This window comes from Pinus tabuliformis, chromosome 7, assembly GCF_031772625.1.
Source record: "Pinus tabuliformis cultivar Carrire ecotype Pingquan chromosome 7, CPIR1, whole genome shotgun sequence".
Classification (NCBI taxonomy): domain Eukaryota; kingdom Viridiplantae; phylum Streptophyta; class Pinopsida; order Pinales; family Pinaceae; genus Pinus; species Pinus tabuliformis.
The window spans coordinates 652,165,843-652,237,931 of NC_142293.1; the positions used below are offsets into that span (position 1 = coordinate 652,165,843).

The 72,089-nt window shown below is 38.9% G+C and overlaps 1 protein-coding gene across 1 annotated transcript; it reads right to left on the bottom strand.

Moving 5' to 3' along the window:
- Window positions 1-37,557: 37,557 nt before the first annotated feature.
- LOC149249123 (uncharacterized) lies at window positions 37,558-38,433 on the bottom strand. The gene is made up of 3 exons (XM_089452030.1): window positions 38,230-38,433; window positions 37,912-38,067; window positions 37,558-37,758 (listed from the first exon to the last, which is right to left on the bottom strand). Exons 1-3 carry the CDS (start codon window positions 38,431-38,433, stop codon window positions 37,558-37,560), a joined length of 561 nt encoding a protein of 186 aa, XP_089308156.1.
- Between the last annotated feature and the right edge of the window lie 33,656 nt (window positions 38,434-72,089).

Genomic DNA, 72,089 nt, shown 5'->3' on the forward strand with positions numbered 1-72,089 from the left:
CTCTAACCCATCAACCTCAGCTCCTGGTTCCGATCCACTACAGATCGAAAAACCTAACCCAGACTTAGTGATTAAGCCGCCCGCCAAGGGTGTACTTCGAAGGTCTGCTTTCAATCCACATGCGAGAGCAGCCCAGAATTACAACATTGTTGAAGACTTAGCTGTTTCACCTTCAGCAATGTCGGCACTCGAAGTGCTGCAATCATGTCCAGCGCAACGAAAATTGCTTTTGTCGGCTATCGGAGCTGTCGATGTTCAGGACCCGAACCTAATGATCTTTGATCTAGAAAATAGTACACCGCGTCTCCCCCATCAAATGGCTTTCCAAATTCCAGTGATAGTCAAAAACAGGCCTATTCATCGGACTGTGATTGATGAGGGAGCTTCTACGTGTATTATGTCGATTCAATGTTGGAGATCGCTTGGTTCTCCTTCGTTGAACCAATCCCCCACCATCCTTAAGGCCTTTGATGGCCGTGGGTTCCGTCCGTTTGGTATTCTACAAGAATTGCCTATAGGGGTCGAAGGTAAAACCGTTAGTCTGGATGTGGAAGTGGTTGATGCCCCTCTAGACTACAACCTTCTTTTGGGTCGAAGTTGGTCATATGCTATGACAGCGGTCGTTTCATCGGTCTTCAGAGTCATTAAGTTTCCACATAACGGTAAGATCGTGACTATTGATCAGCTGACATACTTTTCATCCGACCCAACCTCTTCAGAAACTATCCAGCATGTTGGTAAAACGACAATCCCTTATAGGGACATTGGTGTAGGTTTAGTTAAGGATTCCGGTTTACTGGGAACTTTTCCTCTCCCTCCACTCAATGCAGACCCTTCGTTTGCAACAATTCATATGATCACGTCAGAAAACATTATTTATGATGATCCTTGGTATGTTCCATCTGACTCTGAGCTAGACTCACTCGGTGATGTTATGCCGTTGAGTCCGTATGAGATTGCTTATGAAGCTCTTATGTCTTTTACCGACTTTCATTCAACCGAAACCGACCAAATGAATGTGGTCAGTGAAGAGTCACTTTTCACCTCACCCTTAGAACGGATAACGTTTCCCGAAGAAGTGTCATCTGACGAACAACTTCGCGAAATCCTAAGTGTAGATGATCTACCATGGGAAGATCTCCATCACAGATCTTCGTTTTTACCTAAGGATGATGCATTTGAAAATGATTTTTCATCTATCTTTACCGCTGAATATGTCAAAGACGCTCAGGATCCAACGAAACATTCTGATTCAGAGCTGAATTTAGGGAATATTTCTCGTACTATTCCCATTGATATTTCAGTGAAGCCCGGAATCGAGGAGAACATTCATATAGGTGCCGCATGTACTGAAGAAGAAATCCAAACTTACAAGGCCCTATTCCAAGAATTCCGCGACGTGTTTGCCTGGTCTTACGAGGAAATGCCGGGAATTGATCCTGCCATTGTTGTTCATGAAATCAAAACCTACCCGGATGCTAAACCCATTCGGCAACGGTTGCGTCAGATTCACCCTCGAAAAGCGGCTGCGATTAAAGCAGAAGTCGAAAAGCTGTTGAAAGCAGGTTTCATTTATCCGATCCCGTTAACGGATTGGGTATCGAATATTGTTCCCGTCAATAAAAAACAAGGAACAATAAGAATCTGTATCGATTATAGGGATATCAATCGAGCTTGTCCAAAAGACAACTATCCTACGCCTTATATCGATCAAATTATTGATGATTGTGCCGGAAGTGAGATGTTTTCCTTCATGGATGGTTTCTCAGGCTATAATCAAATCAATATTCTACCTGCCGACCAACCAAAAACGGCATTCATTTGTCCATGGGGGACATTTGCTTATTGCAAATTACCTTTTGGGCTTAAGAATGCCGGCGCTACTTTTCAACGGGCGATGTCTTATGCATTTCATGACATCAAGCACATTGTGCAACCCTATCTCGATGATTTGCCTGCTCATTCTTTACATCGAGCTGATCACCTTGTCCACCTACGAGCAATCTTTATGAGGTGTAGGCATTATCGAATTCGGTTGAATCCCCACAAGTGTGTTTTCTGTATAGAAACAGGTCGATTGCTGGGATTTGTTGTTTCAAAAGCCGGCATTCGCGTCGATCCCTCGAAAGTCGAGGCTATCATCAAATTGCCTCCTCCTTCGAGTTTGCGCCAACTCCAAAGTTTGCAAGGGAAAGCGAACTTTTTACGCCGATTCATCCCAAACTACGCCGAGGTCACTAAAGGTTTTACACGGTTGTTGAAACAGAACGCACAATTCTTTTGGGACGAGATTGCCCAACAATCTTTTGATGCATTAAAACACGCGTTGACCCATGCACCGTTATTGCATCCTCCCAACTACAACCAGGACTACTTCTTATACCTCGCAGCTTCGCATTCCACCATTGGAATGGTGTTAGTTCAAGAAGATGAATTCAAAGCAGAGCATGTGATATATTATCTTAGTAGAACCTTAAATCCCACTGAGTTAAAATATTCGCATGTGGAGAAATTGGCCCTGGCAGCCGTTCAAGCTGTCCAGCGTTTTCGTCACTACATTCTTCTTCGCAAAACTACGGTTATTTCGGATTGCAACCCTATGATTTATATTTTGACAAAACAACTGCTAGGGGGCAAGTACTCTAAATGGATTGTTATCCTGCAAGAGTTCGACTTGGAGTTCGAGAAGTCCAAGTCTAAGAAATCTTTAGTTTTTGCGGAATTGATGTGTGATTTCCCGAGTGCTGACACAGAGACTGTGGCAGAGGAGTCCATTGCGGACGAATCTTTGTTTCTTATTAGCACTTTAGATCCGTGGTATGGGGATATAATCATCTATCTCCAAACCCAAACCTTTCGGCCTGAAGCTTCCAAGGAAGACCGTCGAAAAATTCGGTTTCGATCCCAGCAATACAGAATTATTGGAGATACACTTTATCGCCGGGGGGCAGACTTAGTTTTTCGACGTTGTTTAACTCACGAAGAGGCTGAGAGAGTTTTGAATGATTGTCACTCTGGAGCATGTGGCGGTCATATGTCTGGGTATGCCACAGCTCAGAAGGTGTTGCGCGCTGGCTATTTCTGGCCGTCTATGTTTAAAGATTGTATCCTTGCCGTCAGAACATGCCACAACTGTCAAGTGTTTGATCGAAAGATGCGCGCTCCACCTGCTCCTCTCCACCCTATAATTGCCGCTGGTCCATTCGCCAAATGGGGCATTGACTTTATTACTTGTAACCCTCACTCGGCCGGGGGGCATGCGTATATCATCCTCGCGGTTGATTATTTTACAAAATGGGCCGAGGCGATGCCTACATTCGACGCAAGCGGCAAGACAGCTGCAGTTTTCGTATTCAATCATATCATAACTAGGTTTGGTGTCCCACAAGCAATCATTACTGACCATGGGAGCCATTTTCGAAACGTCATGATGACTGAGCTTACAAGCCAGCTTGGTTTGCGCCACGATAGCTCTACTCCTTATTATCCGCAAGCCAACGGTTTGGTTGAGTCAATCAACAAAGTTCTAGTCATCATGATTCGACGGATCATTGGTATCCATCGAACGAATTGGCATAACATGTTATTTTCGGCGCTATGGGCATATCGAACTTCAGTGAAAAATTCAACAGGTTTCACCCCTTTCCAGCTAGTTTATGGCTTAGAAGCTGTGTTACCTATTGAATGCGAAATCCCATCACTTCAAATGGCTGTCGAATTACTTCCAGCTACTTCCGAAGAGGAGAAACGGTTATTATACTTGGCTAAATTAGATGAGACTCGACGTGACGCTACTTTAGCTATCGAGACTCACGCGAAACGAATGAAAGCTCAGTACGATAAAAATGTAACCCCTCGAAGTTTTTCGGAAGGAGACCTAGTACTATTATATGATCAAGCTAACGATAAGCTAGGTGCCGGAAAATTCGTTCCCATGTGGCATGGGCCCTACATTGTAAAGCGAAAGCTAGCAAAAGGGGCTTATGAGTTAGTTGATTTTGATGGGGACTCTTTGGGTAAACCCAGAAATGGACTTTACCTAAAGAGGTATTATGCTTAAAATGATGGGTATGGAGAAATTTTTAGATAGGTTAGATTTCCTTTCTAGCTAGCAAGTGTGTTAGTTTAGTCAGTGTGCTTAGCTTAGCGAGTGTGGTTTTTCGTCATTATTCTGGCTTATCTTGGTTTTACTCTTGATATTGTAGATGTCGACGCCTCTCCAAACATACATTGGATTTGCTGATGGTGCTTGTCGTAATACACGGAATATCTCTTCCGCAGCTTGGGTTATCTATTCGCCCTCTGACGAGTTAGTTTCTATGCATGGGGTAAGCCTCGGTCAAACAACGAATAACATTGCAGAATACAGTGCAGTGGTTGAATTATTATCCGAATCTATTTCATTTGGAATTCGACGTTTGATAGTGAGGTTAGATTCTGAACTTGTTGTATTACAGCTTAATAGAGTTTATGCCATTAGAAATCCTGTGTTATTAAGGTTGTTTTTGAGAGTGCGTCTCTTGGAACGTGAATTTGATTACATTGAATATCAACATATTCCAAGGTCTTTGAATACATTAGCAGATGCAATTGCTTCTCGAGTGTTGGACAGACATTTATAATAATCATGCAAGTAAATTTAAAAACATTTCATCATACATGTTAAACAAGATAAGCCGGTAATAGTGATATATATAGATAGAAGTGTGTCAAAAAATATATACATCGTCTTCGATCATAGGTTGAAAACACCTTATGATCGGCAAAATGATAGTACAAAAAGTCAAAAATGTCACATGTGACTACAAAAGTGACTAGTCAATCACTGGTGGTGCTCTCTGTACGACACCACTGCGCGGGCTACCTTACGCAAAAATCTCCTAAACGGTCCAGGGACCGCGACTACGAAGCGCTGAAGCCTGATAGGAATGTCGTCCATAGTAGTCTCAGGTATATCTGCCGTGAGACGCTCTAGATCATGCTCCAACTCAGCTAGTACGTCTGCAGCCGCGTCCTGTGGGGCCGGTACCGGTGCAGCTGGATGTAGTCTATCATAAGGCCGGAGGTTGGCTGGACGCTGTGGACCAACATCTGCATTTTGAAAAAATTTACTATTAGTTTTGAGACGATATATATAAAAAATACAAAAAATACATAATTAGGAAACTTGTGAAAATAAAAGTACCTCTGTCGTCCCATTGTTCTCCCTGTGGAAGAACCATGTCCGGATCACCTCTGAAATCCATTCCGGCATACGGAAAGTCCTGTATCACAAAAAGCTGGCCCTCTAACCAGTCAAAATAACTATCTGAGAATCGAACTACTGTCGCGCCCTCGTCAGGATGCCGGGCCATCACCGCAACCCATCGTATCAGCTTTGGCTGCCGAGGACCCAAGATATCAACAGTGAGTTGCTGAGGGATCAGCATTGGAATTCTCTCCAAGGCAAAGCTCACGACTATAGGCCCATATCCAAAAGTCTTTAGTCGTCCGTTCTTTGCCTTGGTCAGTTGGCTCTTCATATGAGCCGACACAGCTTCACACCAGTTGAAAATGGTGCCTTGGTAACAGTCAATTGCCATCCGCATTTGGGATCCGGAAGCAATGTGTAAAGCGGTCGCGCCGCAAATTCTGGTAACCGTGAACGCTATGACTTTGAGTTCCGGTAGAGCGATGTGTTTTATCTCTATGCCTTTTGAATGGTGAGCCCCACGTGTGCACCAATCCTCGCGGAGACTATCAAGGGATTGGCCACCCGGCCTAGTCCCCGCAAGACTGAGTTGCTCACCTCTGTTTGGCAAGCCAGTGAGAAAGTATACATCCGAGGGCTCTATCTCGAGCTGGTGCCCTCCTATGTAAAAGCATTGTTCTTGAACGTTCCATCGCTCAACCAGCCATTCCAAGAATCTTACCTGGCCCCTCATGCCCGGTATGGTCCAATATTTGTATAATCCGCATGCTCTTAGGGCATCCAGGGAAGGTTGATGATTTATTGCAGCTTCATCTTCCTCTACATGCTCTCTTTCTCTCCAGTCTAACATGATTAATGCCCTGCATATCAAAAATAGCAATTAGAAATTGATTTGGGAATTTTTGGTGGTTTTTTGAGAGAGTTGGGGTTTTGAAATGCGCGTTTCTCGGAGGACGCACCCCGGCTTTGTAGCACAGGGCGCCCGGACGCAGCTGGCCTGAAGGCGGGCTGCGTCTTCCGACCGTTTTCCCGTATGAGAAAAAGTCGGGGGACGCAGGTCACCCGAAGGGCACCTGCGTCCGCCGAGAGGCGCATTCCAAAACCAAAACCCCCCCAAAAAATAAAACTAAGACCTAAAAATTGATTCTAAACGGATAGAAATGCAGAGTAGGATGTGTAAAATACCTGGATGAGACGGCGTTCGATTCCGACGGTCAGATTTTCCGCAGCGACCACGGGAAGTTTCTTGTCAAAAGCTCCTTTTTCAACCTCAACAGTGAAACGGTAAAAATGACATGGTAAAAGGTCTTTTTATAGGTTTTTTGGATGAATTAGTTCATTTTTTACCATGAAAAGATGTTTTTGAATGTATTTTTGCCTATTTTAAACAGGTATGAGTAATGTGTTGCTTTTGTGCAGGACAAAGGGATTTCGAGGGAAATTGTAATTTTTCACAAACAAAAATATCAGAGTCATCTTTTAAGCCCTTTTCTGACTCCTAAAACATGAAAAGATCGCCGAGTGTTTCTTTTTCACTCGTTAAAACGGAATTAAAAGACGGTCCCCTTTTAGCTCTTTTCTGACCGCAAAATCAGGAAAAGATTGCCGGGTTTTTGTCGTTTCGAACTCGATAAGGAAATAAAACGACGTGTCCTTGATCGCTTTTTACTTTTCAGGTCAACGACACTATTATGAAAGTACTCCTTGGTCGCAAGATCAAGCGGTTCCCCCAGGTATTATTTTATACTTTTTCGGGCTTGAGGGACACAAATATACGAAAAAGTTCAACGTGGAGTCTCCTTTAGTTTTTTCAGACTCTCTAAAATTGAAAAACGCCGAGTTTCTCCTATACTGGGCTCGTTAAACTTTTACAGTAGAGGACCTGTTCAATTACAAACAGGAACGAACCACTCCTTCCTAGGGTTCGAATTTAAACTAGGTTGGACTCGTCCGAAGGATGAGCTTATAATCAAGCATATGTTATCCTCCTCAAGCTTGTTAAAAATAAAGAGGTACTTGCCAGAAATGGTGGGGGAAAAGAGAGAAGAATGAACCTGTTTGTCACCTTTTGTCTCAAAAGAAACTTTATTACCGCTCTTGAACACGACACTTTTTATTCACCTGGGTTGGGAAATCTTTTACCTCACAGTTGACCAAACCACTTTGAAAGTCTTTAACCGGGTTCCGGGGATTAACTTTGAGTTATTCGTCACCAAGCCATCTGTCGTGTCGTTATGTGTTCAAGAGGTCTGCAAGAAAAACTTTCATCTGCAAAATACTTGTCATCCATTTGACCATCCCTGAGTCAGTCCTTACAGCAACATTTCTTCAACTTGAACAATGATTTCGTGTTGTGGGCTTGCCTGCAACGGGTCGCTTTCTATCGACATCGACACATTATCTAGAAAGATGACTTAGGAATCGACAGTACCTTGAAGTCTGCATGCATCAATGGCAGGTTTCTCGCCTTTGACGTCAGTTTACATCATTGACTTTCGATCAAAGGATTCCGTGAAGTGTTCGACATCAAAACATCTATTCACATTTCACGGGTTGTGCTTGGTACTTTGAGAACCATTGACATTACTGGTGGTTTCTCTCACGCTTGTTAACAGTTTACATCATCGACTGGTAATCAAGTGGTTTCTAACATGTTCGACATCGAATCATTTAATCACATGGCTAGAATCGTACCAATTCGGGAAGTAGAAGTGAAGACCCTGGATCTAGTTTCTACCATCCAGGCTGCGAGGAGTTTTGTATTCATTATCTATGTAGACTAATCATAAACAGATGGCTGCGTCCATACTGTGTCTACAAAAGTCTATAAAAATGATGTACTGCAAGATCATTCCTGTATCAGAATAGTTAGTCCATTAGTTAAAGTTTTGAATCTGAGTATGGGAATGCCTACCTCAGTGATGATATAATCTTATCCATGTATTTTGTGTTGAAAATTGCAGGTTCCAACCAGGCCATCCACAAGACAATCCTTGAAATGATAAAGCGCTTCACCCTTCCTAGAATTACAAAACCCTACTCTATTCCAGGCTTCGCACTTTAGGGGGCAATCTGTTACACTAAAAAATGTCACCTTGACTACTTACAGTTAGTATGGCTCAAATCAACAGTCATGCTACCCTCTTAGGCAAGTCTTATGCCTCTGTTATCCATCTCAAACTCAAAGAAGAGAGAAAGTCTTGTAAAAACTATGTTTATCTCTGGGGTCGCAGGTTCTCTCTAGCCTTACCTGCGGGGACGCTGACCATGTTCACAAAATCTGCGTCCATGGACGCTCTGTATGTTAAGGGACAGGTGCGTCCCTCTGTAAAAGGCAAAATGCGCGAGTTTTATCTTGAAAAAGTTACTTGTGGTTACTTCTAGAACATTCTAGAGGTCGGTTTGATGAAATGGATGCGCCTCCAGTTGGTTCATGTATCTCTATTAAGAGGGAACTTATCCCATCAATAAGGGAGCTATCCCACCCAAAGAGGGGGATGATCCCATTGATAGTGGACCTGAATAACCTCTTTACAGCACTATAAATAAAGACATTGAGCCAGAGGGAGAAGAGGTTGGAGCTATACATTTTCTTTGGGTAAATGCTGCAGGATTTAGGTCTTCCATTAGAGCCTTTGTGAGGAGAGATTGTCTTCACTTGATTCTACTTGGGAGAGGGTGAGCTTTGTCAAAGTAGAGGAAAACCCTTGATGGACCCTGGGAGGAACTTGCACAACACCAAGGCCAGGTTGTAAGAGTTTCTTTGTTTCGTTATTAATACAAACTGGTTTATTTTTCTCAATAGCTTGTGTTAATGAGTTATTTCATGTGTTCCTTGGTCTGCATGTTGAATATATGTTTTATTATATGAAATGCAAGTGCTTGGTAATTGTTTGATTGTTTGTGGTTGCAGGAATTGACTTGAAGGAGGAGCTCATCCGGATCGTCAAGAACGGACTTCAACAACAGCGTTTTGGAATAAGGTAAGCCTAAACACTTGTAGTTTTCATGTTGTAAAAGGTGTATTTAGAGAAAGATCACTCCATTTTGTCTTGTTTGTCATTAGAATGTCTTAGACTTCTAGGAAGGTCAGTCGTGTCCGCACCCTTGACAAATTCCGTGTGACACCAGCACCTCCTCCAAGAATGCCTATGTTCTTCAAGGTATGAGCACTTTTATTATAAACTGAGTCTTCTACAGGAAGACACAGATTTTCTACAGGAAGGTGCGATTTTCTACTGGAAGGTGCAAGTTTCTACAGGAAGAGTTGTCTGTCTACAGGAAGCTCTGTACTTCTACAGGAGACTTCCTGTAGAAGCTCAGAACGAGCCAGAATGCGTTGCATGAGCAGATCTGATGACTACGGGTTGGTGTGGACGCATGCAAGCCTCTTTTGGGCCCATGCACGACGCTGATACCTTGCTCCACCATCCTCGTCACCATGCAACTAAGATCCCTGCACCAGCAAACCAGATCAATGAGTTCTCGTGGAAAAATCAGTTGTCATAGAAAAATGAACACCGAGAGCTCATACCATGTCCATGACGAGCATCAGAAGCTTCGGGAGCGCGACTAGCAGGTCATCTACAGGAACAGTAGTTATGACTGTCCTACAGGATCAGCAGTTAAACTTTAGTTGGACAGCCGAGCTCCTAAAATCAAGGACACCTGTTGGATGATCGTTTTTGCATAAATACTGAGGCCGTAGCATTGTAGAGAAGCTTTTTGAACCTTGGCATTACTCTTGTAATTTGGAAGTACGAGTATATGTAAAGAATTTTGCAAAGGAATAGAATTGCTAGCAGAAGCCTCGTGCATATCACTGTCCAAATATTTAAAGAAATCAAAGGTGCAAATCATGAAGAAATGGTTATACCTCGACTTGTGTGCAGGTAGATTCAATGGGTGAATTGCAGAGGCGTTGTTGAGGTAATCACTTTTGTTAGCATATCCAGATTTATAGTGGATTCCTTGCGCTGTTCTGATATGTTAGAAAGTGCAGTTCTAATAAATTTTCGCTATGGCATTATTTAGTCAGAGCTTTATATTGGAATCCGAATTTGTTCTGAGTTGAATGTAAAATGTGGGCGCACTTGTTTGATTGGTCCTTGAATCTGATATTGGAGGCGCATATACAAGGACTGATGTAATTGGGCTGACGTGGCCTGCCCCAACTTTGTCTCTTCTGCTTTTTGACCTTATTTCTCTTGCTGACAGGATGGGGGAGTCAGCTTTTTCTTCAGCCTCCTTTTCCTCAGCCACCGCTTCCTTGTCTTCAGTGCTGGAGGAGCCACTATCTTCGATCAACATTTTAATGTCCCCATCTCGTGTTAGATTCCTAAATGACTCTCAGGAGAGGGGAACTTTATACAAGTGCAGTGCATCCTCCACAAGCAATTTTATTAACCCATGATGGGCTATCTGATCAGGGATGCCCTGTCTTAGCTTTGTAGCAAACTCCATTAGGGACTGCAGGAGATAATAAGGGATGCTTAGTTTTTGCTCTACAGGAAGGTCAATTCCGTGCCTTAACTCAGTGAGGAGCCGGAAGTGATATGCATACACGATACTGAACCGGCCTTCACAAGTAATATATTTCATGATTTGCAAACTGACTTCGTTCCATGGTGGTGACAGGCTGGTCCTCCTCACCCCGTTTTTATCCTCAGAGAATTCTTCCTCAGGTGTGAGAAACTCCTTCTTTGCTTGCTGGCTCCACTTCTGCTCTTCTTTATCCCACGGCAGACCCATGGGCAGTTCTGTGATTCGACTTATATGCTCTGGGGTGAGTTGGAGGCTGAGACCTCTGAAGCTTACCGTGGCCAGTGTCAGGGATTTAGGCTTCAAGGCCTGCAAGAATTCCTCGGCTACTTCATCATCGTAGCCTTGTAGCTTATCGTCATTTCGTAGCAGCTAGTTAGTCAATTTGGTTTTTGCTCTTTGTAAGCCAGTTTTGGCATGACATTAGACTTTTGATTATGAATAAAAGCAAGCAGTTTTGGATCAGATTTTAAGTTTTTAAAGGAGCCTAAAGCTCTCGGGGTTGGGCCCAACCTGAGCGCTCAGGCCTCCTTCCTTTGTATCAATATTGTTCCTTTAGCATTTCGTTTCCATTTTCCTTTACATGCATTTGAGTATAGCTGCTCATTTAGATTTCCTGTAGAAGTCAAACAGATTGGTTTTATCAGTTAGTATAGGCCAAGTTGAAACTCTCGTATTGCTATTGTAATTTTGGAGCACAGCTCAGTTTTCATTCCTTTTTGTAAGCCAATTTGGCATGATATCATATTATGAATAAAGAAGGCAGATTTTGATCTAGTTCCGAGTTTTTCTTAAGGAGACTATAGCTCTCAGGTTAGGGCCCAACCTGAGAGCCATAGATTCCCTCTGCTGTAGTGTTGTTTCCATTTCATTTCAGCACTTTGAGTTTTTCATTTGCACATGCAATTCGAATTACAGGTTGTTGAGTTGGTATTTTTCATGAGTTAGATAGGAATTGCTTATGGTGAATTTGTTTCCACTTGTTTAGTGTAGCAGAGGATAGATATAATCGATTGGAGCTCCAACAAAAAGGTTGTTAAGGCTCACTGCCGTCTAATGAGTGTTTGGAGTGATGGAGGAGTAATGGAATGGTAGGGGGAGATGTGTAAGGTAGGAATAAGGCTGGTGATGGCTTTAGAAGTGGAAGAATAGGATGGGAAGTGAGTGTAGGGAGGAGGATGGAAGGTAAAGGGCTATGTCAACGAAAGGGCTAGAGCATGGAAGTACGTGAGGAGTGAAAGACTTTGGGAGATAACAGAGCGGAGAAGGGGTCAAAGAGATGTCTGCATGCGTGATCAAGATGGAGGATGAAGTGATGGAACAAGAGAGAGCAGTGTAAGTGAAACAAATGCTTATGACTGTCACTCAACCAAAAATGCATTAACCTAAACTACATGTGCTTGTAAATTCAATGAGCAACAATCTAAACGCGAAGGAGAATGTGCATGAAGCTGTGGTAAGGGAGTGTGGTGCAGGTGTGAATCATGTGGAAGCATCTAACATAACGTGACTGCTCTTGGGCTTCCTGTAGAAGCCTGCTCCTTACTGATCTTCGGGCTTCCTGTAGAAGCCTTTGTCTTTGTTTTCGGGCTTCCTGTAGAAGCCTGTTTTTGTGTTTTCGGGCTTCCTGTAGAAGCCTGTGCTTACGTTCCTCCAGATGCAACTTTTGCCACCTTTTCTTGCTTGGCTGCATGGATTTTGCTTTTGGCTTTGACTGCAGGAGCTGACGAGGTGCTTGGGCTGGCAGGGACCACCTCAGTTTTGACTGCCCTGCTTTTCAACCTCTGTTCCCTTGCTGACAGGATGGGGGTGTCCTCTTTTGCTCTGTCATCCTTTCCCTCCTCCTTCTCCTTTCGTTCTTTCTTCTGTGTTGGAGTCGGGACCTTTTTTCTTTTCCTTTTCTTACTCTTGGCTACGGGCTCTTCTTCTTCACCGCTAGAGGACCCCATTTCTTCAAGCAACATTTTTATGTGCCCTTCTCTTGTTAAGTTCCTAAATGATTCCCATGCGAGGGGGACTTTATATGAGTGGAGAGCATCCTCCACAAGCAATTTTATCAACCCATGATGGGCTATCTGATCGGGGATTCCGTCCTTGAGCTTTGTAGAGCATTCCATCAAGGACTGCAGTAAAAAGTAAGGAATGCTCAGCCTCTGTGCTGTAGGGAGGTCAATCTGGTCTCTTAGTTCATTGAGCAGCCTGAAGTGATACGCATATATGATGCTGTAACGACCCTCACAGGTGATATATTCATAATTTGCAAACTGACTTCGTTCCACGGTGGCAACAGGCTGGTCCTTTTCACCCCATTTTTGTCCTCTGTGAATGATTCTTCAGGTGGGAAGAACTCCTTCTTTGCTTGCTGGCTCTGCTTCCGCTCTTCTTTATCCCACGGCAGACCCATGGGCAGTTCTGTGATTCGACTTATATGCTCTGGGGTGAGTTGGAGGCTGAGACCTCTGAAGCTTACCGTGGCCAGTGTCAGGGATTTAGGCTTCAAGGCCTGCAAGAATTCCTCGGCTACTTCATCATCGTAGCCTTGTAGCTTATCACAAAAAGGCATCCATTGTGCCCTGGTAAAGAGATCTACCACTGCTGGATTTCTCCTTAATTTGGCGGAATCTGTGGGTTCTCGCCTGATAAATCCACCCGGTATGATGCACAATTTTCTTAACCGGAGGTGGTGATGGTGGAAGAGAGTTTAGTTTCAGTGACAGAGTGCAGAACAATGCGTATAACCCACAAAAATTTTCCAACACAGTATAACCACGCAACAATCCTGTAGAATTGTAGTATGGGCACACAGACAGCAATTGATCTACTTTCTCCTTTACCCTGACAGTAACTGACAATCCTACCACCTTAAATGAGCAATTGCATGAGAGGTCCAGTGTTACCTCGTTACTCGGCCACCTTTTTTTCGTGAACACCCGCGTTCCTGTAGAAGACTGCGTCCTGTAGGACTGCGTTCCTGTAGAAACTGTTCCTGTAGGAGCAGTGTGCAAACTTCGGGGAGGACTGCAATTGGACTGCGGTTGAGGTGCACTTCGCTGGTGTTCAGTCGGCCGAAAGCTTGGCATATCAACATGCAGAGGTATTCAAAAGAGTTACTCACGTTCTGAAGTGGAGGTGGATGGATATACAGGCACAATCTAGCCGATTAGATTTTGAATCGGCGCAGCTCGTGGCGAGGAGGGTGAGCTGTCCCCGCCGGACCGTTGGGTGACGTCGCCCATCATCCGCCTGCACATTCCCACAGATCTGCCGCCGCCCTTTTCGGTTAAACTCATTTTTTTGGTTGACGGGACTGATCTTCACGTGCGTGTTGTGTGTTTCCTCTGTCGCGGCTACCACCCCATCATCTGACTATCACTTCACTAGCCAACGTGGCCAGTCAACTGGCCTTATAGCCGCTCAACCATTCATTTCTACGCCATGCAAACAAATCAAAGTAATACTCATGCGATTTGATGGAAGGAAGGATTAGAACACTTACCTGCGTGCGTCTGCACATGATTTTCAGATTTTTGGACGACGGATCTACCAGCTGCATGTGGCTTACACAGTCCCGGAGGCTCGTGGTTACAGGATGTTGGCGCTGTAGTGGACGCTCTGGTTTTATGCGCCCGCGTGTTGCTTGCAGATGGCTGGTCAATGAATGGCATCCACTGCTGCAGGTTTGACTGCTATAGGATTCCCGCAGGGGTCTTGCAACAGTCTCACCTCCTCGGGTGCATGCTACTTGATAATGGAGATGACCTACTAATCGCGCTCCCGACGAGTCTGATGCTCGTCATGGACATGGTATGAGCTCTCAGTGTTCATTTTTCTCTGACAATTGATTTTTCCACGAGAACTCATTGATCTGGTTTGCTGGTGCAGGGATCTTAGTTGCATGGCGCCGTTGCCGGGGAAGCGTCAGAGTATTAGTAATTGTTGCTTTTCTTCTACTTCCATACTCTTACTTCTGCTCAGTAGTTTATTTCATTTCCATTTTGCAAAAGTAGCTTAGCATTTCCTGCTTTCCTAGATTAGCATTTCCTACTTTCCTAGATTAGCATTTCCTGCTTTCATAGATTAATATCTCTTGCTTTCCTAGAGTAATTTTTCTTTCTTGCCAAGGCTCTCTCAGCTTCTTCTTTCTTCTGCTGGATCCTGAATGTGTCCTAGCTGCATGGCAATGGTCTGTCTCACCTCACTCTTAAGATCTTCTAATTGGTTTGTAAACACATGTTTGGAGAAAGGGACACCAGTGGAGAGGAGATTTCCTCTACCTAGTTTTCTAGCTGCCCTGGAATGATTTCGAAACACAGTCTTGATGTCCTCATAAGGTAGTTGGTAAATGTCCCCCCCAGCTAACATGTGAAGGGTGTCTAAGAGATCTTCAGGGACCCCTCGGAGGAGAACCAACTTGAGGGATTCAGGGTCAAGTGTGCACCTGGCCCGTTTATAGCTAAGTTGGAACCTCTCCTCGTAATCCTCTAAAGACTCATCATTCCCCATGGTCATTCGAAAGATCTCTCCCTTGGTTTCCTTGGACCTACAATAATCCCTATACTTGGTATTGAAGGCTTGCTGCATCTGAGCCCAAGTAGCTATGCTATTCCCAGGTAATCCCATGAACCAGCGTAGGGCTGCATCCTTAAGAGTGGAAGGGAAAATCTTCAGCTTTTGCTCATCTTCAGTATAGTCATAGGTTCTACAAAGGACAACAAACTCAAACAAGAAGGTATCAGGATCCTCAGTGGTCAGTCCATGGAAGTGAGGCAAGGCGGAGGGGCTAATGTTTTTCATTTTCATATCTCCATTTGTCTCTCGGGGTTGGGCCCAACCTGAGAGCTCAGGCCTCCTTCCTTTGTATCAATATTGTTCCTTTAGAATTTCGTTTCCATTTTCCTTTACATGCATTTGAGTATAGCTGCTGATTTAGATTTCCTGTAGAAGTCAAACATATTGGTTTTATCAGTTAGAACTGTTGTAGTTGTTTGGAAGTAGGCTGAGGCATTACTTAGATCCATTCATGCACTTTCATATTTAGCATTGCTTCTTCATTCCACTGCCATGCATGAGTTTCCTTCACAATTTATATTGTTGTTCATTGATTTTATGTCACGGGTAGCTCAGGTTGAAGCATTCTTGTTTTGGTGACACTCACAAGCAATTTGTTTCATCTACACTGCTTTCTCTCGTCCATCACTTTGTCCTCCACCTTGATCACACCTACAAACACATCTTTGACCTCTGCTCCGCTCTGTCATCTCCCAAAGTCTTTCACTCCTCACGTACTTCCATTCTCTAGCCCTTTCGTTGACCTAGCCCTCTAGTTTCCAACCTATTCCCTACACTCACTTCCCATCCTATTCTTTCACTTATAAAGCCATCACCAGCCTTATTCCTACCTTACACATCTCCCCCTACCATTTCATCACTCCTCCATCATGCCAAACACTCACGGTAGGTCATCCTGTAGCCATTTGTAGACATCCTGTAGAAAACAAAGTATCCTGTAGGATCCTCTGCAGGCATCCTGTAGGAGGCCACTCTCTCGGTTGCTGAGAATTTGAATGCTAGGAACCTCTGTGGATGGATGCTAAGGATCCCTAGGGACCTCTCCTAGCCTCCCCAACCTGTCCCACACTTTCCTTCCTTCTCCATCCCATCTGCACAACCAAACCCTAGTTAGCACAAGATCACAATCATTCCACACACTTAAAGGAAAAATACAAAAACATAACTTTCATGATGCAAGTAGTTTAGATCCATGCATTTTCACTTATTAGAGGTAATGACAGCATTGGTAGAAGTTGCATTTACATTCTTTGCATTGTAGAGGTTAGACTAGTCAAATTAGGGTTTCCTAGGTTTACATGCTTTGATTTGCTTTCAGTTCATTTTTGTCAAGTAAAGTAGCTTTCCTTTGAGATTAGCTTTCGTCCATCAATTAGCAAGCTTCTTCTGAGAGCCTATAGAAGTTGGCTTGAGCCCTAGCGGACTTGTGCCAGCTAACCAAGTGACAGCTGCGACAAGAGCTAGTACTTGTGCATATAGCACCGTCGCTTCCAAGTTTGTACGAACTACAGGGTTGATAAAATTAAGAGACAGGAAGCCCCATGATGTTGGAGAAACGGGGTCCTCTAGTGGTGAAGAAGAAGAGCTCGTAGCCAAGAGTAAGAAAAGGAAAAGCAAAAAGGTCTCGACTCCAACACAGAAGAAAGAACGAAAGGAGAAGGAGGAGGGAAAGGATGACAGAGCAAAAGAGGACACCCCCATCCTGTCAGCAAGGGAACAAAGGTTGAAAACCAGGGCAGTCAAAGCCAAAAGCAAAATCCATGTAGCCAAGCAAGAAAAGGTGGCGAAAGTTGCATCTGCAGGAACGCAAGCACAGGCTTCTACAGGAAGCCCGAAAACACAAAAAAAGGCTTCTACAGGAAGCCCGAAAACAAAGACAAAGGCTTCTACAGGAAGCCCAAAGATCAGTAAGGAGCAGGCTTCTACAGGAAGCCCAAGAGCAACAACCAAGGCTTCTACAGGAAGCCCGAAAATCATTGGAAGACAGGCTTCTACAGGAGGCCCAAAAACGGAGAAAGAGGCTTCTACAGGAAGCCCGAAGACAGAGACAGGGGCTTCTACAAGAAGCCCGAGATTGGAAAGAGGGGCTTCTACAAGAGGCCCGAAGGTCATTGAGAAACATCCTCCTATAGAGAGTCTGAAGACAAAGAAAGAATCTTCTACAGGAAGCCCGGAAGCGGGCAAAGCAGGGTCTTCCATAGGAAGCCCGAAATCTAAAAAGGAGAGGCCCTCTACAAGGAGCTCCGAGAGAGCAAAACGCAAGAAAGAGAAGGCTGGCATTCTTGAGAAGGAGGCAGCAATGGTGCTGGCTGCCCTCAGCACACCTCCAAAACCGAAAGAGAAAAGGGAGAGGGAGACCCCTCTACCAGCTGAAGCCAGGAGAAGCAAGAGGATGACCACGGGCAAGCCACAACCTCCACCCAGCAGCCAAACCACTTCAGGGGATGTCCCTACTTCACCCAGTGCAAGGACCCCCTATAAAACATCAGCCACCCCCGAAAAGGGGAGCCCAAAAATAACTTCCTGTACATGAAAGATAGGCCAGTCGCCTTCCAAAGCCCGACTCAAGGAAATAGAAAAGGGGAAGGAAACATCACCCTCATCACCACCAGGGGCAGAGAAGGCAGGGCCATCAAAAGCAGAAAAGAAAGAGCCTTTTCCGGTCCCGAGTCCTCGGCCAAGGATAAGGAGCAAGAGCAAGGTTTCTCAAGGATGAGCAAATGGTTCAGCTGGGGGGTGATGATGAGCCCCAATTTTGGTACAATTTGGGCTCATTTTGGCCTATTCTACTTGCTCAAACCATTCATTTTTTATTGCTTATGCATGCATTTCTTAGTTTATTCATGTTGTTTGTAGGAAGAAGGGTAGGCACTCTCTCTACGTGACTAATGCATTATGATTCCAGGTTTTGACATTAAAAGGGAGCAAAAACAACGAAAAAGGAGATAAGGAGACAACGAGGTGGCACTGCGGGTTTTAGGAGAGGTTGTCCACGGTTCTAGGGACATCCCTCGTGATTCCCACCAAGAACTCCGAGATCTAATCCATCTCCCCTCCGAGCTTAAAAGCAGCCAGCTGTTCTACAGGAACAGCAGTTATAAACTGCTCTACAAGAACAACAATTATGACCGTCCTACAGGATCAACAGTTAAACTCTAGTTGGACAGCCGAGCTCCTAAAATCAAGGACACTTGTTGGATCATCATTTTTGTATAAGTATGGAGGTCTTAGCCTTAGATAGGTTTTTGAAACTCTCGTATTCTATTGTAATTTTGGAGCACAGCTCAGTTTTCGTTCCTTTTTGTAAGCCAATTTGGCATGATATCAAATTATGAATAAAGGAGGCAGATTCTGATCTAGTTTTGAGTTTTTCTTAAGGAGACTATAGCTCTCAGGTTAGGGCCCAACCTGAGAGCCATAGATCCCCTCTGCTGTAGTGTTGTTTCCATTTCATTTCAGCACTTTGATCTTTTCATTTGCAAATGCAATTCGAATTACAGGTTGTTGAGTTGGTTTTTTTCATGAGTTAGATAGGAATTGCTTATGGTGAATTTGTTTCCACTTGCTTAGTGTAGCAGAGGATAGATATAATCGATTGGAGCTCCAACAAAAAGGTTGTTAAGGCTCACTGCCGTCTCATCTGGGATTGGAGTGAAGTCCATGACTAACCACCAAAAATACACATTTCTTTATTCCATGGTTGCTGCAAACACAGTCACGTTATGTTAGATGCTTCCACATGATTCACACCTGCACCACACTCCCTTACCACAGCTTCATGCACATTCTCCTTCGCGTTTAGATTGCTGCTCGTTGAATTTACAAGCACAGGTAGTTTAGGTTAATGCATTTTTGGTTGAGTGACAGTCATAAGCATTTGTTTCACTTACACTACTCTCTCTCGTTCCATCACTTCGTCCTCCATCTTGATCACGCATGCAGACATCTCTTTGACCCCTGCCCCGCTCTGTTATCTCCCAAAGTCTTTCACTCCTCACGTACTTCCATTCTCTAGCCCTTTCGTTGACATAGCCCTTTACCTCCCATCCTCCTCCCTACACTCACTTCCCATCCTATTCTTCCACTTCTAAAGCCATCACGAGCCTTATTCCTACCTTACACATCTCCCCCTACCATTCCATTACTCCTCCATCACTCCAAACACTCACGGTAGGTCATCCTGTAGCCATTTGTAGACATCTTGTAGAAAACAGAGTATCCTGTAGGATCCTCCACAGCCATCCTGTAGGAGGCCACTCTCTCGGTTGCTGAGCATCTGAATGCGAGGAACCTCTGTGGATGGATGCTAAGGATCCCTAGGGACCTCTCCTAGCCTCCCCAACCTATCCCACGCTTTCCTTCCTTCTCCATCCCATCTGCACAACCAAACCCTAGTTAGCAAAAAATCACCATCATTCCACACACTTAAGGAAAAATACAAAAACATAACTTTCATGATGCAAGTAGTTTAGATCCATGCATTTTCATTTATTAGAGGTAGTGATAGCATTGGTAGAAGTTGCATTTACATTCCTTGCATTGTAGAGGTCAGACTAGTTAAATTAGGGTTTCCTAGGTTTACATGCTTCGATTTGCTTTCAGTTCATTTTTGTCAAGTAAAGTAGCTTTCCTTTGAGATCAGATTTCGTCCATCAATTAGCAAGCTTCTTCTGAGAGCCCATAGAAGTTGGCTTGAGCCCTAGCGGACTTGTGCCAGCTGACCAAGTGACAGCTGTGACAAGAGCTAGTACTTGTGCATATAGCACCGTCGCTTCCAAGTTTGTACGAACTACCGGGTTGATAAAATGAGAGACAGGAAGCCCCAGGAGTTGTAGCATTATTTCTACAATACTGGAGCTCACCACCTTGCAGGGGTGTACGGGGTGTAAATGTTGATGAACAGGCAGTATATTATGCACCACTATGCTAGGATCAATGTCGGGCATTTCTTCGTAGGACCATGCAAAGACGTCACGAAATTCGTGAAAAATATTGGCATAGAGTTGAATCTCCTCCGGAGTACAAGTGACTCCAATGTGAAGATGTTCAACAATCCCTGGTTTCGTAGAGATGTCGATAGGTTGGGTTTGCGTGATGTTCGCCATATTTCCTTTAGAGGATACTTGATAAACTTGGATAGGTGTTTGAAGGGTTTGAAATGGGAGACAAGGAGCAAACCGCTAGAGACAAGTAAGCATATCTTGATGGACAGGGAGAAACGAGGGATGATGGTGAGAATCATGCCAAGGAGGTTCCTCGGGAGACATAGTCTCAATAATGGCTTCGTCAGAAGGGAATATTTATTTTAAAGGGTCCGAAGAAGTCTCATCTCCAAGCCATGAGGATCGAGCGAACGAGTCAGGAACCTTGCTCGAAGGAGTAGGTTCAAGAGAGGGAGCCGATGCAGCAATGATTTCGACGTAGTTGAGCTCGGCAGGACTCAACGGCATCTCATCACCCCAAGATTCTACTTGATTAGTGGGAGGGGGGATCCACAGATCAGAACGAACAGTAATCATATTGACAGAAGCAACGTTAGGAGGTGGGAGCGGAAAAACACCCATGAGGGCGGGATCTTTAAAAAGCCTGGCTCCCAGACTCTCATATGATTTGGAGGTATGCTCCAGAAAAGGGAAGTTGCCTTCAGAAGAGGAAGCGAAGAATGAAAGCTGGTCGACGGTAACAATCTTCCCTTGATGAGGGAAATGGATGATATGAAACAAAGACGAAGCTACAGCTTGCATTGCATATGTCCAGCGAAGTCCGAGAAGGAGGTTGTAGGTAAGATTAGCATCAACAACTTCAACTTCCATCTCGACCATCTTCCCTTCCAAAGAGATGGGAAAACGTTGGAGTATACCATAGGGACGGGATGCTCTTCCATCAAAAGCTTCCAAGGTTGTGGGAGACCGGCTCAGCGTTGGACAACCAATAGCTTTCCAACAGGCAACAGACATGATGCAAGTTGAAGCACCTTCATCAATGACTGTATGATGAATCGTTTTGGAATTAATAATAACCTGTATGAGGAATGCGATTTGGTGAAGCAGTCTCGGCGTATGGCTTTCCAAGTCAAAAGTAATCAAATCCGAGCTGGCCAAGTCTATGCCACCGATGGCCAATAGCAAGGACTTCCTCTGAGAAGGGCAACTCTGGAGGACTTCTAAAGCGGACATAGCCGACGGAGTTTGAGATAAGTCCTCAACAATACTGTAGTGCTGTGCAGCATGAGCATTTGGATTGTAAGAATATTTCTGGAGTACTCCTTTTGGAGGGGTCGAATAGGCATCTCAGTGCTAGGTCTCTCGATGTGGAGCGAGCCTGAACTGGACGGAGGATCACTAAAGGGGACCTCAGGCTCTTTCTCAGCAGATGACGGATATTCTTTTGTCTGAGTACTGATGTGGACAGGTATCGTTCCAGCCATAAATAATTGAGAGCCGAAGGAAGATAGAGGTTGAGAGGGGTCAGCCACCATTTGAGTTTGTTGAGAGGGAAAGGGTTCTTTGAGCACCGCAGGAGTCCCAGGAGCGCCTTTCAACAAACGACTAACTTCGGACCATCTAGGGCAGTCCTTGGTATAGTGATCATCATCAGAGATGAGACAAGGATACTTGGGTTTGCGCTCGGAACCTTCCTCGGCTGGAGGTTTAGGGGAGTCCTGTTTAGGTTGATCTGGCTTATTCTTCCCTCTTCCTTTCTTTTTTCCTTTCGAGGCTTTGTCTGCTGTGGGGGACTGGATGGCATTGACCTCTGAAGTAATATTCAAATTGGGTGTAGCATGAGAAGTGTGTTCATTCAAAGCATTTGATTTTTTCTTCCCAGGGTTCGCGAAATTTTTTTTCGAGGATGAGTTAACATAACCAATAATACCGTCAACAGTTGGTGTTGGCGGGGCTTTGGATGTTCCTGGTCTCGGGGCATCAGGAAAATAATCATACAATGTACCAGACTGGGAATAAACCAAGTCAAGGTACTGAGTGCGCATGATAGCTTCCTCTTCAGTGACACATGCTCCCATGGCAATGTCCCGTACTATTGGAGGAACGAACGAAGTCGTAAACCAGTCGGTAAGAAGTTGGTCGGGAATCCAAAACTTGATCATACATCGACGCCGTCTCCATTCATGGATATGATCAGAGATATACATAGCCATTGTCTGTCTTAAGGATGTCAGGAGGTGTGTACCCGTTTCATATCGAATGGGCAACTGAAAATGAGTGAGAAATTCCATAGCCAACAGGTTAAAATCCTGAAAGGATCTACGAGTGAGCTCAATATACCACTTAGCTGCAGAGCCAGTGAGAGTCCTTTGAAAAAGGCGAAGTCAAATCGAATCATCAAGCCACGAATTGGATGAACACCACAAGTGATAGGTCATGACATGAGCTTGAGGATCTTCATTAGCTTTACCATCGAATTTGGGACAATCACTGGGAATTTTCGTCGGAACCGAAGGCCAATACGGATTATGGAGAATGGGATCATTGGTCAGTTTGGACACATCCGGTAATTCTAAGGTTGCTAAGAAAGGTAACTGAGGATTGAAGGACATCTAGGGCTACGGGTAAGATGGAGCACCAGGGTTCCAACCAAATGGTGGTTACCCCCATGGGCTTTGTCCGGACGGATTTGGCCCCATAGGGTTTTGTGCATAGGGATTCTGTCCATAGGGATTTTGGTTTTGCCCCCCAGCGTTCCATGGATTACCAAACTGTCCTGCAGGGGCACCAAACGGTTGCTGATAATTCTGATAAGGATTTGCCTGCAGTTGTTGATAATTTTGATATGGGGCAAACAAAGGTTGCCCTTGGGGTTGCTGGTAACCATAAGGCGGCTGGACTCTGAACTAAGCTTGAGAAACACGCTGAGTTTGATAGACTGGTTGGGGTTGAACACCAACTTGGATTTGAAAACCAGATGGGGCTTGGGGTCCAGCCTGGGGCATAAAACCGGGTTGAGCTTGCGAGACAACAACCATTTGAGTTCCTAGTTTAGCAGCGCCAGAAGGATGTCCTGTAGGTTGGGCTATCTGGCCGGAAGGATGACCTAGTTGATATTGAGGTTGGCCCACCTGCCCAGAAGGTTGTACTTACTGGGGGTGGAGTTGTTGGTGCACAACTGAGGGTTGTCCTGATGGACCAGATGGCCGAGTGGGGTGGGCAGTTGGTTGGCCTGATTGGATTTGAGGCTAGCCGACTTGCCCAGGTGCTTGACTATACTGGATGGTGGGTTGACCATATAGTTGACCAGCTTGTCCAGATGTTGGACCATACTGGACATTAGGTTGGTTTGGGTGAACATACGATTGACCAATTTGTCTAGTAGGATAACCTTGCTGGATACTAGGCTGGCCTTGTTGAACAGAAGATTGACCTGAGTTACCAGAAGGTTGAGCATAAGAGGTGAAAGACGGACCACCAGAGGCCAAATGTTGTCCCTGAAAGGGTTTTCCTTGTTAGATCCCAGGTTGCCCTGTGTAAGACTGTTGGTCTTGATTAGGTGGTCCTTGGGATTGCGCAAATGATACTTGGCCACCATGATTAGAGGTGGGGCCCCAATCAATTGACAACATGACAGAAATCTCAACAGTCGGTTGAGACGAAAAAGGCCTACCAAGATGTCGTAAATACTGGTCGTATGGCCCCTCTATAGGATCAACGACTCCGAATATAGAGGCCGAAGGACCACTGAAAACGGGAGTCGAAGAAGCTACACATACCGTTGGAATAGTTGGGATTGAGGTAACAGATGTACTGCGACTTTGTGGAGTAAAAGGCTCCATGGTGGGAAAGGCGAGTTGTGACCAAATAGAACTCGTGGAGGGAGTCCTAGAAGACATAACATCCTTTAATGCTTTATAGCCTAGAGGTAGTCTCCCAGTAGTAGGGGTGCTACTAACAGGTATAGGTTCCATTGCGGTGGGAATTTCACCGCTCGTCGCAACAGATTCTTCAGTCGAAGTAGGAGATACTTCCTCGATATTGGAAGAAAATAGTGGGGCCAAAACATGAGGGGAAGTGTATTCCCAAAAATGGATACCGTCTTCATAAGGTTCCCAAACGGGGTTCCAATGAAATTCGTAAGTCTCGTCACCTGGAGCACGAGAATTAATCGGTTGTATACTCATAATAACATGAAGAGTATCACTCACAACCGGTATCTCGGCAAAGGATGAAGACGAAATTGGTAATTCCTCCAAGATGAAAACTTCACAAAATCCTAGGGAAGCTAACGAGAAAGGGCCCTACTCAAACTAACGCAAACAAGATCTAACCGGGTAAATGTGAATCGCGGCCGAATAAATTTTAAGACAAAGGAACTAAACTTGACCTTTTTCATGTTTTAAGAGTCGAGAAAAGGACAAAAAGATGACTCTAGTCTCCTTCAAATGTTTAGTGAGTCCGAAGTGACAAATGCTCAGGTGAGCCTTTTCTTTTAGGGAGTCCAAAAAGGATCAAAAGTGACTACTCTGGAGAAACTAGGCAAAGGGTTTACCAAAAAATCCATAAAACTGTATATACACCTTGGCAATCATATGAAAACCAAGGTCTTCGCGTACGAAAGTCAATCTTCCTAAATGTTGTGTTCAATGCATTAGGGTTTGTAAGTCGGCAGACACAGCTTCCTGTGGATAAAGGACGATAACCTAGTGGGGTCTCCACATATACTCGACGATACGTGGGAGCACAAATCCATGCTAGAACACTATCGAGTCACAAAAGGAGGAATCACCCAACCATGATGTGAAAAAATAGTGACTAGGTTTAACGACGCCGGAACACGTCTCTAGCCTAGACCTCTAGATGTATGTGTTAAGTTCCAATGCATTTTTAGATTCATTCAGTTCATTTTACGGTTGATCTTTGATTAGGTTTCAGTTTCCAGGTCCTACAGTATGTAATCTCTCACAATTTCCTAAATGCAAGCTATATGCCAAAATATATCATTTCATTCGATGAATGCTAACTACGAGAGAGTTGAGATCTTTCAATCAAACAAAATGATCATAAAACAATCAACAATGACTCTAATGTAGCTAATGGCAATAAACGAAACTTTTTTTTTTTTTTAAATGACTAATCGCTAATAACAATGAAAATCTCTAATTTCCATTAACTAATGCAATGCAAAAGGGATTGTTCATTTTCTTTTCGATGGCAAAATGCACTAAACAAATTTTGAGAGATAATAACAAAGAGTAAAAAGACAAATTTCACTCAATGAAAACACAATCAAGTCTGAAACACCAAGACAATCTTTCAAACCAAGAAAAATCACAAAGACCTCAATGAGCTATGTAATCTAAGCCCAAACGAAGACAAGCGAGATCCAAACGAAAAGAGGTAAAATTGTTTGAAGAAAACAATAAAAAGTTTTGACAACTACTAGACAAGTGCAAAAGGTAGCCAAGAAGTCGACTGGACAATCAAAGAACCAAAAACTCCCACAGAAGGCTCGATGCACAAAGCCACTAGATGCTCTAGGGCTGGAATATGAAATCGATGGAAAGAGGCAAACACCCGAAGGATGAAGGTCAAAAACTAGTCAAACAAAGCTCTGACACACTCCAGTAGTTGAAAACAATGTGACAGGACAGAAATCCAAGCTCAGAAGGCTTCCAAACAAGCAAACTGGAAAAGTTCATAGGCCTGGTGCAACTTTCAGTCTGTAACTCGTGCTTTTAAGGGATTAGCGCGAGTTGCTTTTGTGAAACATGCACCCACTGGCGCGACTGTCAGGGAAAAAACCGCGCTAATCAAGTTTGCTAGCTTAAAACTAAAAACAAGCAGTCCACGGCTTGATCAACAGTATCCAGACAGACCAGGAAGCAAGAGACAACTTAAAAATTCAACCCAAAAAGCTTATCTAAGCAAGAAAAACAAGAGAAAACCAAGGTACAAGACAAACTCCAAGCTATTTGGTTCGTAAACCAAACAGGAGATTGACTGAAGTGGCGTTGATCTACTTCGCTAATGTAGAGCAGTAGCGTTTGGAAGGCTACCTGGCTGTACTTCAGGCTCCGTCCAAATTTTACGAATCAAACAACAAATAGCTTCCCCAGTAGAGTCACCAAATTGTTGGAGAGGTAAATCCCCTCTGCGGACAGAGGCGATCCCCACTAGCCCAAAATGGGTCTAGCAACAATCAAACAATGCTATCACGCAAGTTCCTAATTGCAAATTAAAGGTGGATTATGAGAGCCTACTTGGATTCCAACGCTCGTGTTGTAGAAGAGTTGACACTTCTGTTCCTTTGCTCTGGCCGGTCACGATCCTCACGATCTCCGTGAATGGACACCTGCACATGCAAAGAACGACACGAATACAAGCATAAAATCCAATAGATGCAATTATATATCGGTCAGAAAAGATATAACTCCAACATCATCACAATGAACAACAAGAACGGAACCATAATGATAGTCATCTATTATTGATAATCAACAAAGGAGAATACAACCATAATTCTGACGTCAAATCCTCCTTTGGCTGGATGATCAGCTACATATGCCTTGCAAAGCTTGTTGGGATTGGGAACAAGCCTCTCTCTCTTTGATTATGAATGCAAAAAAGACTCTTACAGCAATCTCTCAGACTTTTGATAGTATAATTCTCCCTATGCTCCAAAACTCGCTTGTCAAATGCAACAGAACAAGCTTTTATAGATGGAGGAGGAGGAAGAGATACAATGAATCCAGACATCCATGGGATTGACATTATCCTCGAAAACCTATTATGGATAGAGGAAAAGGAGATACGATGAATCTGGACATCCATGAGATTGGCATTATCCTTAAAAAGCTTCATGAGTCGAAAGGGAAAAACTTTCGGGTGTGCGTTTGTTAAAAAGCTTTTCCAAACTTGGTTGGCATGAGTATAACTCTGAGACAGAGTTCCAACTGGCACGCCCTCTTTCGAGGATTTCCCCCATTGGCGCGGGTAATGCACTGTGGATCCGCGCTAATGGAAAAAGGGGACTTTTTAAGGATATTCTGCAGGAGATGTCTTCAAGGCATATGAAGTCCATACTTAGGGGAACATAATGCAAGTGTTTTTAAGTTATGTCACTTCTCACAGGTCCCGGAATGAGTCGTCCAAAGTTTGGGAAAGGGGTATCAGGGACGGTGACAAATGGTGACAAATTACTGTGTAACACTCAGAACAACTAATATGCGGGGGGCCGGGAGAATGCCTTAGAATACCAGATGGATTTCCTAGGCCAATCTCCCTCTCTCCCAAATTGAAGACCAGATGGAAGGCGGAATTGAGGAACAAAGGGATGCAGGCAGTAAGAGGATTGCTCAGACTCATTCCATGAGAGTCGACGCCCAGGATAGGGAAAACAAAATAACAAACCCACCCGAGAATCTTCAAACTCAGACCCAGAGCCCTCCCATGGAAGGAAATGTTCCAGAGGAGCTGTCCTTGAAGGGCCAGCCAGAGCTTCCTTGTCGAAGGCTCAGAAACTTCGAAGAGAACCATAATTCGAACAGAGGCAATGGGATGATCCCAAACAAGAAATTCGCAAGGAATGAGCTTGAGCGCAGGGCATTGCCCCGACTTAAACTTTCCCAACCTGCCACAAACAACCACCTTCATAACTTCTTCATTGATTAACGTCGTCATCTTGTGCAAGTAGCAGCGTGTGGAGGGAGGATCCGTTGCAGTGGGCAGAGAGAATGAGCCCAGATCACCTGATGGGGAGATGGTATACACCGGCTCGCGTGCATGCCAGACATAGCTCCTATTGTCGGTATTTAACATCTTGTACTGGGTGGGCAGGTGTCAAGCCGCCTCGCCCCACCCGAGTCCTATCAAGTTTAAAACCATTTCAATCACCCGCATCCGAGGTAAAAATTCTCAATATTATGTAGTTTAAAGTTTCACATTTACTTACTCTAATCTATGTTTTCATGAGTAAAAACAATTCGACATTGGTTGGCCAATGTAGCAGTTTAGGCTGCTTGCATTGAGTTTTTAGGTGGTTCATGCGTCCCATGGCTCGATGTTTAATTTTTGAAAACATATTGGCATCGATGTGGCCTACCACATTGTTTATCTACGGAAAAATTAATAGTTTCAGTGGAATTTAATTGTGTTAAATCATGTTAGAAATGTAAATATTTATTTTTCAAATTTTTAATAATTTGTAATTAAAAGTTTTAACATTTTGTAACTTTGACATTAGTTTAAAACAATTCAATATCCATTAGCCATTCTGCCCCAACATTCTTTAGTCTAAAACATTTCAGTGTTCGTTAGCCAATCTGCTGCATGATTTGAATGATTTTTATTTTTATTAAGCAATCTGCAGCATCAAATTTTATGATTTTAATGTTTTGTATATTTATTGCAACCTTAAATTATGTTTAAATTAATATTTTTAAATTCCCTTCAAGTATTGGTGGATTGGATGTCTTTTTTAATTTTATAAATTGTTTATAATATGAAGGTTTATAATATATCATTAGTTTTATTGGTGTTGTTTTATGATAAAGTATTATATTTATATATGAATTTTTGATGTAATGTTATGTAGTAAAAGTATTAAAGTTTTTTTCCCAAGAAAAAATCTCAATTTTCATTAAGATGTTGAAAATTACATGTTGTATATGCTTGAAAGCATATGTTGTAAGGGTGGATTTCCATTCTCTGTTTGATACTATAAAAAATGGCACTATCTCAGGTTGGGACACTGATAAGTTATAGATATGATATGCCTGTCAAATAAAAATAACAAAAATATATACATGAATAACTTAGAAAAACATGATCACAGTCATATCTCAGAAACCATAAAATGAGGGCTTGTCTGCCCCTAGGTGTTGGTGGTCATCATAAGGTCTATGGAAATATATGTAGAATTCATGTTCTGTGCCCCTGGATCATCCATATCCCCGCCGTTGGTGCGTGGCCTCCTTCAATAATTTGTCAGAATCATTGCGCTCCTTATATATGTGATGATAAGAGATAGCATTAAAATTATTTTTAATAAACTTTATATTAATATGATGGTTTTTCATGAAATAAGAATTAATTGGATCATGTAAATTTAATCTTCTTCAAATTTCATGAAAATAAATTGAATGTGGCTTAATATGAAAATATTGAATAAATGACAAGAGATAGCATTAAAATTACTTTTAGTAAACTTTATATTAATCTGATGGTTTTTCATTAAATAAGAATTAATTGGGTCATGTAAATCTAATCTTCTTCAAATTTCATGAAAATAAATTGAATGTCACATAATATGAGAATATTGAATAAATCATTTAAACATGGTAATGGTATTAAAATTAATACTAAAATCTATATTAGTTTATTAGTTTTATAAGAAGTATTTTTATTGTATTAGGATTAATATTATAAATTTATATATTAAAATCTTAATATCTAAACCCAATACTAAAATTCTAATATTAAAACTCAATATATTAAACATAATTAATATTTATATAATTATGATAATATTTATATAATTATGATAATAATTATAATTAATATTGATATTAAATTTTTAATTTTATATCAATTACATTTACTAATATAATTGTATATATATTTGATTTACAAATATCAACTATATTTATTAATATAATTGTGCTAATAAATATATTATAATAAACTATTACTTATTTTATTTTTATTTTTTATTAATTTTATCATATTTCTTTTTTATTATATTTATTTAAATTAATTTTAACATATTTATTTAACTTTCATTATTTACCAAATTGCTATATACATACATATTCATTTTGAAATATTTGCATAGGAGGATGGATGAATGGATATAAGCCGATTTGGTCTAGTTTGCAGGGATAGGTGAATGGATATAGGTCGACCTGGTCTAGTTTGCAGGGATCCCAATGTCCGATGACTACTATTGTAGGTAATTAAATGGACAAATTCCATGTAGGAAAATAATAGGTCACTCCAGGATGACTTTGGCAATTGTGTTATGAAACGTTAATAATACTATAGAAACTTGTGGTATGTTTTGATCTTTTCTAATTGTTTTCTAGTGAGCTGTAATTAATTTTTTTTTTCCATTAATTTGAGTTATATAATTTGTAACATAAGTGTTTTATTAAATTTAGTGAAATATTTTTGAATAGTATTTTTTAATTTTTTTAAATATAAAAATATAAAAATAAAAAATTTTAAATTATTTTTTTTTTTATATTTCCACTTTTATTTTATTTTTTACAAATTCTCAATATTACAAATTACATATAAATATTACAAATTAAATATATATATAAATGATATTTGAGTAAATCTCATCTCTTCTGTTTAAAAATTTATTTTGGAATAATTATTTTATTTTTTTTAAATATGAAAAAAAAATTCTAAATTATTTTTTATTTTTTATCTTTTTCAATTTCTCAACCTTACACATTACATATACTTATAATGTCATTCAAAATTATATCAAAAAGGTCAAAACTTCTTATTACGCCAAATAACTGTCTAGTGCAGTGAATCCTAGGTAAACAGCGTTATATGATTGTGAAGTGAATGCCATGTTAAGAGGCACAGTGGTGAGGCATCAATAGGGATGGAATTGGATTGGGCTGATGGGTGAGTAAAATATAATTTAAAAATTTGTAAAATTGTTAAGATTGTTTTTTTAAAATTAGGAGATGAATTTGGAAGGTGTGAAAATTGATCAAATTTGATTAGTGAGTCTTTTTTGAAATTTTAACCCTGGGCCTCATTCTTTCTAATTTTAATTTTTTTTTTTTTAAACTAACCGTGTCAAAAGGAGAACAAAAATTTAAAAAATGCAAAAGAAGTCGTTGGATGAGAAGACAAGTTGGGCCTCACCTGCTACTTTATCTACCATTTCAGAGATGGGTTGATTTAAGTGACTTTAAGAGTGAGAGAGATTCAGATGGGTTGATTTCAAAGACAATAAGAGTGAGAGAGATTCTAATTGTATTGTACGGCATGTTTCTTTTAATGAATAATTAGTAAATATAGTTGATATACGTTGATTGATGTCATTATCCAACTTTTATATGTCAATCAACTTAATATACACTAGTAAATGGGGTTGATACATGTTAATTGTCATCATTTTCCAAGTTTTATACCCCTATCAACATTTGAAAATAAGAAAGATATATCAACCATATTAAAAAATATGGTTGTGTTAGTAATAATATGGAAAAGCCAAATCTAATTCATTAATAAATAATAATTTTTTAAAATATAAAATTTATTTATAATTTTTAAATAATAAACAAGTGTAATATGCAACGTCAATACTTAGTACATGTCTTTTATGCAAAAAGTAATTCACAGCTAAATTAAAGTAAAAACAATAAGGTAGAAATATTTTCTTTATTAAAATCATTATTCAAATATCATAATACCAATAATTGAAACCATGTGAGAGATTTAAAGTTGGATTTGAGACATGATAAGTTTTAAGCTCCCCATTTTTGAATGGAGTAATATAGTGATTAATTAAAATAATTTTTTTTATGTTTTCAACTGTTGTGTCACATACCTAACCCATATACTAAACATATATAGAAACATTTTTTTTATGGTAAGGCTACAACTCCATTATCGTTATAACTCTTGGTATTAAATTACATTGCGACTGATATTGTTTATATATGTTATAATGTTTAAACCATATGTATTGCCCCTCTCCATATGTGAAACCCATATCGCATTGTCTAAGTGCTGCGACATTGGGCATATCGAGAAAGCTCTGACTGCCAGCTTCGCTGGCACCATCCGTAGTGGACATATGGTCACGGCAATAAATTTCGCCGGCTTGATCACGTGAAGGGGTGTGTGGTTCAAGGTGAAGAACTCCCGCTTGTTTTCTTTCGTGTTGCCGCCTCAACCGACGGTAGGGATGCTCTGGGTTGAATCGGAGGGTGGAGATGCCCCCTCGACTCCTCCTCTGTAAGTGATGCTATATAAGACTACCCCTTCCCGACTCTTCGGGCTTTCCGGCATAACTCAGTGATTCTGCGGCTCTCTGCTCCACCCCGCCACAGTTGGTGGGATTGTTCAACGATTCTGCGCCGAGTGAACTACTACCATCTCCGCCAGCGCGCTTCCTCATCGCCGAGCTTCTGCCCCTCTGTTTATAAATTTCCGAGATGACTTCAAGTGAGTGTTGCAGTTGCTAGCATATGGGTTTAGTTCCATAAAGTTTATCGCTTTCTCATTTCTTTGGTTTTTCCCTTAAGGAATTAGGACTAACGATTTTCTCTGTCATTTTATTGCTTGATGTAGATATCTGCGTCTGAGATTGAGTCGGGCAAGGAGGTCTTCCTCAAGGTTATAGAATGCTGACATTTACAACAGGTACGACCCTTCAGCTCTCTGCTTGTTGTGTGTATTCAATCCGGTTAAAAGTACCTTTGTTTTGTTCATCCATCTTTCGGCAGAGGGTTACCCCTGCGCCTGATCGAAGCCCCAACCTTACTCTTCCATGGTTGGACGCAGATGGCGATGAGAGGTTCTACATTGTCCTGCTCCAATTTGTCTTGGTTTCGTGATATGGGTTCTGAAGTAACCCTAACGCTTCCAACGGTTCTGGGTTGGAAAGCTTTCAGTTTATGAGACTGTAATTCCATCTTTGATGTATTGTAGTTAAAACTATATATTGTATTTAATCTTTGAATTAAACTTCGCACATGACTCTTCTGGTTATATATGTTGGGTTTCTAGGCCCATTTGTTCTGGAACAGGACTGTTATAGCCTTGCGGCCGTTTCTATTTGACTTCTATTCTATGTTTATATTCTCATATCAATTGCGAGTATCTTACTCTGTTTTAAAAGGGTTTATATGGATGTTGTAGTTCGAACGCTGCCAGATTTGCAATGTAGATCTCCGTTCTGGAATGTAATAACTGTTCTTCTGGTGTTAAGATAAGGGTTTACCTATGTTCTGGATCGCTTGTTTAATAGGTCTTTTGTGGCATGCCTGTAAGTGTTTATGCATGCATCTCGGTATAATAGATGTTTTGGTCGTCTCGACCTTGTGCCTTCTGTATGCAAGAGAATGTTTGGTTCTTTATGTTTCTACCAGTAAGTCTGGATGTTAAATCGATCTCCTAACTTGGTAAATACATATATATATTTCACTGCAACTCATTATATATATGCTTCACTGTCAATCGCTTCATATATATCATGGCACTTGTTATTTATATCACTGTTTCTTTTAAAGAGTTAGCTTTTTTGTATTAGTTTCGCTTTTAAAAGAGTTAGGTCCTTGTGTAACAGTTTAATGGCTGTTCGGTTCTCTTTTTAAATTACTTGAAAGATAACTCGTTAAGCTTGATTCCTGCTTTGAGTTTTTGTTTGGTTTACGGGATGTGCGGTCTTATTTGCAGGGATACGCCACCCATTCGGGTATTCGCCATGCACAAAATGACTACAGAGCTCATTCCATACCGTGGGAGCCTACCCGGCTCTCAGGGTTATGCTTTAATCTTCTTTCTTGTCCTCTTGTATTTCCTGAGCTCGATGCAATTTCCGAAAGATTCTATTCTAGTTTAATAAGTTTGGGTCATGGTTATTATCGTCATTCCACTCCGCTGTTCTAGTATTGATAGCTTCTGTTAGTATTGACAAAACCCCTCTTTCTTAAAAGAAATCTACCCATGAGAAATGGCTTTCTACCCTCCTGTTCACAGTCGGGGTTTAACATTTTCTCTGTTTTCTATATATGTTAACAATCGAGGTAGTAACCCCTACAGCCAGGTTACTGTTCCGCTCTGTTCTTACTTTTTCCGTTCCGGGTACAAATACTACAGTTTATTGTTTCCAAGTCATAATCATTGCAGACCTCTTAATGCAGCAATAATAACATTTGTTTTTTTTTTTTTTTTTGGTAAACAATGTCTTATATAACACACAGATAACTTCAGATGCGTTAAGGTTCAGTTTACTTACCTGGTCACCGCCAGTACTTTAATTCCTTAGTAAATCACCTGCAGATTCTATGCATAGCTTGTTAACCACCCATCCATGAGACCTGTCCTCCGGGACCAGGGTCTCCCCCCAAGCTTCCTCTTGCCGGATCACTATCCTCAGCAAGGCTGCACTTCGTGCTCGACTATCTGGTCCTTACCAGACTTAGTCTATTCGGGTTTTCTTTTTCCTCTTCTTTTTCTCTCTGCCTGTCTCTACAGCCCAGAGTTTTGCCAACCCCCTCCCTTTTCCCTGGAGACCCTTCCAGTTAGGGAAGGTGGTTACTTGCAGTTTTGATAACTGACTTTCTTTTTCCAATTCCCTTCCGGGAGTTGCCAATACTATCATAAGTATTTCTTTATTGCAATAATTATTCTCTTAGTGCACATATAAAATAGCAAGAAATACTACTAAGGTTTTTTTTTTTTTTTTAAAAGAAACAAACAATCTTCCATCGTTAACTTAATTCTGTCTTTTACTGCAGTAAGATTTAAATATTTACACTATTCCCGGGGCCATCACATCTCCCCCGCCTAATATTGGACATCGTCCCGATGTCTGATGTTCTCAAAAAGCCTCGGATACGCTTGCTTAAGAATTTCTTCATCTTCCCAAGTGGCCTCGTCAGGCCCATAGTGCTGCCACTGCACTTTAACTTGGGTAATAACTCGCTTCCACAACTGTACTTCTCTCTGGTTGAGAATGCTCAGCGGCTCGACCAGGACCTCTCCTTCCGGTTCGACCTACAACCATCAATAGTACCAGTCATTTACCTTCAAAACACATTCCAACTAGTTAATCTGAAATCAGTTCTTACCCGTATATCTTGCCATTTGATTACATGCTTAGGGTCGTAAACGTATTTTTTAAGCATGGAAACATGGAAGACATTATGAATTCTAATGTGGCTTGGCAGGGCGAGCTGGTAGGCTACCGGCCCGAATCTTGCCAAGATCTAGAAAGGTCCAAAATAGCGGGGTGCAAGTTTGGTGCAACCGCTCCATTGCAGGGTACTTTTCCTGGCTTCAATTCTTGCGTAAACATGGTTGCCGACCTGGTACTCTTTAAACCTTCTTTTTTTATCTGCGAAGCTCTTTTGGTGGTCTTGGGCAGTCTTTAAATTAGACCGCACTCTTTTTACCATGTCCTCCATTTCTTGGAGCATTTCTGGGCCCAATCTCAATTTGTCCTCTGGCCCACTCCAACTTGAGGGTGTACGGCATTTTTGTCCGTACAAGACCTCAAAGGGAGTCATTTTAAATGATGTGTGATATCCGTTGTTATAAGCGAATTCAACCAAATGTAAATATTCTTCCCATTGAGTCGGTTTCTGCATCACGCATGCTCTTAACATGTCTTCCACTATTTGGTTCACTTGTTCAGTCTGCCCATCGGTCTCGGGATGATAGGCTGTACTGAAATTCAACTGTGTACCCAGTTCGGTAAATAATGCTTTCCAAAATGCTGATGTGAATTTTACATCTCGATCGGAAATTATTGTCTTCGGAAGCCCATGCAGTCTAAACGCATTCTGCATAAAAATGTGTGCAATTTGCACAGCTCTATAGGTAGATTACACTGGTATAAAGTGCGCTACCTTACTCAATTTGTCTACTACGACCATGATAGAATCATTGTGCTTCTTTGTCCTAGGAAGCCCGGTTATGAAATCCATGGATATGATTTCCCATTTCCACTCTGGAATGGGCATAGGTTATAATAACCCTGCCGGGTGTAAATGTTCTGCTTTGATCTGCTGGCACTTCAAACACCACGCTAAATATTCAGCTACATTCTTTTTCATTCCAGGCCAATAGTATTCTTTCCGAAGTGCAGTAAGCATCTTCTGGTATCCGAGATGACCTGCGTAGTGGCTGATATGAAACTCATCCAAAACTAGATTTTTAAGACTGTCTTCGTTAGGTACATACAACCTCTTTTTATAGAGCAGCATCCCATCCTCATCTATCTCATACCCTTGTTGATTTTCTTCGCTAGAAAGTTGTAACTGCTGTTTTATTTGATGGTATTCAGCATCTTGATCTGCAGCTGTTTTTATCATTTCTTGGAAGGGATCCTTCCATTTCTGGGACGAAATTTCGTATAAACATTGTACCTTCCGACTCAGTGCGTCAGCCACGCGGTTTTCATTTCCTTTCAGATGCTTAATATCAAAGTCAAATCCACTTAAAAAGTCTTCCCAACGAGCTTGCCTTGAATTCAGGGTCGGCTGACTGAAATAGTTTGTCAAACTGTGATGATCGGTTAACAACAAAAATTTTCTTCCCAGAAGTTAATGCCGCCACATTTTCAGTGCATGTATGACAACTGCTAATTCTAAATCGTAGGCAGAATTTCTGCTCATGCTCCTTTAACCTTCTTGATTCATAGGTGATCACTTTCCCCTCCTACATTAACACACCACCCACACCTTCTCGGCTTGCATCGGTACATACCACGTAATCCTTATTAGGATCTGCTATACTCAAAAGGGGAGCAGAGGTGAGCAAACGCTTAAGTTGCTCAAAGCTTTGCTGACATTCTGAAGTCCAATTGAAAGCCCTTCCTTTCTTTTGCAAGGAGATAATAGGATAGGCTACTCTTGAGAAGCCCTCCACAAATCTCCTATAATAACCGGCCAATCCCATGAAAGACCTGATATCTGCCACATCCTTAGGTACGGGCCATTCCATTATGGTCCTTATTTTTTCAGGATCTACTGCAATCCCTTCCTTTGTGATTACATGACCCAAGTACTGTATTTCGTCTTTGAAGAAATCGCACTTGCTGAATTTAGCATACAGTTGGTGCTCTCGTAGAGTTTGCAGTACCGACCTGAGATGTTCCTCATGCTCCTCCTTAGTACGGGAGTAAATCAGAATATCATCGATAAATATCAGTACAAATTTATCCAGAAATTTATGGAATACACTATTCATTAAACACATGAAAGTGGCAGGTGCGTTAGTCAGTCCGAAAGGTAGCACTACAAACTCGTAGTGTCCATATCGTGTTCTGAAAGCGGTTTTTGCAATGTCCTCCTCCTTGATTCTAATCTGATGGTAACTTGATCACAAGTCGATCTTAGAAAACACTGTGGCACCCTTGACTTGATCAAAAAGCTCATCAATCCGAGGTAGGGGATATTTGTTTTTTATCGTGAGCTTGTTTAGCTCTCGGTAATCTATACACATTCGAAGGGTTCCATCTTTCTTCCTGAAAAATAACACCGGGGCTCCCAGTGGAGATACACTGGGTCGGATATAATTTTTGTCCAGTAATTCCTTTAGCTGCATCTTTCACTCAGTCAAATCGGGTACACTCATTCTGTCAGGTGCTCGTGATAATGGTGCTGCCCCTGGAACCAATTCAATTGTGAAGTCTATATCCCTTTTTGGGGGTAGCCCAGGTATCTCTTCTGGAAATACATCTGAAAATTCCTTTATCACCGGAAGGTTGTCCAGTGTAACCGTTTTTTCCTTGGAATCTGCATATCCTACCTGAATGGCGTAAATCTGGCATCCTTTTCTGATACACCTAGCTAGCTATGATGCAGTGATTGGTCGGACCTGCACGGGTCGTTTTATCCCTTGCATCACCTACTCCCTTCCATGGTCATCTTTGTAGCAAATGGTTTTCGTCTTGCAGTTTACTAATGCCCAGTGCTTCTCCAACCAGTCCATGCCAATTAGAACATTGTATGAACCAAGTGGAAGCACATTTAGATCTGCTACCACTGGCTGTCCCGCTAACATTAGAGGACAGCTATTAATCTTTGCCACCACTCGTCTTTTAGCCCCTGTAGCTAGCTGTACCAGCCATGAATTCTTGAATTTTTCAGGCTGTAGTTTACATTGTTCTACTATTTTTGGGCTAATATAACTTAAAGTAGCTCCTGGATCAATTAGAACAACTATAGAAATGTCTGAAATTTTACCTTCAAATTCCACCATGGTGGGCTAGTATTCCGCCTGGCGGTTGTCCAGAGTTGCGTTAATCCTAGGCACGCTGCGCCCCACATCACCAACGGTTGATGCCTCGTGAATCTGAGATATTTGATCGGTTCCCTTTCGTTGCGGGCAGTTTTTGACATAGTGCGGTCCTCCACAACCCCAGCACTGTACTGGAGGTCTGGTTATTCCTTCGCTTTCCGGCTTGACAGGATGTTCGCTCATTCTGGATTCGTCGGTTGTCTTGGACCTGAACGATCCTCTTTGTACAGTCCGGCTGCTCTACCCTTTACTTCCACCCTTAACTCCACCGCTGCGACTTCCTTTACTGTTTCCAAGAGTTTTATTACTCCTCTTTTCATTCCATTTCCTATTTGAAGCATCCCCTTTCTATTTGTTCTGTTGATAATAGATTCTGGCTTTGCGAATCGCTTCATCCATCATCCTAGGATTGTCAAACTCAATCCTTTCTCGTATATAAATGGGTAAACTGCTAACAAATCTTTGCACCTTGGCCTTTTCTTCCTTAAGGTAGGGCACATAACGAAGCAGGGAGGTGAAACGATTAATAAACTCGTCCATAGTCTGCTGTCCCAGCCGCAAATCATGAAACTCCTTTGCCTTTTCATCATAAAAGCACTCGGTCAAATATCTTTCTTTGAAGTATTTCTGAAACTTTTCCCATGCGATGGTTCGTTTGCTTTCTCCCTTAACGATTTTGACTTCCTCGCACCACAGGGTTGGTTTCCCTTGTAATTGAAAGATGGCCAATCATGCCTTCAGGTTATGGTCGTATTCATACAGCTGGAAATATTTGTTCATGTTAATTAGCCAGGCTTCCGTCGCTTCCTCTTGTTCCCCATCAAATTGTGGGGCCTTAATCTTCCGAAATTCTCCCTGTAACTCCACTCTTTGACGTTTTGAGGTTTGCTGTTCGGATGCATTATCAGATTGATCCTCTCTTTCTTCTGATTTTTCAGGTTATTCTTGGTAATGTTGCTCCTCTGTCGTTCTCTGTTGTTCGGCACTGGGATTGACTAATGGCGGGTTCTGCTTTTCAGACAAACTTTTCAAGATTCTTTCTTGCTCCATTGTTAAACGTGCATTATCCTCTCGCAATCGAGCCATCTCATTTTTCAGTTCTTGAACTATTTCTAATATGGCTAAATTTGTGCTCCATGTCTCTTCGCCAAGCTGTACCCACAACTCTGGATTACTCCTAGGATTTGTTGCAGGTTCCTCGCCTGCTATCGTTCTGTGCGGAGCACTGCTAGCTCTCTCCATAATCACTGCCACTTGTCTAGTGTCTTGCTGTTGTTCTTTTCCTCTTTTTTTTTGCCTAAAATAGAGTCATTAAATATTCAACACTATTAGTTATTTGTACATCTTAGTAACCAAAAGGGAAGAAAGAGAAAAAAAAACAAATCGTCGTGTTTCCTTCCACAAATTAGCATGTTAAAGCTCGTCCCAGAGGTCACAGTATGAGAACCTCTGCTCTGATACCAATTGTCACATACCTAACCCACATACTAAACATATATAGAAAAAAAAAATTAAGGTAAGGCTACAACTCCATTATCGTTATAGCTCTTGGTATTAAATTACATTGCGACTGATATTGTTTATATATGTTATAATGTTTAAACCATATGTATTGCCCCTCTCCATATGTGAAACCCATATCGCATTGTCTAAGTGCTGCGGCATTGGGCATATCGAGAAAGCTCTGACTGCCAGCTTCGCTGGCACCATCCGTAGTGGACATATGGTCACGACAATAAATTTCGCCGGCCTGATCACGTGAAGGGGTGTGTGGTTCAAGGTGAAGAACTCCCGCTTGTTTTCTTTCGTGTTGCCACCTCAACCGATGGTAGGGATGCTCTAGGTTGAATCAGAGAGTGGAGATGCCCCCTCGACTCCTCCTCCTCTGTAAGTGAAGCTATATAAGACTACCCCTTCCCGACTCTTCGGGCTTTCTAGCACAACTCAGCGATTATGCGGCTCTCTGCTCTACCCCGCCATGTGCAGTTAGTGGGATTGTTCAACGATTCTGCGTCGAGTGAACTACTACCATCTCCGCCAACGCGCTTCCTCATCGCTGAGCTTCTACCCCTGTGTTTACAAATTTCCGAGATGACTTCAGGTGAGTGTTGCAGTTGCTAGCATATGGGTTTAGTTCCATAAAGTTTATCGCTTTCTCATTTCTTTGGTTTTTCCCTTAAGGAATTAGGACTAACGATTTTCTCTGTCATTTTATTGCTTGATGTAGATATCCACCTCTGAGATTGACTCGGGCAAGGAGGTCTTCCTCGAGGTTATAGAATGCCGACATTTACAATAGGTACGACCCTTCGACTCTCTGCTTGTTGTGTGTATTCAATCTGGTTAAAAGTACCTTTGTTTTGTTCATCCATCTGTCGGCAGAGGGTTACCAATGTGCCTGATCGAAGCCCCAACCTTACTCTTCCATGGTTGGACGCAGATGGCGACGGGAGGTTCTACATTGTCCTGCTCCAATTTGTCTTGGTTTCATGATATGGGTTCTGAAGTAACCCTAACGCTTCCAACGGTTCTGGGTTGGAAAGCTTTCAGTTTATGAGACTGTAATTCCATCTTTGATGTATTGTAGTTAAAACTGTATATTGTATTTAATCTTTGAATTAAACTTCGCACGTGACTCTTCTGGTTATATATGTTGGGTTTCTAGGCCCATTTGTTCTGGAACATGACTGTTATAGCCTTGCGGCCATTTCTATTTGACTTATATTCTATGTTTATATTCTCATATCAATTGCGAGTATCTTACTCTGTTTTAAAAGGGTTTATATGGATGTTGTAGTTCGAACGCTGCCAGATTTGCAATGTAGATCTCCGTTCTTGAATGTAATAATTGTTCTTCTGGTGTTAAGATAAGGGTTTACCTATGTTCTGGATCGCTTGTTTAATGGGTCTTTTGTGGCATGCATGTAAGTGTTTATGCATGCATCTCGGTATAATAGATGTTTTGGTCATCTTGACCTTGTGCCTTCTGTATGCAAGAGAATGTTTGGTTCTTTATGTTTCTACCAGGAAGTTTGGATGTTAAATCGATCTCCTAACTTGGTAAATACATATATATATTTCACTGCAACTCGTTATATATATGCTTCACTGTCAATCGCTTCATATATATCACGGAACTTGTTATTTATATCACTGTTTTTCGTAAATTAATGGGGTTTGTAAATATCCTACATTAAGATATTTTTCGTAAGTTAATGGGGTTTGTAAATATCGTACATTGAAAACATGTGAACATCTTTTCGAGGTCATGCGTTGTAAAAAAGAGTTGCACATTAAAAGGTCCATATCCTCTGGTTTATTTTATTTTTAAATATAACATAATCAAAGAGGTCACCACTTACTAATTATTTTAGATTAAAAAAAAGTAATCAAAGAGGTATATCGTTAAAAAAGAAGGGTTTAAATTTTTATTATTTTATTATTTTAAAAATTTTAATAGAAAAAATTATATTATAAAAAAATACTGTTGAAGAGAGATTCCATACAGGTTGGAGAGTATTATGATTAATGGAAAAAATCTGTGAGCAATTTATGAAACCAAAGTTTCGCACTAGCTAGGTGAGAGATCTGTATTTTGAGAAGAGAGAGTCAATAGAAGGATAGAGAGATAACTTAGGGTAGGAGAGATAGACTTGGTTTTCATATATTTATTAATAAATTGATTAAGTTAATTTTAATTTATTTTTAATTTTTATTTTAATTAATAAATTTTAGTTAATAAATTTAAAACTTAACTAAAAATAAAATTAATTTAACCTAAATTAAAATAAAATTAATCTAAACTAAATTTAAAATAAAATTAATTTAATTAATTAATTAATTACTTAATTAAATTAACTTTAAATTTAGTTTAGATTTTATTTTAATTAATTAATTAATTAATTTAAACTACATTTAAAATAAAATTAATTAATTAATTATTTAATTGATTAATTAAATTAATTATTTAAATTAATTAATTAATTAACTAATTTAATTAATTTAACCTAAATTAAAATAAAATTAATTTGAACTAGATTTAAAATAAAATTAATTTAATTAATTAATTAATTCATTAATTAAATTAACTTTAAAATAAAATTAATTTGAACTAGATTTAAAATAAAATTAATTTAATTAATTAATTAATTCATTAATTAAATTAACTTTAAATTTAGTTTAAAATTTATTTTAATTAATTAATTTAAACTAAATTTAAAACAAAATTAATTTAATTAATTAATTAAATTAACTTTAAACTTAGTTTAAATTTTATTTTAATTAATTTTATATATATATATATATATATATATATATATATATATATATATATATATATATATATATATTTATTTATTTATTTTAATTTTATTTTAATTTTTAAGTTATGAGGTGTAAATGCTGTCTCAAGGAAGAATTTGTATAAATTAAAGTTACTCTATTTTATTCAGCAAAGGTTTCCATGTATTACTTAGTTTAAGACCATCATCCCTATTCATATTATTAGAAGATTTTTCAATTTCAATTGCCTCTTTAATTCTTCTTTTTAAATAGTGGTCTTCCTTATGGATTAATTTGGCTTGTTCCATGCATATATAGTTAGAGGAGGAACAAGGGTGCTCTGCAAGACCTGATCTATTAATTTTTTTATTTTAATATTATATTATTTAATAATTAGTCATTTTGAATTTTTTTCCTAAATTTTTATTAAGATTTTATAAAAACAAATATAGATAATGAAAAGAAAGGTAATTGAAAGTGTGTATTTTTTTGAATATTCATTTAAATCCAATAGGTTTCCTTTGTCTTTTATTTATAAGGACAAATTTTGAGCGTATTCAATTTTGGTTTTCAATAAAAAAAATTAAATTAAATTTTTTATTAATTATTTATAAAATTTAAATAATTAATATTAAATATTTATATAATTAGTAGCGCTATAGATTTATTTTAATTTGAGATATTTTAAATTTTAAGAGGGATTAAATTTCTTTTCACTCTAAAATGTTTGTATCTCAAGATATTTGGATCTATGTTGATTTTATTATTAATTATATTTAATTATAATTATTAATTTTATGTTAATTTTGAGGGTTAACTCAATTGGTCTAGCTCATCAATAAAGCACGTGACTAATAGGAGGTCACACATTCAATTCTCTACTAATATATATATATCGTGTGTATGTGTAACTTTATGCTTTTATTTTATTTTATTTGTTGTTTTAGTTTTGTGTAATTTCACCAAGTCAAAATGTTTTATTACTGAGTGTAATTATTAAATATTTTGTTTGTTTTTATTTTATTTTATTTTTATATTTACTTAATTGGGTCTAGTCAAAATGTTAAATACAACATTATATTACAACTTTTCTAATATATTGGGCTAAATAAATTTATACAACAATTAATAAATAATTATTGTTCATACATTATTAACCATATTATTAACTTCTTAATGAATTATTTTTTATTAATTATTTTATATTTTTATGTAATATTTTCTCTCTCTTTTCTTTTGAAGTCTAGATACCTCATACATATTTTGCAGCATTGACACCTTATCTCTAAGATGGGTGGTGCTCCAATTTTACTAGAAGGTATTGATACTTTACATTAGTCTTAGAGTATTAATATTCAACATTTGGTTGTACAATAGCAATGCTCCATTTTGTTATGGGGAACTAGTTTGCTCCACTTTAGCCTTAAATTTTCAAGGATACGCTTTTTAACTTTGGTGAATCGCCGTTTTACTTTAGTATTAGTTTTGGTTTTGGAAATGAATGGTTCATTTTGGTTTTTAAGTATTAATGTTCCAACTTAATGTGGGAGAATTGGTGTGCTATATTTATTTTTAGAGCATAATACTACGTAGTCAACTATTGGCAGCATTTCATTTATATATTGATTATCTATGTTTGTATGAGTGCATAAAAAGACACATTCATTTACAAAGAAAATTCTTTACAAAATATTTTTGTAAAAGTTTTTAATATTTGTATTTTTTTAAATTCACATAAATCTAAAAAACTTCTGTAAAACAACATTTTTTTTTATGATATATGTTTTATTGAATAAAAATAACTTTGTTATTTTATTTTTAAGCAAATATTTTTTAACGCTTTTGTGTAAAACAAATATTTGTTTTTCAAAATATATATTTTTTATATTATTTCTATTTTGGAAGGAAAATCATTTTTCTTCATTGTGATCTTTGTAAATTGAAAAATCAAGTAATTACTAAGTACCTAATCAAATGGGAGAATTTACCATTGGATAAAGTGATATGGGAAGATGAGTCATTCATATAGAAACACTAAGTACCTAATCAAATGGGAGAATTTACCATTGGAGAAAGTGATATGGGAAAATGAGTTATTCATATAGAAACACTGCAATTATTGGGTACTTAATTAAATGGAAGAACTTGCCATTGGAAGAAGTAACATGGGAAAATGAGTTATTCATTCAAAAACACTTCTAGTTAATGTGTTGAGGACAACACTTGTTTGAATGACATAAAACCTCTTATTAAGCCCTAGATATCGAATGAAGACTGAATACATTCTGAAAATAGCATTTAGAACTCATGAGGGTCATTATGAATTTTTGGTCATGCCTTTTGGCCTTACCAATGCACCTTCTACATTTCAAAGTTTGATGAATTCCATTTTCAAACCCTTCCTTACAAAATTTATGTTAATATTTTTTGATGATATACTATTCTACAACAAGTCTTGGAAGGATCATGTTGAACATGTTGACAGGGTGCTCAAACTATTGGAGAAGAAACAATTATATGCAAAAAGCTCCAAATGTTTCTTTGGAGTACAAGAGGTGGAATATATGGGTCATATTGTATCTCATGAAGGTGTTAAGGTAGACCCTAGCAAAATTAAAGCCATTAAGGAATGAAAAATCCTCACATCCATAAAGCATCTGCGAGGATTTCTCGGGTTGATAGGGTATTATCGCAAGTTTGTTAAGAATTATGGGAGAATATCAGCACCTCTAACAACATTATTGAAGAAAGATGCATTTTCATCAACTCCAGAAGCAACAAAGGCCTTCAAACATCTTAAAGAGACAATGTACCAAGCACCGATATTAACTATGCCAAACTTCATAAAAACCTTTATTGTAGAATGTGATGCTCCATGAAATGGAATTGGTGCTGTTTTAATGTAAGATGAAAGACCCATTGCTTTCAAAAGTCGTCCAATCAAAGGAAAGTATTTACACAAAGCTATTTATGAGAAGGAAATGTTGGCAATATTACATGCACTTAAGAAATGGAAACCCTACCTAATGGGAAGACGCTTCAAGGTAAAAATGGATCATGATAGTCTTAAATACTTTTTAGAACAAATATTATGCTCTAAAGAGCAGCAAAAATGGGTCACAAAGATGTTGGGTTATGATTTTGAAATCATCTACAAAAAAAGGAAGCAAAATGTTGTGGCAGATGCACTCTCAAGAAAGGATGAGGATGTGGAAGCATATGTGCACCATTTCTATTATCCAACTAGAATGGATAAACGAAGCAAGGGATGAATGGAAGAATGACGAAGAAGTGTGGACACTCATTCAAAAGATACAACAAAATCCCAGTACATTTGATACATTTAGCTCGAAAAATGATTTGTTATGGTACAAAGATTGGTTATACCTATGTAGGAATTCCAAACTCAAACAAAATATTCTTATGGAATTGCACACTTCTCCCTTAGGAGGGCAATCAATATTTTTAAAAATTTACCACAGGATTAAGAAGGAATTTTTTTGGGATGGCCTTAAATCGGATATTCAAAAGTTTGTGGTATAATGTTTGGTTTGCCAACAAAATAAAGTTCAAAAAATTAAGGCGCTAAGTCTATTAAAACTTTTATCCATTCCAAGCCAACGTTGGGAGGAGGTTTCAATGGATTTTATCACAGGTTTACCCAAGTCTGAAGGACAGAGTGTCATCATGGTGGTAGTTGACAAAGTTGCCAAGTATGGACACTTTTGTGCATTATCGCATCCATTTAAAGCCAGTATAGTTTCTACTACATTTATGGAAACAATTCAAAAGATACATGGAAACCCAAAGATTATTGTAAGTGATAGAGATCCCATTTTCACTAGAAATTTTTGGACAAAACTATTTTCTTATCTCAGTGCTCTGTTTTCTCATAGCTCATCTTATCATCCTCAATCTGATGGGCAAACTGAGATAGTAAACAAATGTTTGGAACGATATCTTCATTTCTTTGTATCTGATAAACAGACACAATGGGTCAAATGGTTGCCTCTCGCTGAATGGTCGTATAGCACTTCCTTCCATACTGCAACAAAAATGACCCCATTTATGGCACTTTATGGATATCATCCATCATCCATCACATCATATTTAAGAGAAAATTCTAATGTTCAAGCAGTGGAACATCACATCGAGCATCAACAACAAGTTCTCCAACACTTAAAGGATAACCTCACATTGGCACAAAATAGAATGAAACAACAGGCAGATCAACATCGTAGCAAAAGAGGTTTTCATGTAGGTGATTGGGTATTCCTATGGCTACAACCATATAAACAAATTTCCCTCAAGCAAGCTAAGAAGGATAATAAATTATCACCAAAGTATTATGGTTCGTACAAGGTTTTACAAAATATTGGTACTATGGCATACAAATTCGAGCTTCCTGCAAGTTTGTGAGTGCACACAACTTTCCATGTTTCGTGTTTAAAGAAGGTTATAGGTGACAAGCTCACAGTTCAAATAATATTGCCAGAACTTGACGAGGAAGGAAAATCATATTGAAATCGGAAGCATCCACAGAAACAAAAACTCGATAGCTATGAAATTGATCAATTTCGAAGTATCTCATCAAGTGGAAGAACTTATCCGCTAAATATTCCACATGGGAGGATGAGAATTTTATACAGAAGCATCTAGAATTACTCAAGCATTGACAATAACACTTTTCGGAAGGAGAGGGGCATGTTAGGTCTCTATAATACTAGTGATTCCCCCATTACTACTGTCACTGTAGCCCTTATTGTTATTATTGTGCCCCTATTGTCCCCATATTATTATTAGTGTGCCCCATAGAAACCTACTATTGTTATTGTTGTGCCCTTATGTTATTACTATTATGTCGCCTTGATTATATTGTGACCCCTTAGACTCTTGTTTATAGAAGGGAGGTTTAGTCATTTGTATCATCCAAAAATTGTTCATTTGTGTAATGTAAAGGAGGTTGCCCCCTCGAAGAGGCTGAATTCTAAGGCGTTGGTCTATATTTTCTTTCTTTTTGTGAGATGGTTTCATAACACAATCTTCGACATCATATTTTATGATTTCAATGTTTTATATTTTTATGGCCACTTTAAATTATGTTCAAATTAATATTTTTAAATTTAGTATAGCTTTTGTTTTGTTTTTTTAATAATATAAAGTTTATAATATATTAAAATTGGTGTTGAATTTTATGATAAAGATATTATATTTATATATGAATTTTTGAACAAATGTTATGATGCTAAAATTATTAAAGTTAATTTTAATAAAATTTATATTAATTTGATGGTTTTTCATGAAATGTAGATTAACTGAGCTATATAGATTTAACCTTCTTCAAATTTCATGAAAATAAATTGAGTGTGACATAATATCCATAAAATAAAAATTAAAAATATTGAATAAATCATGTTTAAAAGCATTTACATCTGTATTAAAATTAATATTAGTTTATTAGTTTTATAAGTAGGATATTTGTTGCATTTGGATTAATATTTAAATTTACACACTAAAATTTTAATATTAAAACCTAATACTAAAACTTTAATATTAAAAACTAATATTTTAATCTTAATGTTATAAAATATTATTTATATAATTATCATAATAATTAATATTAATATTAAATCTCTAACCAACAAAATAATTAATATTAATAATTTCATTGAAGTTTTATTACTTACCAAATTACTATATACAGTTTCATTTTGAAATCTTTGCTAGCGAAAAAAGTGATGCATAGGTGAATGGATATATTGGAAAAATCCAGGGAGTTTGGATGAAATAAAAAACAAAAAGAGGTCGATTTGGGATCCCAATGTCCGATGACTACTAGTGTCGGTAAGAAAATCGACAAATTCCATATAGGAAAACTTTTAGCAATTGTGTTATGAAACGTTAATAATAATATAGAAACGTGCCGTATGTTTTGATTTTTACCAATTGTTTTGGGTTAGTTTTGATTAAATTATTTCACTTTAATTTCAGTTATATGATTTGTAAAATAGGTCTTTTTATAAAATTTACATATAGATAAATGTAAATTATTTTGGAATAGGTTTTAAAAAACTTCATTTTTTCAAAACAAAGGTTATAAGGAAAAAATTCTAACATTGTTTTTTATTTTTTATTTTATGTTTTTATTTTTATTTTTATAGTTATACAAATTCTTAGTATTACAAATTACATATATTTATAAATAATGATTTAATTTATATAATCGTATTAGTAAATAATAAAATTATAATGTTATCCAAAATTATATCACAATTTGTGAAGTGCCAAATAATAACTCTGTGTAGTGAAGTGAATCTCATGTCGATACACTGCGTTATATGATTGTGAAGTGAATACCATGTTGAGGTTTAGTGGTAGTGGTTGAGGAGTTAATATGGATGAAATTTCACTGTCACGGGTGATTTGCCCATAAATTTGATGAGTAAGTCTGTTTTGAAATTTCAATTTTAAGAGTCAATTTTTATTTCAAAACTAACCATGGCAAAAGGAGGAGAAGAAAAAGAAAATACAAGAAAGGTTGTTGGTTGAAAAGGGCATATCCTGCTACTTTATTTTCCATTTCAAAGATGGGTTGATTTCATTCAAAAACAATTAGAACGAGAGAGATTCTATTGCTTTTTTTTATTTTTTATTTTTATATGATTAATCGCATTAGTGGAATGCACAATAGTAAATGTAGTTGATATAGGTTGATTGATGTCATTTTCCAACTTTTATAAGCGAATCAACAGTAGCTTAACATACATTAGTAAATCTAGTTGGTATATGTTAATTGCTGCCATTATCACACTTTTATACCTCAATCAAATTTTGAAAATAATGACGATATATCAATCATATTTACTAATATTGTTGTGCTAGTAATAATATGGGAAAGCCAAATCTAACTCATTAATAAACAATAATTTCTTAAAATGTTAAATTTATTTATAATTTTCAAATAAAAAAACAAGTGTAAAATGCAAAGTTGCTTAGTACCCTCTTATGCAAAAAGTAATTGATAGCTAAATAAAAATAAAAATAATAAGATGAAAATTTTTTCTGTAACACCCCAAGTTGCATAAAGATTACTGAGATCATTAAGTGAATCTCTTTTACTAAAACATATTTTAAATGTTACTATATTTTGATGAGAAATATTAACCGATGTAGGCTGAAAGGCCAAGAAAACATATATGTTGTAATTACCTAAAATATAGGTAGTAATACTTTAACAAAAATAAAACTATTTTGTTTATTTAAAAGAAACGGTTTCCAAGAAAAAATTACCCTCTACCTAAGAAGGGTAATATGGAAAGGGGAGAAGAGTAGAAAAAGGTTCTTACAGCTGGGTGGAAATTGCTCAGCACGGTCGATAAGAGAGTACAGATTGCTCAGCAAAGTCGATAAGAGAGTACAGAGATTGAGGTTGGACTGGAGTCCTGACACCCATAGTAATGTTTGTAACTGGACTAGATCTAGCATAAAAGATAGAAGGTGCTTGGGAGAGATGGAGAGGGGAGAAGAGTAGAAAAAGGTTCCTAGAGCTGGGTGGAAATTGCTCAGCACAGTCGATAAGAGAGTACAGAGATTGAGGCAGGACCGAAGTCCTGACACCCATAGTAATGTCTGTAACTGAACTAGATCCAGCATAAAAGATAGAAGGTGCTTGGGAGAGAGTTTGAACGTGATTGCTAGACTTGTGGCTGGGAGGAGAGACCTTTCGACTATATTTATTTCACAAGTTAATAGATAACTGAGGTAGCAAGTTTTTTAAAGAATTATTGTTGAACTGTAAATATGATTATGTATTGTAGCTATTAATGTTTATCTTATAGGTTAATAGATAATTGAGGTAGCAAGATTTTCAAATATTTATTGCTGAACTCTAAATATTGTCATATACAGTAGTTATTAATATCTATAGTATAGATTAACAGAATATTGAACTATAGATGCTAATATTTGAATTACATGTATATAAATAATGTAGGAGGCTAACTATTGAATTAATAGCCAAGGATTTATGCAAATACTCAACAAAATATGAATACACCAGTAGTCGAACTCTATAAATTACAAGCATGAAAGAAAAGAAAATGAAGTCTAGTGCAAATGTTAGAATACCAACATAAACTCTAGAACGTATTCTTGAGCATATAACTATCATTACCAAAAAGGAATGCTTAACAACCATCTCAATGAATATGCTAATAATAATGATTACTAACGAAACAAAAAAGTGTAGTAAACAGTATCATGGTATGGTCGCATCCAAAGTCAGCGTCATCAACAAAATTGTGTATCAAAACCAGAGATAATGCTATAAGAGCCTTTTTTTATAGAAGTAGCACAATTTAATAAATCTAGTTCCTATATATTTCAAAGTAGAATAACCATACGCGGGAAAGGGAGAATAATAATAATTCATTCTCATCTCATAGTTAATCTGAAACAAAATAATATACAGTTGAATAAATATAGTGGACATTATGCCACCGAAACAATCGAATGACTACATTCTTAACCCTCTCTCAAATGGAATTTATAAATAGTTACTTCGTGCATTCCTTAGAACAAGCGAAACAGGCTCAAAGGCCTTTAGATTCATTAAAAGTTATATTTCAAATCTTGGAAATGATCAACAGTTGTAGCTGGTCATATAACTTAGCAAAATAAAGGTTAAGAAAAGCCTGAGTATAAGTGTTACAACCCTAATGTGCTATCAGAGATAAACCCTCTCTGTAAAATCCTTAATAACTTAAATTCGAATAGAGACCATGGACTTAGCTCCAACCTAAAAAGAAATGGGCACGCCGTAAGCTCTTTCGCAATTAGAAGTCGTGATTTTGAGTACTAAACCCTCTTGAATGTGGCATACCTGTGTTTAAGAGAATGTGAATTAATCATTGTTAAGAGAGGCCATTAACATGTTGCTCATACATATAAATTCGAATTTAAATGAGAAGGACCTTACCTGAGTTAAGGGCACAACCTCGATGAATCACCCACCTGTAGAAGTAGGTTAAAACTTAGCTTCATATCCAGATTTCATCATAAAAGAAATCTATAACCAATAACCCTCAATAATCTAGAACTGAGTTCAAATAATTACTATTAAATCCTATTATAGAAATTACATACCTGCCGCAGATGATCTGGGGTACATGTTGCCTTCTGCCATCTTCGAAACTCCATAAGGCATCCCTACATACTGGTGAGAAACCCTTAGACTAGTCATAAAGTAATTACATATCTGATATCAGTATTTTTACCTAAGCAAGCGAAGTTTTACAATGGCACATTTGAAGGGTTACCTGCTCCAGTGAGTATAACGGCCTCCCCTGGTTTCATTTCTCACAAAGCACCATAACCAGAGCCCTTGCAGAGCACCATAACTAGAGCCCTCACAAAACAACATGACACAGAGGAACGACAACACAATCAGACCATCGAGGTTCGACGTGAGGAGTTGGTTAGGTTAAACCCTATCCAATCTCAACCGTCAAATCGCAGAGTGGAGATCAACGATGGGAAGCCATGATAGATGGCACGAACACACCAAGGTATTGTCCCACAAAGCAGTTCCTCGCCGCGTGGAGCTACGAACGAGGGCCAATACAACAAAGAGAAGCATAAAGTCATGTGCACAATTGACTAAGAGTATCCCAAGTTGGATCTCCATAACTTCTAGTTAATTAGTATTTATTTGCATTATAAGATATGTACACAAAAGTCAGGGCACTGTATAGTCCGTGTTATAAACACAATTTATATATATATATATATATATATATATATATATATATATATATATATATATATATATATATATATGTGTATGTATGTATGTATGTATGTATGTATGTATGTATGTATGTATGTATGTATGTATGTATGTATGTATGTATGTATGTATGAGTACAACATTTAATGGTATAGGGCAACGGAACGTTATATCAAATGTTTTTTTATTATTAAAGTTGTTAATTTAGATGTTACAAATGGTATCAGAGCTCAGGTTCATACACTGAGACTCTTTGGGAACAACTATCCATAGGAACCATGTGCTTGTGTTTTAACTAAATCAACTTGTGTGTGAATACAGATAATAGAAAAGATCACACCAGCAAAAGAAAAAGAAATTTCATCATGTAGAGGAACTCAGGATGACCTGAATCACCTGGGGTAACTTATGTGAATGCTAGCCAGATATGCGATATAGCCGAGCGAGGAATCCTGGCAAGCTAATGCAATGTTACTTGAAACTATGCAGCAGTTGCGTGTGGAATTGACTAGTTTGACAACAGATAATGAATGAGTGCGTTTAGAATAGGAAAGAATCCTAAGAAGTTTGTCCAATTGACAAAATCAGTGGCACCGGGACCCTAGTGCAGAAGATCAAGAAAAGACCCCGACCGCTCAGCATGGAGAAGAAAACGTTGAGTCAGTTGAAAGACATGAAGAGGATGAAGAGGGACACTTAGGTAATGTCTCCAACCAGCGTAAAAACAAGAAACAAAAGTCAGAACAAAAGTGAGAACTACAAGGAGAATTTAAGAAAATTAAGCCTTCACTCTTTGAGGGAGAATCTGAAGAGGTTGTAGAAGCATGGTTAATCGATATGGGAAAGTACTTTCATATTTATGAGTACACTGACAAATTGAAGGCACAGTTGGCAATTTATCAGTTAAGGGGAAAAGTGACTCTGTGGTGGAAGGAAATCAAGATGGTAAGGAAAATTGATGAAGAACAGGTTGCATGGAATGAATTTCAAAAACATTTCAAGGACAAGTATCTAACTGAACACTATTATGATGAAAAAGAGAAATAATTCCATGAATTAAGATTAAGAACCTTAACCATGGATGAATATGTGTCTAGATTCACGTCCTTACTACACTACATGCCTTGCATGCAAGAGGAAAAGGCCAAAATTCAGCATTTCATTAGCAGCTTACCAAACTTTATGAAGGAAAAACTAGAATTTGACTACCCTAAGACAATGGACGATCTTGTGGAGAAGGCCCTGTTGGCATTTTGGCACAGGTGTGGCACTATGATACAAGTGTTGTCCTTGATGGCAACTCTCTTTGATGTCAGATCTCCGTTCAGGCTACAGAATGAAGAGAAATCTCATATACGCAGGTTAATTAAGTCAAAGTTGTGTATACACGCTGGTGATATGCATACTAAGTCGCGTATACGCAGGAGAGCTATATACGGAGGCGCGTATACACGCAGATGTATGAACAGAAAAGGGTGTATATGTCGGGAAGTTTCCTTTTGGTCCATGGTAGTTAGTCCTCGGTACTTGTGCCCATGTCTTTGGACCAAAGTACCTCGACAGACGTGTAGATCTCTAGTTTTGAAGTTGATGGTTTTGGATTTCTATGGTTTTGGCTCTTGGTATTGAGCAAGGCCTAAGGCTATATAAGGAGAAGAAGATCATTAGGCAAGTGTATCTTTTGACAAGGCTTGAATATCTGAAAAGGAAAGAGATCTAGGTTATGGGTTGCTTGATCTGAGCTAAGGAGAGATCACATCGGTTGATGGAAGACTAGATCTAAGGATAGATTGGGATCTAATGGTTTGAAATGCACTATTATGATATGGTTGATTATGCGTATTTCTAGATCTGCATTCTGTCGCAATATTATGTTCTGGGTCTAACTGATGTCTGGTACAGCTGCAAGTTGAGAGAATTTATTTTTAGATCTGTACGCAGGTTGGCTTCAGTAAAAGCGCGTGTATACACGGGTTTCGCTCATTGAAGTAGCGTATATCTTTTGAAGCTTGATTTTTGGGTTTGCAGTTGCGTCTGACTGTTATTGCAGAGTTCTATAGACTGCTCTGTGTTCTCGTAACTAGTGATTGACAGGGTTCAGTGGTTCAGTGATTCAAAGTTTGATGATGCTAGTATTGGTTGTTTTATGCTTCAATGATCTGTTGTGAAAGTTGAATGAATTGTGGTCTACAGATTGTAATGTTGTGCTTCAGGAATATCCAGTCTGAAAATGTATGAAAGGTGGTACCTGAAAGAAAGAAGATTGTAGGGCAGCACCTACGTACTAGTATCTTAGCTAGTACAAGACCAAAGGGGGTTGGAGCTCCCTTCCAAGGAAGTTTGGAGAACGAGAGAAGGTTGTAGCCTTCTGCAGGTTGTAGCCTGCGTACTGGTATAAGGCTGCACCAGTACAAAAAGATTGTAAACTGAAATTTCATATTAAAGAAAGATAGAGACGACTTGCAGCAGGTGGTTTTCACCCACATTGGGTTTCCACCTTATATCTTGGTGTTCATGTGTGTGGTTTCTGTGTGATCTGTTCTACTGCATCTGCTTACTCTTAATATGGTGAATAATGTCCTCATGCACTTAACTGAAGATAAACTGACTGAATTATAAGATTTCTAGTTATACGATGTTTTCTTTATACACAGTTGCGTGTACACGCTGGTTCACTTAACAAAAGTAGCGTATATGTTTCTGAGCATTGAAAAAGTTTTATAGTTCTAATAATACTGATTCACCCCCCCTCTCAGTATTATTTACAACAATTGGTATCAGAGCAGGTCCTTCAGAGAAGCTTGATCGCTTGAAGGTAGATCGTTCATCATGAGCAACTACGAGAGAGAAGCATCAATTAGGCCACCCGTTTTCGATGGGACAATCTTCAATTATTGGAAGGTAAGAGTTACTGCATATCTTCAATCTCTTGGTACAGAATTTTGGGAGATTGTAGAAACAGGCTATGCTTTTCCTTCAGCTACTCCTACAGATCCAGCTGAGAAAAAGAAGTATGAAACAAATGCAAAAGCAGTCAGTACTCTATTAGGAAGTATATCCCAAACGAAATTCATGAAGGTAATGCACTTTAAATCCGCAAAATAGATATGGGACAAAATGGTCACAAGCTATGAAGGAGATGAACAGGTAAAGCATGCTAAACTTCAAACTCTCAGGATTCAGTATGAGACTCTCAAGATGTATAATGATGAAAGTGTGGCTAACTATTTTCTTCGGGTAGATGAGATTGTTAATTGTATGAAAAATTTGGGTGAAGAAATAAAAGAGGCTATAGTTGTTGAAAAGGTTCTAAGATCATTGTCTCCCAAGTTTGAATCTAAAGTATCTGCAATAGAAGAAAAGGAAAATCTCTGAATTCTCACTATGTCTCAGCTTCATGGAATTCTAACTGCTTATGAAATGAGAAAGGGAGGTCCATCAGACAGAAGAGAAGCTGCCTTCAAAGCTTCAGGCAAAGAAGATTATTATGAAGCAAATCATGTGCCAGAAGATGAAGAAGAAGAATCAAATTTTGTTAGAAATCTTCAAAGGGGTTCTGGAAGGTTCAGAGGTAAGTTACCTTTTAAATGTTTTGCTTGTGGAAGAGTAGGTCATTATGCTGCCAAATGTCCTCACAAAGATAAGAATGAAAAGGGAAAGGAACCTGTTAGATGGAACAAGAAACAGAATGAAAAGAAGAAAAGCTATTACACTCATGAGGATAGTGATGGTCTTTCAAATAGTGATGAAGATGAACAAGGTAATAGATATAAACTTTTAATGGCTTTTGAAGATGATGACTACATGGATGCTATAGATGTAGAAGGCTTTTATGAAGAAATGAAAGATCTTAAAGTTTGTTTAGAAGAGAAGAGTGCTATTATTGATTCTCTACAATGTCAACTAGCTGAAAAGGAAAAACATCTTGAAAAATTGGAATGTGAGATTGTTTGTCTTAGAAAGGAGATTGAGAAAACCAAAGCAATTAATCTTAAGTTTGTTAAAGGATCTGAAACCTTGGATGAGATTATCAATGTGCAGCGATCTCCTCTGATCAAGACAGGTCTTGGATATAATGGAGAAACATCTCAAGCCTCTACCTCTAAAAGTTATCTTGATGCAGCAAGGAGAAGCGAGCAAAGGCCAAATAAAAGTCATCAGGTGAATCACGGATAGTTTATCTCAAGAACAAATAAAGACCATCAAGAAATTCAGGGACAAACAGCCTTTAGGACAAATAGAAGCTACAATCAGCCACAGGTAAAATCTTCCCAATTTGCTCCAAGAATGAATAGAAGCTACAATCGGTTGGATGATAGATCTGATTATCGCAGAAGTTTCTTTAATGGCCAATGCTTTTCTTGCCATAACTTCGGTCACAAAGCAGCTCAATGTGTTGCCTACAAAACAATCATGACTAGAGAAACTCAAAAGCAAGGGAGAATGACTGGAACCATGAAAAGGACTTAAAACAATTTTTCGGTTCTTGAAAATGAAGTTGAATGCTCTATTTGTAATAACTTTGGTCATGAAGACTCTGAATGCAGGAGCAGATTCCGGAAGACAACTCAGAAGGAACAAACCTCAAATGTTAGAACATGGAGAATAAAAGAATCACAACCAGAAAGATGCGGGATAGCCTTTTATGCAGAAGGTCAAGAAAGTCTATGGTACATTGACAGCGGATGTTCGAAGCATATGACAGGGGACAAAGAAACGCTTGAGTCATATACCGCATTAGAAAAAGGGAAGAAAGTTTCTTTTGGGAACGATATCTCTGCAGCCATAAAAGGAAAAGGTGTTGCTCCGTTGAAAGAGAAGGTCAAAGCAGGAAATGTGTTATATGTTGATGGATTGAAGCATAATCTTCTAAGTGTCAGTCAGATGTGCGATCAAGGAACCGAGGTAATATTTAGATCAAATGGATGTTGTGTTCGCGATCTTGATACAGGTAAAACAGTGATCAAAGGAAGAAGGACTCCAAATAATCTATATATCTTTGAGGAAGGACAACAATGCTACTTAAGCAAGGATGATGAACATTGGCTATGGCATCGGAGGTTGGGGCATCTAAGCTTTTCACAAATAAGGAAAGCATGCAAATATCAGGCAGTTCGTGGTCTTCCAGATATCAAAATTCCAGACAATACCATATGCAAATCTTGTCAGTTTGGAAAGCAAACCAGAACTAACTTTCCAGAGAAGGAAGGATCAGCTAGCATGCCTCTCAAGCTAGTCCATACAGATGTATGTGGTCCATTTAGGAAGAGGACACCTCGAGGAGAAGAATATCTGATATTATTCATTGATGATTTCTCCAGATTTTTTTGGTTAGGGCTCATGAAGCACAAAGATGAAGCATTCGAAAAATTCAAATCCTTCAAAGCCTTGGTTGAAAATGAATCAGGACACAAAATTAAGTGCCTCAGATCTGACAGAGGTGGGGAGTTCACCTCAAATGATTTTTTCGATTTCTGTGACGAACATGGGATAAGAAGAGAATTCTCTACAACTAGAACTCCTTAGCAAAATGGGGTTGTGGAAAGAATGAACAGAACTATCCAACAAATGGCTCGTGCTATGCTCGATGAATCAGGTACTCCCGCAACCTTCTGGGGTGAAGCTGCACATGCTGCTGTTATTATTCTTAACAAAACAAATGTCCAAGTAAACAACACTCAAACACCTCATGAGCTCTGGAGTGGTAAGACTCCTTCTGTGAAGCACTTCAAAATCTTTGGGAGCAAATGTTATATCAAGAATACTGATGAGCAACTTGGAAAACTTGAACCAAGAGCAGATGATGGCATTCTTCTTGGTTATTCTCCACATAGCAAAGCATACAAGTGCTACAATAAAAGACTTGGCAGAATTGTTGACAGCATTGATGTAGTGGTTGATGAGAAGGGATATATTCCTAGGCAAGTTCATCATGAAGACATTGAAGAAGATGAAGGCTACCCCCAAAGGCGGAATGATGAAGAAGAAGAACCTCAAGAAGAACCAGAGGAGCAGACAAGAATAGAAGAGAAGACTCCATCCAGATATGTTCAAAAGAATCATCTAGAATCTCAGATTGTGGGGCAGAAAGAAGCAGGAGTACAAACAAGAAGGACACTTGCAGAAGCTTCAAGCTATTTGGCATTACTCTCCTCCACTGAACCACAAAATGGGAAAGAGGCATGCAAAGATGAATGTTGGGTCAAAGCAATGGATGAAGAACTTGAGCAGATCGAAAAGAACAACACTTGGGAATTAGTTCCTAGACCAAAAGATAAAAATGTAATAGGAACAAAATGGGTCTTCAAGAATAAATTAAATGAAAATGGAGAAGTAATTAGAAACAAGGCCAGACTTGTTTGTAAAGGGTATGCGCAGCAAGAAGGAATAGATTTTGAAGAGACCTTTGCTCCTGTGGCAAGACTTGAGGCCATCCGAATGTTCCTTGCTCTCTCAAGCTTTCAAAACTTCAAGGTATTTCAAATGGACGTGAAATCAGCCTTTCTGAATGGAGACTTAGAAGAAGAAGTATATATTGAACAGTCAGATGGTTTCATTCTTGGGAATGATCCAAACCTTGTATGCAGATTGAAAAAGGCTCTCTATGGACTCAAACAAGCTCCAAGGGCTTGGTACTATCGGTTGGACAAATATCTTCACCAACAAGGCTTTTGAAAAGGATCAGCAGATAACAATCTCTATATAAAAGTTGAAAATAACAAATTACTAATTCTTGTTGTTTATGTAGATGATATTTTCTTTGGCAGCAATGAAGAGACTATGAGTCAAAACTTTGCCTTGGTTATGCAGAAAGAATTCGAAATGTCACTACTTGGAGAATTGACATATTTTCTTGGATTGCAAATCCAACAAAATGAAGGAAGTATCTTCTTGTCTCAAACCAAATACCTCAAGCAGATCTTGAAGAAGTATGGCATGGAAGAGTCAAAGCCAGTATGTACACCCATGGTTACAGGATGTAGCCTCAGTGCAAATGATGAATCAGCAGCAGTTCATCAACCCACTTATAGATCCATGATTGGGAGCTTGCTTTATTTGACAGGTACCCGACCAGATATTACACATGCAGTAGGAATTGTTGGAAGATTTCAAGCCAACCCAAAGGAAACTCATCTTCAGGCAGTCAAAAGAATCTTCAAGTATCTTCAAGGGACACAAAACTATGGCTTATGGTATCCTAGAAATACAGATCTCACTCTTCATGCTTACACAGATGCAGATTGGGCTGGAAGTGTGGATGATAGGAAAAGCACAAGTGGTGGTGCTTTCTTCATGGGTTCCAGACTAGTATCTTGGTTCAGCAAGAAACAGAGTTCGATTGCCTTATCTACAGCTGAAGCAGAATATGTGGCTGTGGCATCTTGTTGTACACAACTTCTTTGGATGATGCAGACCTTGCAGGACTTTCAAATCACTTGCACTCCACCAGTCTCTATCTTATGTGATAATACAAGTGCAATCAGCATTTCAAAGAATCCAGTCATGCACTCAAAGACCAAGCACATACCAATCAAGTACCATTTTCTTCGGGAGCAAGTGCTTGAGCAGAAGGTCAAGTTGGAGTATGTTCCTTCTAAGGAACAAGTTGCTGATATTTTCACAAAACCACTGCCCAGGGAAACTTTTGAATATCTCAGACAAAAGCTGGGAGTAGTTGATGCTTCATCCTGCTGTTAAAGCTTGTCTGTTCTATAGAAAAGTTGGTATACGCAAGTTACGTAAGGGATATCTGCGTATATACGCTGATTTATAAGGGGTAAGTCGCGTGTATGTTGTAGGCCTGTTGCAGAGAGTATATCCGCGTACATACGCTGGTCTATGCAGGAGAAATCGCGTATATGGAGTTCTGAACAGCAAGGGCAAACTCTGTTTTAAAAAGGTCTGAGATGGGTATGTCAGAATTCATCAGACACAGGTTCAGGGGGAGCAGCTTAAAAGTCTCATAAAGCATTGTTGGCATTTAGATGTTTTGGTTGTTGGTTTCTCAGAAAGAAATCCTGGTTGTTGATCTAAAAGATGTTTATCAGATGCTGCTAGTGACTTTCATAAGTCTTGGTCTAGATCTGTTGTCTCTATGTCATGTCTCTCTTTTGTGATATTTCTTTTATGGTGTCTAGGTCATGTAACGGCCTATGTTGGTTTCCCCACTATACCTGGGATGAATGATGTAATATAACTGGTTGTTTCTGATGTGTCCCCTCTTGGTAGGGAGTATGGATGTATGTATTGAGTCTTTTGGTGATAGGAAGGTCCCTTATGGTGTATAAGTCTTGGTTCTTGTTGAAGAACATCTTTTGCAGATCTGGCCTACTGTCAGGGGGAGCATGATTCAACACAGCCAAGCAGAGGTATCAGCATGTACTCAGGGGGAGCACAGCCCTTTGCCCTTGATGACAAAGGGGAAGAATGATTCTAAGGATCTTGAGGTTGCCATCAAGTCCAAAGGGGGAGATTGTTGGCATTTTGGCACAGGTGTGGCACTATGATACAGGTGTTGTCCTTGATGGCAACTCTCTTTGATGTCAGATCTCCGTTCAGGCTACAGAATGAAGAGAAATCTCATATACGCAGGTTAATTAAGTCAAAGTTGCGTATACACGCTGGTGATATGCATACTAAGTCGCGTATACGCAGGAGAGATATATACGGAGGCGCGTATACACGCAGATGTATGAACAGAAAAGGGCGTATATGTCGGGAAGTTTCCTTTTGGTCCATGGTAGTTAGTCCTCGGTACTTGTGCCCATGTCTTTGGACCAAAGTACCTCGACAGACATGTAGATCTCTAGTTTTGAAGTTGATGGTTTTGGATTTCTATGGTTTTGGCTCTTGGTATTGAGCAAGGCCTAAGGCTATATAAGGAGAAGAAGATCATTAGGCAAGTGTATCTTTTGACAAGGCTTGAATATCTGAAAAGGAAAGAGATCTAGGTTCTGGGTTGCTTGATCTGAGCTAAGGAGAGATCACATCGGTTGATGGAAGACTAGATCTAAGGATAGATCGGGATCTAATGGTTTGAAATGCACTATTATGATATGGTTGATTATGCGTATTTCTAGATCTGCATTCTGTCGCAATATTATGTTCTGGGTCTAACTGATGTCTGGTACAACTGCAAGTTGAGAGAATTTATTTTTAGATCTGTACGCAGGTTGGCTTCAGTAAAAGCGCGTGTATACGTGGGTTTCGCTCATTGAAGTAGCGTATATCTTTTGAAGCTTGATTTTTGGGTTTGCAGTTGGGTCTGACTATTATTGCAGAGTTCTGTAGACTGCTCTGTGTTCTGGTAACTAGTGATTGACAGGGTTCAGTGGTTCAGTGATTCAAAGTTTGATGATGCTAGTATTGGTTGTTTTATGCTTCAATGATCTGTTGTGAAAGTTGAATGAATTGTGGTCTACAGATTGTAATGTTGTGCGTCAGGAATATCTAGTCTGAAAATGTATGAAAGGTGGTACCTGAAAGAAAGAAGATTGTAGGGTAGCACCTACGTACTAGTATCTTAGCTAGTACAAGGCCAAAGGGGGTTGGAGCTCCCTTCCAAGGAAGTTTGGAGAACGAGAGAAGGTTGTAGCCTTCTGCAGGTTGTAGCATGCGTACTGGTATAAGGCTGCACCAGTACAAAAAGATTGTAAACTGAAGTTTCATATTAAAGAAAGATAGAGACGACTTGCAGCAGGTGGTTTTCACCAACATTGGGTTTCCACCTTATATCTTGGTGTTCATGTGTGTGGTTTCTGTGTGATCTGTTCTACTGCATCTGCTTACTCTTAATATGGTGAATAATTTCCTCATGCACTTAACTGAAGATAAACTGACTGAATTATAAGATTTCTAGTTATACGCTGTTTTCTTTATACACAGTTGCATGTACACGCTGGTTCACTTAACAAAAGTAGCGTATATGTTTCTGAGCATTGAAAAAGTTTTAAAGTTCTGATAATACTGATTCACCCCCCCTCTCAGTATTATTTACAACAGGCCCGCATTTGCTATCAGAAAATGAAAAAAAAATAATGAAGGGCCAAAAGGGGGATTAAACAAGAAGGGTAGATGCCTGATTCCAAGCAGACACTCAAAATTTGCTAACCATAGGAATGCACAACAAAAGACATTCAACAAGTTTCCAGCCAGAAATCAACCCAGAACTGCATACTCTAAGAATAGGCCATCAGAGGGAGTCACAAAATATGTCAATGTTCAGCAATCAAAACCGTTGCTACAATGCTGGGGATGCAGAGAACCCCATTATTACAAAATTTGTCCACAACGAGCTAGAACAAAATAGTTATCAAATGTGCAAGAAGCATCCATAGTTGGGGAAGTGGCGAGGATCTTACTCATAATTAATGCTACCTTGAATGATCATTAGGCCAAATTCTAGCCTACAATGATCGAATGTGAACGTATGATTGCTAAGAAACATGTCTCTATTTTATTTTATCCAGGTGCTAGCTTAAGCTATGCCAATCCTCAAGTGGTTGAAAAGTGTGAGTTATCAAGCAAAAAATTTTCAAAACCTTGGCTAGTTGAATTAACCACTGGTACAAAGAGAAGGGTTAATGCCAAGATAGAACGATGTCCCATAACCATTTCGGGGTAGCCTATTTATGTTGATCTTAATATAATTCCTTTGGGTTCTTATGATATCTCAATTGGGATGGACTGGTTGGAAAAATGTTGGTCCCTACTACACTGTAAAGAGAAAATTGTATGTTTTATTTCAGAATCGGGTCAAAGGAAGGAACTGCAAGGAATAAAAACCAGTACCAAGCTATGTCCTATTATTTCCAGTCAGTTAGGAAAATGCATTAGAAAAGTGTGTTAAATATATGTTGTGCAGGTGGGATTTCCAAAATCTAAAAATAAGATGAGTACGCTGGAAAGTATTCCCATAATTCAGGATTTTGTGGATGTTTTTCAAGAAAACATTCCTAGTTTACAACCAAAGCGAGATATTGACTTCACCATTGAGTAAATTTCGGGTGAAGCCCCCATATCCAAAGCTCCTTATCGTATGAGCATACCTGAGTTAACAGAACTCAAAGTGCAGCTACAGGAGCTTCCAGATAAAAAAATATATCCATCCCAATGTGTCCCTTGGGGAGCTCCCATATTATTTGTACGGAAAAAGGACAGGGCCCTCAGATTATGCATCAATTATCGAAAACTAAACAAACTTACTATCAAGAATAAGTACCCTTTACCACGTATTGATGATCTATTTGATTAGGTACAAGGAGCTAAGGTATTCTCGAAAATCGATCTAAGATCCGATTACCATCAGATAAGAATAAAAAATGAAGATATTTACAAAACAACGTTTCGTACTCGCTATGGTCATTACAAGTTCGTGGTATTTCCGTTTGTTCTCACAAATGCCCCAGCCACCTTTATGAGTCTGATGCATGTCATTTTCTAGCCATACCTAGATAAAATTGTGCTGATTTTTATAGATGATATTTTAATTTATTCTAACCAGGCGGACCATAAAGAACACCTGAAAATAGTATTGCAGAAATTAAGGGAAAATTAGTTCTATGCCAAATTCAGTAAGTGTGACTTCTTTAAGAATAAAATTCAATATTTGGGTCATGTTATATCAGCAGAAGGCATTGCAGTAGACCCGGAAAAGATCAAAATGATCATGGAATGGACATCCCCAAAGAATGTCGTTGATATCAAATCATTTTTGGGGTTAGCAGGGTATTATCTTAGATTCATTGAGCAGTTTTCAAATATCACCTTTTGATGCGGGAGCATCCAGCCCAAAAAGGAAATTATTGTAAATAATAGACATAGGGTTCATACAGTTGTGGAATTAGTTTAATATTTAGGCTTTTATTAGATATTTTCAAAATAAATAAATAAAACTAGGAGAGCTTTTAGGCATAAAAGGAATGGATATTGACCATTAAGTGATAAGGAAAGCTTTTCTATTTTAGAACAAGGGAAAAAGACAGAATAAAGCTGAAGGGATGCTTTTGCCATATGTATGCATTGCATGAGCTTTAGTTGAGTGAGTTTAGGATTTTTTATCATGCTAAGTTTAATAAATTAGGGAGCCTCAAAGGCATGGAAGGCAAGGAGGAAGTGTGAGGTGTGAGTGTGAGGAGTGAGCAAGGATTCTCCTTGGGAGACTTCGGGCAGTTGTAAAAGGGCCATAGATTTGCATATCTGGCCATGAATATAACTTTTGTCAATGCTTATTTTTATGTAAATACGAGTATGTTGAATTCAGTTCTGTACGAGCATGTTTGTGTTTAATGAATTCTGTGATATGGTTCTGCATGTGGTGGCAGAAATTGATGTTATACAACTTGAATTTGAATGAGGTGCTGATGGCTATAATCCTGTATATTAATCGTTGAAGGCTTGAATTCCGGTTGCGTGTATGCCTCTATCTATACCAAGAGTTCTAGTGGCTTTAGTAATTGACTGTAATGGATTGACAAAATTAAAGCTGTCTTGATTTTTCAATGGCGCATATGGTTCGATATCATAGTATTCTTGTGATCCCCATTTGATGGTTATCATGGTTATAATATATATATCGGCGTGGTGTTCTGTTCATACAACCTGTGGCAAAGGGAGTACAACGTAATCAAAAGATGAGTTCCAATTTGGAACCGAACCCATATATATTGGTGTCTATATAATTCGCGGAATCCGTTATCGCCGAGACAGCAAAGTTAACAATTGTATCAACTGCGAAAAGCAGAACTAGTGAAGTTTTAACCATTGATGATAAGGGTATCAGGTCCGCTCAAGAGACTTATGGTTGAGCGATTGCAGTTCGGTTATACATCGGCCAACCTCGAATTAAATGCGGAATATATATAAGGTGATGTACGTTCAGTTATACATCGGTAAACCCAATTAAAGTGCTATATATATATAAGGCGTTGCATACATATATACTGGCCGAGAGTGGTAAAGTGAACAGGGGATATATACATAGCTGTCAATCCGAACCTTTACCAGGATGAATTTCCGCCTATAACCAGCGCCGAGGGGAGGATTTGGTGTGGATGTGCGTAGTGAATACATACATAGATATATTGTGTGAGTAAGTCTGTTTTTATGTTTCTTTTAAGAGTTTCATGAAGAGCGATGTGAGTTAAACAAGCATGGTTATAAAGCATGAGATTATAACATCCTGAAATAAGCTTCCAGAAATTTAAGTGTACGCCCTGGTGTGTATTGAGGTGCATGTTTTACATGCACGGTTGTCGAAGGTCCTGGTAGAAGCAGCCTGGGCTGCATCAGGTGGTATCAGAGCTAGAATAGTTCTGGTTGAAGATTCAAGTTTTTTTAGTTAAGTTAATTGCATGTGATTGAATGAATGTTAGATTTTGGAACTGATGAATATTGCAGCACAGAGATGCAGTGCAGATGATGAAGTGAAACAAGATCAACAGGATCTTGAAAGGTGAGCTGACAGGTATTACTTATCTCTGGTTTAAAGGTTATGCTTGATAATTTGATTTACAGGCATAGTGAAGAAATCTCAACAGGAAGAAGTAGATCACAGGTGGAGTGCAGTGATAAAGGAGTCCAGCAAGGGATTCTAAGTGAATGTGGCAGAACCTAAAGATTCAACAGAGGTTGAATAAAGTTGCAAATGAGAGAAGCTTACAGGAGCAGTAGACGATGCTTGAAAGGTTCCAGCAGAGGACCAATGACTACCAAAAGACCAGATCCGGAGGGAAGGATTGGTGAGGTAAGTGGCAGCAAGAGAGGTTGCTGTGGTAGAAGCTTCATGCAACTCATAGGTGAGGAACTTATGGCGAAGGAGATGACTACTGAAGGTCATAAAGGAGAAAGCAGAGGTTCAGAAAGAGGCCACAGTAAAAAAGAGAAGAAATATGCCAAGGCGAATGGCATAAGACAACAGTTGACTCAGGAAGAGTATGAGAAAGAGAAAGCTGAGATAGCAGTTCATCTTGAGCTATTGATGGAGTTGTTACGGGAAAATGGGAAAGACCAGAGACATGGTTTACTGATGAGGAAGAGAGTGAAGTGGCAGAGGCTACAGCAGAGAAGAGATTTACAGATAAGCATGCAGTTAACAGAGGAGAAGATCATTGATGATTTCTTGAGTTATTGGGAAAATCCAGATCAGATGGATAATGTAAAACCATGTATTTTTGTAGCTGACAATTGTGGTGTGATGATAGGTTTTACTGAGGAGGATGTGCAACCTTGTGCAACTGTTACAGCACAAGAGGAAGTTCTTATGGATGCAAAAGAAGTGGATCAGTCTGTAGCATGGATAAGTGAAGCAACAATTGAGTCTGTTAAAACTGGAAGTTTATGTATGAATGCAGGTGATGATGATATCCTTCAGCAATGCTACAGAGAAATTGCATTGTTGGAATATTGGTTGGAGAATCCAAAGTATGACAAGGAGATTGCAGCAGATGAAAGAGTTCAGTACAGTGAACGAGAGCAGAAAGACATCCTGGAGATAGATGATAAGAAGGCGAGACTAGCTGACAGTCTCATGGTGAATACGAATCAACATATTGATGTGCTGACAGAGAAGATGGGAAGAAACTCAGAGCAACATATTGAAGTGTTGCCAACGAAAGCTGAGGAAAAGTTGCAGATGAAATTGCAGACGAAATTGCAGGTGACAAGCAAACGAATGTTACAGAGGGACAGGAAGTTTGGGAGGCAGCAACATTCATAGTGACAGCTAGAGCAACATGTGGGGCGACATTTATGATGGCAGCTGAGACAACACTAGCAGCAAAAGAGGCACTGATGCCTTATATTTTTTATTCTAACAATTGTTTTGTGAGTACAGGTCTTACTAAAGAAGCTGGAGAAAATATGCTAGACAAAGATAATTGAAATGATGAGGCAGATGATGATGAAGGAATTCCGGAAGAGACCAGCAGTAGTGAAACAAAAGAGAAGTATCAAGAGGAAGATAGCAGAAGATTGCAAGAGTACAGCTAGTGGAGCAAAGTAGCATAAAGTGTGGAGACCTGGAGAAGAACAACAGACAGAAGCAACGACAAATGGAAAGTTACAGTACAAGATATGGGATCCAGGCAAACATAGATCTGAACACATGATCAGGAGATCATGAAAATTTTCTACCTTGGGAGTATGATGCGGGAGCATCCAGCCCAAAAAGGAAATTATTGTAAATAATAGACATAGGGTTCATACAGTTGTGGAATTAGTTTAATATTTAGGCTTTTATTAGATATTTTCAAAATAAATAAATAAAACTAGGAGAGCTTTTAGGCATAAAAGGAATGGATATTGACCATTAAGTGATAAGGAAAGCTTTTCTATTTTAGAACAAGGGAAAAAGATAGAATAAAGCTGAAGGGATGCTTTTTCCATATGTATGCATTGCATGAGCTTTAGTTGAGTGATTTTAGGATTTTTTATCATCCTAAGTTTAATAAATTAGGGAGCCTCAAAGGCATGGAAGGCAAGGAGGAAGTGTGAGGTGTGAGTGTGAGGAGTGAGCAAGGATTCTCCTTGGGAGCCTTCGGGCAGTTGTAAAAGGGCCATAGATTTGCATATCTGGCCATGAATATAACTTTTGTCAATGCTTATTTTTATGTAAATACGAGTATGTTGAATTCAATTCTGTACGAGCATGTTTGCGTTTAATGAATTCCGTGATATGGTTCTGCATGTGGTGGCAGAAATTGATGTTATACAACTTGAATTTGAATGAGGTACTGATGGCTATAATCCTGTATATTAATCGTTGAAGGCTTGAATTCCGGTTGCGTGTATGCCTCTGTCTATACCAAGAGTTCTAGTGGCTTTATTAATTGACTGCAATGGATTGACAAAATTAAAGCGGTCTTGATTTTTCAATGGCGCATATGGTTCGATATCACAGTATTCTTGCGAACCCCATTTGATGGTTATCGTGGTTATAATATATATATCGGCATGGTGTTCTGTTCATATAACCTGTGGCAAAGGGAGTACAGCGTAATCAAAAGACGAGTTCCAATTTGGAACCGAACCCATATATATTGGTGTCTATATAATTCGCGGAATCCGTTATCGCCGAGACAGCAAAGTTAACAATTGTATCAACTGCGAAAAGCAGAACTAGTGAAGTTTTAACCATCGATGATAAGGGTATCAGGTCCGCTCAAGATACTTCTGGTTGAGCGATTGCAGTTCGGTTATACATCGTCCAACCTCGAATTAAATGCGGAATATATATAAGGCGATGTAGGTTCGGTTATACATTGGTAAACGCAATTAAAGTGCTATATATATATATATATATAAGGCGTTGCATACATATATACCAGCCGAGAGTGGTAAAGTGAATAGGGGATATATACATAGCTGTCAATCTGAACCTTTACCAGGATGAATTTCCGCCTATAACCACCACCGAGGGGAGGATTTGGTGTGGATGTGCGTAGTGAATACATACATAGATATATTGTGTGAGTAAGTCCATTTTTATGTTTCTTTTAAGAGTTTCATGAAGAGTGATGTGAGTTAAACAAGCATGGTTATAAAGCATGAGATTATAACATCCTGAAATAATCTTCCGGAAATTTAAGTGTATGCGTGTATTGAGGTGCATGTTTTACATGCACGGTTGTCGAAGGTCCTGGTAGAAGTGGCCTAGGCTGCATCACCTTTCCAATAACCTCTTTACAGAAAAAGGGATGGGCTTTCTAATGGACGGCTAAATGTCAACAAAGATTTGAAAAACTAAATAATCTACTCATCACTGCACCAGTACTAAAAGTAGCGGATCCGAAAAAGTCTTTCGTGGTTTGCATGAATGCAATCAAAGAGGGTGTTTGTGGGGTGCTGAAACATAATGGAAAGGTGATTGCTTATGAATCTCAAAAGTTGAAGGAGTATGAGCAATGATATTCATCTTATGACCTTGAATTGACAGCAGTAGTGCATCACTTAAAATGTGGCAGCATTACCTATTGGGGAAGAATTTTTTGCTGCTAACAGATCATAGCAGCCTTACCAACTTCTTCAATCAATATAGCTTAAACGCCTGACAGGCTAGATGGAAATCTTTCTTAAGAGAATTTGACTTTGAGATGAAGCATTTAAAGGGGAAAGAAAACCGTGTGGCTGACACACTGAGCATAAAATTACACTATATCTATGAGGTCGGAATGAGTCAAGTAAGTTCAAATATTCCTGAAATCATAAAGGAAGCAGCTAGCAGAGATCCAGAGTATACTTTCCTTTGGAAACAGACAAAAGAAGCTCTGCTGAAAAAGGAAGAATCAGAATTTAGAGTAAATCTTGATAATCTCCTTACTTTTAAAGACAAAATTTACATTCCAAACCAAAATTTGATTAAACTATTGATATTAGATGAGTTTCGTAAGAAACCTTGTGTTGGCCACCCAGGTTATCAGAAAATGTTTTCAACCATAAAAAAAGGGTACTTTTGGCCTAGATTGAGGAAGGATATTGTAGAATATTTTTCCAAATGTTTGGAGTGTCAACTATTGAAAGAGGAACACCAACATCCCGCCTGATGGTTACAACCATTGCCCATTCCATAATGGAAATTGGAGACCATATCCTTAGATTTCATCATTGGTTTTCCCTGCACAAGGAAGCAACATGATTCAATTATGGTGGTGGTAGAAAAATTGAGTAAAAAATCTCACTTCATACTGAAATCCACATCTAAAACAATGGAAATCACAGAAATATTTATGAAGGAGATATTTCGCTTACACGAGATACCCAAGGTAGTGATTTCGGATAGGGATGTCAAATTTACGTCCACCTTCTAGAAGACTCCCTTTGCAGTATTAGGTACTTAAATCTAGTTTAGTACTTCCTACCATCCTCAAATAGATGGACAGACTAAATAAGAAAATCAGGTGTTAGAAGACATGCTACGCATGTTCGTGATGTAGCAACCACACAAGTGGGAGGACTACCTCCATCTAGTGGATGCATATAATAATGGACATCAAAAATCTCTAGGCATGAGCCCTTTTGAGGTGTTGTATGAAAGAAAGTGCAGAGCACCCATAGATTGGAATAATCTGATGAATAAGCTAGCACTTGGTCTTGACATGCTAGCATAAATGGAGGAGGCTGTTAAGAAATTCCGACAAAATTTGAGAGCAGCCTAGGATAGACAGAAGGTGTATGCAGATAAAAAGAGGTGATATAGGGAATTCCAACTTGGAGATCACGTTTACCTGAGAGTGAAGCCTCGGAAAAGTTCCTTGCAGTGGTGGGGTTGTGGTAAATTAGCACCCCGATAGTATGGGCCCTTTCAAGTCTTGGAAAGAATTGGACCGGTGGCCTATAAGCTTTCACTACCAAGCCACATTTGGGTCCATAATGTATTTCACGTATCTTTACTAAAGAAATATGTGTATAACCCTCAACACATTATTGATTGGGAAAAATATTCAGGTAAACGGTTTAATGGGTATAAGATTGGATATATCTTTCTTTTTTTTATTATACGAAAGTAATTGAGAGTTGTTTTATGGTGCAGGTTGAACCAGAAGAAGACTTCCTAGCAGAACCTCTTCGTATTCTCGATCAACAGAAAACCAACTTGCGGAAGAGAGCCATCGCCTAGGTTAAAGTGTAATAGAAGAACTTTGGCTGGGAAGAGGCCACTTGGGAAGAGGAGGAATTCATGTGAAAGGCTTATGCTGCATTGTTTTCTGAAATGGAAGAGAACACTAGGGATGGTGTTCCTCATATGGGCGGGGGGATGTAACACGCCAAGTTGCATAAGGATTACTGAGATCATTAAGTGGATCTGTTTTACTAAAATATATTTTAAATGTTATTATATTTTGATGAGAAATATTAACTGATATAGGCTGAAGGGCCAAGCAAAGCATATATGTTGTAATTACCTAAAATATAGGTAGTAATACTTTAACAGAAATAAAAACATTTTGTGTATTTAAAAGAAACGGTTTCCAAGAAACAGTTACCCTCTACCTGAGAAGGGTAATATAGAGAGGGGAGAAGAGAAGGAAAAGGTTCCTAGAGCTGGGTGGAATAAACCAGTGGGAAAAAATTGCTTAGCACAGCCGATAAGAGAGTACAAAGATTGAGGTTGGACCAGAGTCATGAGGCCCATAGTACTGATTGTAACTGGACTAGATCCAACATAAAATATAGAAGGTGCTCGGGGGAGAGTCTGGATGTGATTGCCAGACTTGTGGCTAGGAGGAAAGACCTTTCGAATATATTTATTTCGTATGTTAACAGATAACTGAGGTAGCAATATTCTTAAAGAATTATTGTTGAACTGTAAATATGATTATGTACAGTAGCTATTAATGTCTATCTTATAGGTTAACAGATTACTGAGGTAGCAAGCTTTTTAAAGATTTATTGCTAAACTGTAAATATGATCATATACAGTAGTTATTAATATCTATAGTACAGATTAACAGAATACTAAACTGTAGCTACTAATATTTGAATTACAAGTATATAAATAATGTAGGAGGCTAACTATTGATTTAATAGCCAGGGAGTTACTCAAATACTCAACAAAAGACGAATACACCTGTTGTCAAACTCTATAGATTATAAGCATGAAAGAAAAGAAAATTAAGTCTAGAGTAGTGCAAATGTCAGAATACCGACATAAACTCTAGAACGCATTCTAGAGCATATAAATATCATTACCAAAAAGGAAATCTTAACATCCATCTCGATGAATATGCTAATAATCATGATTACTAATGAAACCAAAAACTGTAGTAAACAGTAT

What these genes read in the sequence shown, in the direction of transcription:
- LOC149249123 (XM_089452030.1), bottom strand. Translation starts at nt 38,433, where the DNA reads ATGAGCGAACATCCTGTCAAGCCGGAAAGCGAAGGAATAACCAGACCT. An exon ending in CAACTCTGGACAACCGCCAG is followed by an intron (nt 38,068 to 38,229) that starts GCGGAATACTAG and finishes TGGCTGGTACAG; the next exon opens with CTAGCTACAGGGGCTAAAAG. An exon ending in TGGAGAAGCACTGGGCATTA is followed by an intron (nt 37,759 to 37,911) that starts GTAAACTGCAAG and finishes TACGCCATTCAG; the next exon opens with GTAGGATATGCAGATTCCAA.